At 38.5% G+C, this 72,089-nt stretch overlaps 1 long non-coding RNA gene across 1 annotated transcript; it reads right to left on the reverse strand.

Moving 5' to 3' along the window:
- Positions 1-44,821: 44,821 nt before the first annotated feature.
- LOC122012876 lies at positions 44,822-45,121 on the reverse strand. The gene is made up of 2 exons (XR_006120337.1): positions 45,005-45,121; positions 44,822-44,888 (listed from the first exon to the last, which is right to left on the reverse strand). It is a non-coding gene; the product is annotated as an uncharacterized LOC122012876 (long non-coding RNA).
- Between the last annotated feature and the right edge of the window lie 26,968 nt (positions 45,122-72,089).

Genomic DNA, 72,089 nt, shown 5'->3' on the forward strand with positions numbered 1-72,089 from the left:
TACAATTATAATTGTATTAGTTATGCATGTCCTGTCCTCCATGTCTTTAGAAATGACACGAGGACGCCCAGCTAGAAGGACACCAACTACTGAGCCCCAGCATGAGGCAGGCAGTTCAGTGCCTCCCCCAGACTTTACAGCGTTAGTGGCTCAGTTACAGCAGCAGCTAGCTGAACAGCAACAGGAGATAGCCACCCTCAGGGCTAATCAATAGAATACCCCCACAGTCACCCCGGAACCGAATCTGACGACTCCAGTGGTCTTAGAGGTTCCACCAATCCAGCCTACGGCACCAGTAGTCCCAGCAGCAGTAGAGGTAAAGAGAGAAGCCTATTTGATCCAGTGGCAGAGAGTCAAGCCCTAGAACTTCTCAGGCACCAGTGAACCATGGGATGCTCAGGCATGGTTCAAAATACTGGAGAGTACGAAGGAGCTTCTGGACTAGCCAGAACATGAGAAGGTGAAGTCCGCCTCCTTCTGTCTGACGGGAGATGCACGTATGTGGTGGGAGAGAATCAGAGCGAAGCGCCCAGTAAATCAGATGACATGGGCAGACTTTGAGAAAGAATTCTTTGAGGAGTTCTTTCACATGCGGGTTACAAACCGCCACTACGACGAGTTCACTGAGTTTCATCAGGGCAACCTTTCAGTTAAGGAAGTCGTGAAGAAATTCAACAGGTTGGCTCGTCTATGCCCAGAGCTAGTCAGCACAGAGAAGGAACGGATCCGGTTGATGCTCAAGATACTGAGGCCAGAGATAGCAGTGAACGTGGCTGGTGGCATACATAGGCCATAAACCACAGAGGAGTTAGTGAGCAGTGCCTTGACCACAGAGCATTACCATAACAGCATGAAGCAGCAGAAGCAAGTCTCCTCAGAGTCCAAAGGCCAAGGAAACTCTCACACTTAAAAACAGCAAGGCCACAGCTCTAAGTGGAAAGGGAACTCCAACAGCAAGCACAAATCAGGGAGTGACCCAAAAGGAGGACCATCTAGCAAGCGACCCAGTTATCCAAAGTGTGCTACTTGTGGGAAATTCCACACAGGGGTTTGTCGCAAGGGCACACGAGGATGCTTTGAATGTGGACAAGAAGGGCACATGGCCAAGCAGTGCCCGAACAAGACCGGTCTTCCTCAGCCACAGCAGATTCAGTATGCAGGCCAGCCAGCTCAGTTATATCAGATGCAGGCCGCTCTAGAAGGTCCACTTATCAGCCAGGGCAGATTAGAAGCCCCTCCAGCTATGGCGAATGCGAGGATCTACTCACTCACCAGAGAGGACATAGCTAATGCCTCGACAGTTGTCACAGGTCAGATTAGCATTTTACAGCATAGTGCTACTGTTCTATTTGATACTGGGGCAACCCATTCATATATAGCCAGGATGTTTTCCGAAAAATTAGAAATACCCTCAGAGGTACTCAGTGGTCAGTTTTTGACGGCACTACCTTCAGGAGAGATCATGGCATCCACGCACTGGCTCAGAGCAGTGCCGGTCATTATAGCAGACAGAGAGCTCTTTTGTGATCTGATAGTGCTAGAGATGACCGACTATGACGTTATCTTTGGAATGAACTTTCTGATCAGATACGGCGCTTCTATAGAGTGTCGTAAACAGAAAGTCATATTCCAACCTGAAGCAGAAGCACAGTTCGAGTTCGTCGGAGAACTAAAGAGAAAGGCCAAGAGGTTTCTCTCAGCTATGAAGGCACAGAGATTAATGGATTCAGGGTGTACGGTATTTTTAGCACACGTAGTCAGTACCAGTCAGGATAAGGACCCACAGCTAGCAGAGGTCCGAGTCGTATGTGACTACCCAGCAGTCTTCCCTGGAGAGTTACCAGGACTAGCACCAGACAGGGAGATTGAATTTGAAATAGAGCTCATTCCCGGTACCAACCCTATTTCCAAAGCACCCTACCGCATGGCTCTAGCAGAACTGAAGGAACTTCATGAGCAATGACAGGAGCTACTTGACAAAGGCTTCATACGCCCTAGTCACTCACCATGGGGAGAGCCAGTATTGTTCGTGAAGAAGAAGGACGGGAGCATGCGCCTGTGTATAGAATACAGAGCGTTGAACCAAGTTACCATCAAGAACAAGTATCCTCTTCCCAGAATTGACGACCTGTTCGATCAGCTAAAGGAAGCAGCAGTGTTCTCTAAAATAGACCTCAGATCAGGTTATCATCAGGTGAAAGTCAAGGAAGGGGATATACCCAAGACAGCATTCAGGACTAGATACGGACATTACGAGTTCGTAGTCATGCCCTTCGGCGTGACAAATGCTCCAGCTACTTTCATGGACCTCATGAACAGGATATTCAGGGAATATTTAGATAAGTTCGTTATCGTGTTCATCGATGATATTCTTATCTATTCCAGAACTCAGGAAGAACACGCAGAGCACCTGAAGACAGTATTGCAGACCCTTCAGCAGAACCAGCTATACGCCAAGTTCACGAAATGTGAATTTTGGCTAGATCAGGTGTCCTTCCTGGGTCACATCATCTCAAAGGATGGTATTATGGTAGATCCCAGCAAGATAGAAGCAGTAAGTAACTGGAAGAGACCTAAGAACGCCAGCGAAATCAAGAGCTTTCTAGGATTAGCAGGATATTACAGAAAGTTTGTAGAAGACTTCTCCATGATAGCCTCCCCACTGACAGCTCTTACCAGAAAGAACAAAAAATTTCAGTGGACAGAGGACTGCGAGAACAGTTTCAACGAGCTGAAAAGGAGATTAACCAGTGCACCTATTCTGACTCTACCAGAAAATACAGACAGCTTTGATATATATAGTGATGCCTCTAAATTGGGATTAGGAGCAGTACTGATGTAAAATGACAAGGTGATAGCCTATGCCTCCAGACAACTCAAGGACTATGAGAAGAATTACCCTACTCATGACCTTGAGCTTGCAGCAGTGGTGTTCGCTCTCAAGATTTGGAGACATTACTTGTATGGAGCTCAGTGCAGAATGTATACAGATCATCAAAGTCTGAAGTACTTCTTCACTCAGAAGGATCTGAACATGCGACAGCGCAGATGGCTTGAGCTGGTCAAAGACTACGAAATGGATATCCTCTACCATCCAGGGAAAGCCAATAAGGTGGCCGACGCACTTAGCAGAAAATCCAGTGCTACCTTATTATCTCTTACAGCCATGTCACCGCCCCTACAGAAGGAGATCGTAGATTTCAGTCTTGAACTCATCGTTGGACAGCTCTCTACTATGACCTTAGAGTCTACCTTGCTTGGTGATGTTCAGTCAACTCAGGAGCAGGACCCTGAAATTCAGAAAATCAAGCAAGGGCTAGCAGAATCAGAAAGTAGAGAATTCAGAGTGTCCGATAGTGGGGTGTTGTATTTTGGTGACAGACTCTGTGTTCCAGATCAGGAGGAGCTACGGAGACAGATTTTAGATGAGGCTCACAAGACTCCCTATGCGATGCATCCAGGTTCCACCAAAATGTACCAAGACCTGAAGAACCATTTTTGGTGGCTCGGGATGAAGCGAGACATCGCCAGATATGTTAGCATCTGCCTCACCTGTTAGAGGGTCAAGGCAGAACATCAGCGACCAGGTGGAGTCCTGCAGCCTATACAGATTCCAGTATGGAAGTGGGAGGATATCTCTATGGATTTCTTAGTGGGACTGCCCAGAACCACGCATGGTTTTGATGCCATCTGGGTAATAGTCGACAGGTTGACTAAATCAGCCCACTTCTTAGCTATCAAGATATCCTACTCCATGGAGAAGCTAGCTCAGTTGTATCTCCAGGAGATCGTCAGACTACATGGAGTCCCACGAACCATCATTTCAGACAGAGACAGCAGATTCACATCACACTTCTGGGAGTGTGTACATCAGCTTTGGGCACGAAGCTAAAGTTCTTCCATCCTCAGACAGATGGACAGACGGAGCGAGTAAATCAGGTACTCGAAGATATGCTCCGAGCATGTGCCCTAGATTTCAAAGGAAGTTGGTGCAAATATCTGAGTCTAGCAGAATTTGCATACAACAACAGCTATCAGGCCACTATCGGTATGGCACCTTATGAGGCTCTCTATGGGCGGAGGTGTAGATCTCCAATCTACTGGTATGAGAGTGGTGAACAGAAAAAGCTAGAACTTCAGACAGATCTAGTGGCAGATACCACAGCAGCTATACAGCAGATCCGCCAGAGGATAGAGACAGCTCAGAGCCGCCAGAAAAGCTATGCTGATACACGGTGCAGACTTTTAGTGTTTTCAGTTGGGGATTCAGTGTTCCTCAGAGTAGCTCCCATGAAGGGGGTGATGCGTTTTGGGAAGAAGGGCAAGCTTAGTCCCAGATATGTGGGACCATACCTTATCAGCAAAAGAGTGGGCAAGGTAGCATATGAGCTAGAGCTACCCCAGGAAATGTCAGCTGTCCACAACGTATTTCATGTCTCTATGCTGAAGAAGCATACCCCAGATGCCACCCAGGTGATTGAGCCCCAGTCGGTACAGATCCGCGAAGACCTCAGCTATGATAGTCGGCCTATTCAGATAATAGACCGAGCAGTTAAGAAATTGCGGAACAAGGAAGTACCATTAGTCAAAGTCATTTGGCACAGTCACACAGCAGAAGTGGCAACTTGGGAGACAGAGGCCAGCATAAGACAGAAGTACCCAGAGTTATTCTAAGTTCGAGGACAAACTTTTTATAAGGTATGGGGGATTGTAACGCCCAAAAATTCTCAAAACTATTTTAGAAATATTCTATGATTTTTCTGGACTTTTTAGATATTTTTCCGGAATTTTTTTTAGAATAGCGGAAGTAGCAAAAATAATTAGAACCGCAAAATAGCTTAGGCGGGAATTGAACCCGAGACCTATGGTTTACAGATAATTCTAGTAACCAGTTAAACCCAGCAGGGCCGTGCTGAAAGAGAAGGGGAGCATTTATATTTAAGTTTAAGTTGGGCCGAAATACCCACTTAATATAAATAGGAAATTTAAGTGGGGTTTGGTTTATTTTTTCTTTGGTTCGGGAATTCTCCACCGAGATCTCACCCTAGCCACGCCGCAACCCTCCTTCTCTTCTCCTTGTCTCGGCGCCAACCACCAGCCACCTAGGGTTCCACCCCTAGGGCCATAGGAGGACTTTCCGGCGACGATTTCAGCACAAGGACGTTCCCCTCCGCGAGTAGAGCATGTGGACGCGAGCGAATCGTCGAGAAGTCGTCTCCACCGGAATTTCTAGCGAGTAGATTTGTAAGAAATCTAGCACACAAGGTAAGAAACCCCTCACCTGCAGTATAAGTAGCTCTCGCGTGTTTTCTTTTATGCACTAGATTAGTTTTATTGAATTTTGTCAGCATGTAGGGTGTATTTTAACTCTTCTCACAGATTTAGGGATTAGTGAGCATCTCTGGATGGGCCGAGCATGTGTATCCTCTGTAGATAGGGGTTTAGACGCTGCTGGGTGCCTAGAGGTGGTCTCCTTGATCGAGAGGAGAGTTAGGGAGCGCCAAATGCTCGACGAAATGCCTAGCACAGCCTTATGATACAGTGGGCATTTAGTTAAATGCCATAGAACATGTTAATTAGCATGATCAGTTTTTATTTCAGCTTTTATGAGACTAGATGTCCAAATGGGTGGGCTCCCACAGTCGCCTCTAGGTTCAGACAACCTAGTTCTAGGTTCAGATAACCTAGATTCAGCAAAATAGTATTAGCTATTTCAGTATTTTACTTTTCAGTGGCACTGTACTGGATTAGATATCCATTTGGGTTGGGCTCCCATAGTCGTCCCTAGGTTTAGCTAACCTAGTAAACCCTACTAGATTCGGAACTTGCAATCCCGGGTTTAGTTAGGGATGTGCGCACAGTAAGTACAGTTGTCGGGCCCAACAGCACATGATTATTATTTTGATCTACTATGCTATTAGTTTTTCAAAACTCATAAAATCAGTTATGTTAGTTGAGTTTGATTTCAGCTTCAGGTTAGCTTCAGTTAGCTTAGTTCTCTATTATTGTTCTATATGATTAGCTTGCTATGCCATGTTTCAGCTTACATGTTCAGTTATTTCAGTTTATGCTTGCAACCATAGTATGCCATGCCAGTACATGTTTTCAAATAGCATTCTTTAAAAGTATGTTTGCATCATTGCATGTTTTAGTGAGGTAGTTGGTTTCTTACTAAGCTTTAAGCTTACAGATTCTACTTTCCTTATACTGCAGATAAAGGTAAAGGGAAAATGAACTAGCAGAGGAAGCTGGAGTTCAATGCAAAGATGATGTGTGTGGCAGGAACTGGAATAAAAGATCCTCAGGGATTTTAGCAAGCTTAAATAGTTGAATTCTTAGTATTTCTTCCTTCGTGCATTTTTTTGACCTTAGAATGTTTAAACCATGGGAGATTTATTTAGTTTGTTAGTAATTATGTTAGAATGTTGGTTAATAGTTGGTAGAATACATTCCAATTGATTTTAGAATTGTTGTGTGAGGTTTTGGCACGCCAGAGTGCTGAAGTCAGGGTTCTGATTCGAAATCAGCAACCCTGATCGGTCCACAGACCGATCATGGAGTAGTTGGTGCCACTGGATCGGTCAGCTGATCGATCCAGTCACGAACAGAAGGTTTATGGATCGGTCAGCCGACCGATCCAGGTGCGAACAGTGGATACCGAAGCTCACTAATCGGTCAGCTGACTGATCAGTGAGCTACTGATCGGTCGTGTCGACCGATCAGGGTACTCCTGGATCGGTCGGTAGACCGATCCAGAAGCATACAGAAGCGATACAGCTCCTGGATCGGTCAGCCGACCGATCCAGAGCCTCCTTCCATGCTAGTATCAAGCTGGATTGATCACGGGATCGATCTAACAGCCGAGAGGCATAGGTTCTCTTCCCTAGCATGTGTACAACTCCTAGGTACACATAGAACGTTAAGTTCAGATTGTACAGTAAATCAGTTAGTAAAATTTTAAATTAGTTCAGTTTCCGCACAGCTCAGCACAGCATAACTGTAGTGATCAGCCTTACATCCTAGTAGTAGAAGGCGGGTCGTTACACAACTAATGAATTAAATACACCTATATTGTTCTTAATTCTAAGAAGACAGTCTACCTTAATGTCCAAGTCCTATTTCCAATCATTATAATTGGGACTACTAAGTCTTTTCTATAGTATGACTACTAGGGGATTGACAAACATTTTAAATCCTAGGAATCACAAAAATATTTGGTCAAGATCAATTCCTTAAAATCCCCAAGAATTTTGTATGCTACGAAAGTGTGAACGTATACAAAATCGAAGAGGAGATTTTATTCATTAATTTTATTATCTCGTCAACTTTACTTTATGACGAATAAAATTAATATTTGATCTGTCTTTGATCAAATATTTGGTCAAAACTTTTTGAATTTAAAATAACATTGATTCCTCAAACAATATTTTTTTAAATTCACCAACACCTCAAACACCGTGAATTTTGAATATCACGATAGTGTGGACGTATACAAAATTAAACATTTGTAAGAGGAGGGGTTTACCCATTAATTACCTTGTCAATAAATCTTTATGACAAATAAAATTACCTCAAACACCGTGAATTTTGTATGCCACAATAATGTGGACGTATACAAAATCAAACATTTGTAAGAGGGGTTTTAAATTTTATTATCTTGTCAACCTATTTATTTGACAAATTAATAGTTGGTTTTCTTCGGTCACACAAATAATGTCAGTGACTCCGATGGGGAGGATACTATTAGACGTGCCTAAGTGTATACCATTACTTGACACTAAGTCCATTAATAAGAGTATACCCCTTCCGATGGGGAAGATCACACGCTCTTAATTAACTTCCTATAGTCATCCAAAATGGAAGTTTAATCTAGTTATCTGCAAACAAGCTCATCCGATATGGAGGAAGGCACTCAGAGCCAACGCGCAAACTTGTTACATCACTTATAAACCAGTAATGGAGACCGTGGAATTTATTTAAAATAAATCCCTCTCCCACTTAGTTATTTAAAGTGAGGAATTTTGACTATGCTAGTCTACCTAACATGCATACTAACAAGCACACACAACACAGCATAAAAAGCAATAAATAGAAAAACTAATTTCAACTATTATGGCTTTTATCTATTGCTGTCCTCCGTGTGTCGCCAACCCTAGCTGCTGCCATCTTTGGCTACCTCCACCGGGTCTAGTTGTCGCATCCATCTTGCTCCTTGTTCCGCTGCGCCTCTGGTCCTCAAAAAGGTTCCACGCCTTACAAGATTCGATCCGCGACATAAATAGAATTTTAAATTTTTCGATCCTATATTCCTCGAAGGAATGTACATGTAAACTAGATCAAAAAATAAAATCATAATAAAACTAAATACAGCTCCTGCTGTATTTTATAATACAATCATGCACACACAATAAATGCCCTTGACATGTCCAAGGGTCCAATCACACACATAATAACTATAAGCCATAATAGTTGGATCCTGCATCCACAAAGTTAGCACATCCTACTATTATCCTGCCTAAATTATGTATGACATGTGCATAATTAAACTAATACCAAATACACAAAGGCAAAACCCTAGCTCTGATACCATTTGTTGGTTGCTACTCAGAAAACCTAGAGGTTCCACTGTACAAAAATTTTGTACAAAGGTCTAAACCTTTTCCTAGCTACCATGTGTTCTTTTAAATTAAATTTTGGATCGCCTGCGGAACTTAACACGTTTGATCCAAAACTTAATCTATTTGTTCTTTTAAGTTTTGACTTGGATCTCCTGCGGAACTTAACACGTTCGACCCAAATCACCTTAAGTTATTAATTCCATTAAATATTAATTTCCATAATTGGTTCCCTGTACTGACGTGGCGAGGCACATGGCCTTCTTGGATATGGGAGCAACCACCACCGACTAGACAAAACCTTTTATGGAAAGCTAATATTTAATTTCCTAAAATAACTTTAGGTTAACCGAAAAGAACAATCAAATCACAAGGAAAAGAAAAACAAAAGAATACTATATCGAAAACAAATTCGAAACACTAGAATCGTATGCCTCTTGTATTTAGTTTTATTTCCAAAAATAACTAGTATGATGCGGAAAGAAAAATTACTAGTTATACCTTTTAGAAAAACCTCTTGATCTTCTATCGTATTCCTCTTCTAACCTTGGATGTTGTGTGGGCAACGATCTTCCGAGATGAGAACCACCTAGGCACCTTCTTCCTTCTTCCTTCAAGTTTCGGCCAAGCATAAGAACTTTCAAAGGATGAAGAATTTTCCACCAACCAAGCTCCAAGGGATGCATGCTTTCTCTCCTTCTTCTCCTTCCTTGATCCGGCCACATCCTCCAAGCTCCAAGAGATGATAGATTTCGGCCACAACAAGAGGAGAGAAGAGAAAGGGAAGGACCGGCCACCACACCAAGGAAAATAGGGAGAAAAATAGAATAGAGTCCTTAGCCTTGAAGCCTCCTCTACCCCCTCTTTTATAATCCTTGGTCTTGGCAAATAAGGAAAATTTAATAAAAACTTCCTTAATTCTTTTTCCATTGAAAAGGAAAATTTATTTAATTATAAACAATTTTTCTTTTCAATTTTGCAATAGCCGGCCACACCATAAAATCTCCAAGCAAATAAAATTTTAAACACCAATTAAAACTTCCTTATTTGCTTCCGGAAATTTATAAAAATTTCTCAATAATTTTTATCCCTTCATGATTGGTTTATAAAAAGGAAATTTAATAAATTAAATCTTTCTTTTAAATATGTGGATAAAAAGAAAGTTATCTCTATAAATTAAAATCTCTTTTAATCTACAGATAAGGAAAGATATCAAATCTTTTCTTAATCTTTTGTAGAAACTTATAAAAGAGAATATTTAATTTTAAACTTTCTTTTAAATCATGAACATGATTAAAAAGGAAAGTTTTCTTAAAATTTAAAATCCTCCTTTAATCAACAAATAAGGAAAGATTTCAAATTTTAAACATGTAGATGATTTACAAATAAGGAAAGTTTTTACCAAAAATTAAAATCATCCTTTTAAACTACAAATAAGGAAAGAGATTAATCTCTTCTCTTAATCTTTTGTAGAAAGCTATAAAAGGAAATTTTTTATTTTTAAACTCTCTTTTAAAATCATGATATCCACATAAGAAATAATTTTAATAAAAAACTTTTTTAATATTCTAGTGGTCGGCCACCTAAGCTTGAGACCCAAGCTTTGGCCGGCCACCAACATGGCTCATCCACTTGGTCTTGGCCGGCCCTAGCTTGGGTTCCAAGCTAGCTTGGCCGGCCCCATTGGATGGGTAAGAAGGTGGGTATGCGGTGGGTATAAATCTCTATATACTAGAGGCTACAATAGGGACCGAGAGGAGGAATTGGTTTTGGTCTCCCGATAAAATTAAGCATCCCGTGCTCTCCCCGAACACACAATTTAATTTTATCAATAATAATTATTTCCACTAAAGAACTATTATTGAACTACCGCACCAATCCCAAATTACATTTTGGGCTCATTCTTATCATGAGTGTGTTAGTCTCCTTGTGTTTAAGATAACAAATGTCCACTAATTAAGTAAGTTACTGACAACTCACTTAATTAATATCTAGCTCCAAGAGTAGTACCACTCAACTTCATCGTCATGTCGGACTAAGTCCACCTGCAGGGTTTAACATGACAATTCTTATGAGCTCCTCTTGGGGACATTCTCAACCTAGATTACTAGGACACAGTTTCCTTCTATAATCAACAACACATACTATAAGTGATATCATTTCCCAACTTATCGGGCTTATTGATTCATCGAACTAAATCTCACTCATTGATAAATTAAAGAAATAAATATCAAATATATGTGCTTGTTATTATATTAGGATTAAGAGTACACACTTCCATAATAACTGAGGTCTTTGTTCCTTTATAAAGTCAGTATAAAAAAAATGACCTCTAATGGTCCTACTCAATACACTCTTAGTGCACTAGTGTAATTATATAGTTAAGATAAACTAACACCTAATTACACTACGACCTTCCAATGGTTTGTTCCTTTCCATCATGGTTGTGAGCTATTGTTTATAATTTATAAGGTACTGATCACATGATCTTCTGTGTGTGACACCACACACCATGTTATCTACAATATAAATTAATTGAACAACTATATTTATCACAAATGTAGACATTTGACCAATGTGATTCTTATTTCTAGATAAATGTTTTATACCAAAAGCTAGGCTTTTAGTATACATTCTAACATTTCTAACTTAAACTTTGCCCTTTTTCTCTCTTTGACACCATCAAAAAGATTGCTACCAACAATCATATATACCGTGGTATTAAATTTTGACTCAATTTGAATCAAGTTCAATTTTTGACAATACAAGAAAAATACTGGAAAAAGCTACTAGTCATCTGCCATCTGATGCAATCGACTAGTACATAGTCAGTCTAAATTTCAGCTTCTGAATCCAACTTCAGAAATACATAGAAAATCTACAAAATTTGAAAATCATAAAATTTTGAAAACATATTTCTTTTAATGTCCTCTAACTATGAAAAATATATTTTCATGAAAATTCATTATATTTTTGAAGTTTTGATAAAAACTCAAAAACCTTGAAAATTATTCAAGTTTGTATTAACTTTAAAACTTATTTTGAATTCATATATTTTTCAAAAACTAAGTCACTATTTATAAAACATAGAATTATTTTCAAAACATTTAAAATATCCAACTATGATCTATGGATAAGATGCCCATTAATTAAATATTTGCTTTCCCCATAGTTGGTATTATAATCATTAAAAATTGATACATTTCATAACCCACCAAAATGTCATAAGCACAAGTGAATTATGAGTATCATCCTATCATCTCACATGCATGTCTAGAAATATGTAAAGCAAGTCATGCTTATAGTGTATTGTGAGATGTAATGAAGGTAATGGTCAAGTTTTCCCTCCTTAGGTCTTAAGTCAACCTTTTTTTTTTAACTTTAAATTATAACATTTATGATTGACTAAACCCTAAATTCTCTAACCCTTGAAGATTGATTTTGGCACCCAATAGAAATTCTTTCTAACTGAGTTAACCAAATATTTCTTGGGAATTCATTTTCTGTCTATGATCTTTGTCTTGAGTTGCCCCTAGCAATTAGACAATGGTAAGACTTTTCATTGTTTGATTCCTTATGCCCTAAACCCTTTTTGTTGAAACTTACCCTTTGACTCCCAATGATGATATTTAGGGTTTTAGAGTCAATTTCAAAATTTTCAAGGACTTTAGTGAGGTATTATACTTTTTCCCTTAAATCATTAATTTCTTCTTCTAAACATGATACATTTACCTTAATCATTTTCTTAAGAGTCATGGATTCTAACTTTTCTTCAAGCATGCTAATATCATGTTTCAAGGCTTTGTTTTTCCTCTTAGCTTTGATTAAATCCTTAATTGTACTTATAATGATCTTAACTAAAGTTTGAGTGGGTAGATTGTATACCTCACTTACCGAGAACTCTGAATCTGATGTTTAACGCCCCCTTTCAGTTGAGCTCCCCTCTTCTTCACTTGAACTCCTTTCCTCTTCTCTTTCAGATGAAGTAGATGCAATATCATCAATTCCCATTAGAGAAAAATGGGATACATAGTGTTCTTTTACCTCTGATGATGATGGATCATCCCATGTTGCTATTAGATTTTGAGTCTTCTTCCATTTTTCTTTTGTCTTCTTCTTTTCTTTCTTCTTCTTTCCTTCCTTTTTCTTAAAATGAGGACATTGATCACTCATGTGTCCTTCTTCTTGGCAATTAGAACAAATGACCCTCCTAATTCTACTCTTGCTTCTTGAACTTATCTTAGCATGAGATTTGTTAGTTGAAAAAATTTTAAATGCTTTTCTCATTTTTCTTACCATATACGCCTCTTGATCGCTATCTTGAGGCATTTGATTCTTCAGAGTTGGAAGATGGTGGGAATGAAGATTTCTTCTTACCATTTTCTTTGTTTGCTATGAAGGCTACTCCCCTTGATCTATGGGCTTCTCCTTTTAACCCTTCAACTCTAGTTTCGTGAAGCTCCATTGTTGAGAAGAATTCATCTAGAGAGCACTTCTCTAGATCCTTTGAAATATAGAATGAGTCTACAATTGAGCTCCAAGTTATGGTTCTTGGAAAAACATTGATGGCTTTCATCATTATATCACTATTTGAGAGTTTCTCACCTACACTTATTAGTCCATTCAAAATTTTCTTAATTTTAGAATGAAGTGTGGTTACCTTTTTTCCTTTTTCAAGTTTGGCATTATTGAGTTGAGTTTGGAGAAGATCTTTTCTTGCCAACTTTGCTTCTGATGTGCCTTCATGAAGCTCTGCTAGCCTTTCCCACAAATCCTTGGCACTGTATAGTTTCCAATCTGTGTTACTGTTGGGGGAACACATTTAGTAAATGATGCATTGCCCTTGAATTTGCCAAATGTTCTTCCCTTTGCTTCTTGATCCATCTTATTTTCTTGAGTATCTCATTGTTTTGATCCCTAGATATCTCAAAATCATTTTCCATAATTAGCATAATATATCGAAATCGGTTTTAAAAAATACCTCTATTCTCTTTTTCCACAAAGAGAATTCTCCTTCAAATTTTATTGGATGAATGCTTGAACTGGCCATTTTGTTTGAAAGTGCTCTTCTCAGCAATTAGTTTGCTGAAGGGCGTCCTCGCTCCAATATCACTTGTTGGAGATCTTAGGCCGGTTAGAAGGGGGGTTGAATAGATGTTGACCCAAATTCTTTGCTTCTCTACAAATAATTAGTTGCGCAAGCAAAATAATAATGAAAACAAAGTAAAAGAGAAAACAAACTCTAACAAGATTATGTAACGTCGTTCGGAGATTGCTTGCTTCTACTCCACGGATTTACCTTGAGGTGGATAAACCCTTAATCCTTTGGTGAATTAGTCTCCGATAATCTCTGGCTAATGCTTTCTCTTTCTCGGTGGAGCAAATCTCTCACAAGCCTCTCTTCCTCTTTACAAGATGCAACTTAGGTTGAGGAGGAAGAGAAAAGCTTGGAAGCTTGCTTAGGAGTTTTTAACAAGACCAGTAACCTCCTTCATCCCTCAAAGCTCCTTTAAATAGAGTGGAAAGAGTTGGTCTCAGTCAACTCATTTCCTGCACACCAATAGACTGACAAATTCATCAGTCGACTGGTGCTACCGTTGGATATAGCCAACGATTACTTTGCAGAATTAGAAATTCTACGAACGATCACCAATGGCCACTTACCAATCAAATGGTAAACATACAAGTCAACTGGTAGCTGCTAGTTGAGCCAACAGAATGCCTCTGTTCGCTCTCAGTCGATTGCCAATTTTATTAGTCGATGGGTCCCAATGACATATTCAACTCTCATCTTCTCTGAAGTTTCCCTTTGAAACTCTCTTTCTCGATCATCGTCCCTCAGATGCACTCTAACTCACGACTATTCTATGTACCATCCTTCACGTTATCTTAAAGTCCGCTTCCCTATTCTCCACTCCATTACTATTAATACATATATATTAGCAACAATTTATTCATATTAGTGCTATTAATAAAATTACTATTAAATTATTTTTATTAAAAAGCGTTAGCAATGAAATAAGGTAAGTGTCGTTAATTATAATTAGTATTAACTACGCCCTAATTCATCACTAATATATTTTCTTAATTACTGAAGTTATTAATATTACTTTATAATGCCCAGTGTATTTACGGTGTTAGTGCCCTAATAAATTATTAGTGATGAATTATTAAATTTTGTGGATAATAATTTAATAATTATTAAAATACTTGTTTATTAAAAATAGTTAGGGATAAATACCAAATATTTCGTCTAACAATTTAATAAAATTAAAATGCAAAACTATTAGCAATGACATTTTATTTGTTCTTCGCTAATAGTTTTATTTTTATGAAAATTTTTTTTATATGATTATTCATGAGTATTGTTGTTTCGTTGCTAATAATACTATTTAGCCATGAACTACTATTTTATCACTACTATTTTGTCACTATTTTAATAATATGATTATTAACTCCGCCCATGACGATCGGTCATTGTCAGTCCCAAGCCTGGATAAAGAAGAAGTGTTGCGTTAGATTGTCAGCCAGTGTCAAAACTTTGACAAATATTCAATGATGGGTCCATTAAACTATTATGCTAATGCTACGTTGTTCCCCGGAAAGAACGCATTGCAGAGTCCGACTGTAACGTCTCGGCAAGGACCGCTACATCTTCAGAACTTGGGTGTAGTGCTAAATATGCAAGAGTTCGTGTTACAAGGTCCGACTATAACTTCTCAGCAAGGACCGCTACATCTCCATGAGAACTTGAGTGCAGTGTTAAATAGGTAAGAGTTCTCACACCATGTGTTGGATAAGAACAAATATGATAGGAAAACTAATAATCTAAGATTTGGAACATGGAATATAGGAACTCTCATTGGTAAATCAATAGAGGTAGTAGATATGATGATTAGGAGAAGAATTAGTATTTTCTATGTACAAGAGACAAAATGGACAGACGAGAAGGCAAAGATGATAGAGAACTCGGGTTTTAAGTTATGGTACACTGAAAAGAGTATAACAAGAAATGGAGTGGGTATTATTGTAAATAGTTTGTTAAAGGATGAAGTTGTAGGAGTAGTTAGAAAAGGAGATAGAATTATAGCCCTTAAGATAATAGTGACAAAAGAAACTATGAACATAATTAGTGTATATGCACTATAGATAGGATTAGATGAAGCTACCAAATCAAGGTTTTGGGAGGACTTAGATTAAATATTACAAAATATTCCATCAAATGAAATGATTTTAATAGGAGGTAATCTAAATGGACCTTGACGTAGCCCTGCCAACCAGTGAGCTCCACGTGTGACGACTGGGTCGGGATAGACTTTGCCTTCCGGGAGCCCGGATCCCTTCTGGGCGCCCAGACTACCTTTCTCCAGAATGTCCTTCTCCTACAAGAAAGAGTTAGTCCGAGGCAAAAATAATAGTTTAAACTACCCTGCAAAATAAAAGTTAGCACAATAGAAAAAGAAAAGTAATTAGATTCCATCTCACCGAGACCGGAATCTAGTCAAGATCTCAACTTAGAGTTCCGAAATGGTTCTAAGTTGGATCGACGCCTAAGTTCCCTAACCGGGAGCGCGTCCTCACCAAGTCACTCTTCTCCAGTGACTTACCTTAACTTACCTGCCAGACGTCTGGTCAACCCGTCGACCCATCTGGACTTCGTGCCAGCTATTAGGTGTAAGATATGTGGAAAAAAAATAGTTATATGGTTGAAGAAATAATCATGTGGGAATTTTTAGAAATTTTTCTAGACTTTTACGGAGATCGTATGACTAGTTTCGCGCGGGTAGTAGTAGAGGCCTATTTAGGAATACGTTTTACTGGGGTTTAATTGAGGAATTACTTAGGGTTTGATTCCCTTAACCCTAAGTGGACTTTATTAATAGAATACCCATCTCCCTCACCCGAACCCATACACCCGACCCGCACTCTCCCTTCCTCTCTTTCTCTCTCGCGCGGACGAACCCGATACCGACAGAGGATTCTTCCCCGACGATCCCATTCTTGCCGAATCGTCAGAGGAAGAGCGCCGAATCACGACGGTGTCGGCCATCCCCGGAGGAGCGATCACCTCTTCGGCCATTTCTTAAGCGCGATCGATGGTGATCCAGCGTCTAGGGCATGCGGGGAGTTTGGCTCGCATCGTTCCTGATCGATCAAGTTCCTCCGTCCTTCCTCCTTAATCTGTTCGAAGGAAGGTGACTCGTGTCATCACTCGTTGGAGCAAATCAGACGACGCCGTCTGTAGGCGACGATTGCGGTAAGCATCGACGGGAAAGATCTTGTGGATTCAAGATGGTGGTTTTTGGGGTTTTCAACTTCGATTTCCTTTCTGTTTTGGATTAAGGGAAGGGTCGGATCAACCTGGTGATGGATCTCGCTTGAGCAGAACTTGACCTTCTTCCTCCTTGCAGTAGATTGGGGTCTCGGCTGGGAGATTTGGGAATCAATTCAGGTGAGTAAGGTTATGTGTGATAAGGATTGCAGCAAATTCATTATTCTATAATTAGCTTCTGTTTAGGTTTTGGAAAGAAGGGGTGTAAGGAGCTTGGTAGCTATCGGCAGGATTCTTGTGAAGGTTGTAGGTTTTTGATCCACTGCTACCTCTCAAGGTAAGTGATGTCCAGTAAGGGTATTTCTGTTGATTTCATTCGTACATAGCTAAATTAGGTTTGTTTAATGAGTGTAGAATTTTATTCTTGCTTAGATTAATAGTAGTGAATAGTTGTGATTCTAAATCCATGTTGACACTAGATTACTAGGATTTAAAATCAGATTAGATGTGGTGGATTAAAACCTTTTGTTAGGGAATAATTGAAAGGTGAATTATATTCGAACCTAGTCTAGTTGATTATGGTATGTTTAAGGTTGCATTACTCTAGATAACCACGGTTGGCTATTACTTTAGAGTTGGTAATTTATTTAAAAGTGATTCAATTATGTGTAGTATATATATATGTATATTACATGGATTGAATATGTGATACAGGACCTTGATTTGGATGAGCCGCGTGACGTGGGTGGTTCTGTTGATACGGGATATATTGAGGTGGGTATTTCTTCCTATCTCCTATTTAGTTCTTTGAACTTTAAAGCATGGTTATATTAGGATGTTTAGGTTGCATTACCTTAAATCTGTATATTTGTTTTGTTCCTTCTTGTCACTTTCTGTCTTGATCTTTGATATGATCTAGTATACCTCGATACAGTCTCACCCTTGATATCGGAACTCTGTGCATATGCATATGTAGAGTTTGTATCATAGAGATGTCCGGTTTGTACGGTTAGCATGTTTATCATGCATATTGATGTTGGGTGTACACGTGACAGGTATGTGTTATTGGAGTCGCATAGTGGATTGACCATGTTGTATGTTGGAGTATGTATATACGTTTGTGGTGGTTATTGGGGTTGTTTTTGGGGTGCATGATTGATGATAGTATCTATATTATGACTATTCACATCATGTCATCATTCATTGCATACTGACGACTATTGTCTCCCTTGTGGTGAGAGGGTCGTCAGTTGTTTATAGATGCTCATTCGACCACTGTTGGAGACTGGTAGCTAGGAGTGGAGCTAGTCCTGTCGCGCTTGCTCAGCCGTTCGGTGTTTATACTCGGTCAGCCTCAACCACTCTGGAGTATTGGGTCTTGAGGGCACAGTAGTCAGAGGGCTTGAGTTGTGAGTGGTCAGGGACCCTTAGCTATGTAGTTAGATAACTACTTAGTTGACCGTCCGCTTCGACCGCCTATAGTGGTGCATGTACTAGAGGCTAGTACGGTTTGCCATGGACCCAAGCCTCTCGGCCATACAGGGGTCGTGGTGTCTAGAGAGGTAGCGGGGGTGACCATAGAGCATGCATGCATATTTGCATATGATGCGCGGTGCATCTGGGGAGATATTTTTGCATACATGCCTAGTAGATATTATTAGTTGCATGTGTTTGTGTGTTATTGCATTTGTTTGAGCTATGTATGCTGCATTTAGATGTCATACCGCATACATGTCATTTATTTTACATGTATATGCAGTCGTATATATATTTGCACAGGTGTCACGAGTAGATCTGCTGCTATTCCGGTGAGTTTACTGATTGTGGTATCGTGGTATTGATTCTAGTCAAGCATGTGCATTTATTGTAGAGGTATGTTTATGTATGGTTGTTGTATCAGATGTGGCTAGATGTGTTATATTTTGATAGCATGATTTTATTCTTATGTATGGAGACTGTATTCTTTGGTTCTTATATTGTCGTATTTACCATGCTTTATTCTGTCCTTACCCGCTAAGTTCCTTGTCACCACCCCGTCTATACTGTTTTGATTTCAGGTAGTAGGTAGATGATATGGAGTTGTTTAGAGTATACTGCCAGCCGGTCCCACTTTATACGTCATATCAGAGGACTTCTTTCCGGTTTTAGTTTCTTATTATTTGCATTTCATACTCGTTGGATTTAGAGTCGTGAGAACTGACTATGTCTTGATACTTGTATTGTGGACTTGTATCTGTGATGTCTTTGTGGACTTTGCATTTGTGAATTTCCTCTTCGATTTTTCGTTGTGTTTTTTATACAGTCGTGTGGGCTGAATATTAACTGCGTGATTGTTTTCCATTTCTTTTATCCAGCCGGGTAGGCTGTGAATATTAACTGTGTGGTTGTTGTTACTTTTGTGTATATATTCCAGCCGCATGTGGCTGATGTATTTTGCATGTATGTGAGATTCAGATTGTCACCGGTACAGGGGAGATGCTGTCGAAATTTTTCGGTAGAGACTCACCCGGGGCGTGACATCAGGTCAGCCCGTCGACCTTGCTGGACTTCGTGTCAGACATCCGGTCAGCCCGTCGACCAGTCTGGGCTTCATGCCAGCTATCAGGTTGGCCCATTGACCTAGCTGGACTTCGTGTTAGACATCCGGTCAGCCCGTCGACCAGTCTGGGCTTCTCTTACATACTTAGTTAAAGTGTTTAGATCACAATGAAACTAACTTAACCTACTTTATCATTCATCAAAATATGGGTTAGACTGTTAGTGCTAACCGCACCAACAATCTCCCCCTTTTTGATGCAATGATAACCTGGGTTAAGTTAGTGAAAACATATGCAAAAGGTAAGCAATCACTTAAGATGGTTTTTAGGTTAGGATTTAGGGTTTGATATTTTGTATTTTGTTTGTTAACTAACTTAAACCCACCTAACTCTTCCCCTTTGACAGTCATCAAAAAAGAATATAGAATGTGTCACGCCCCGAGGGAGTCTCTGTCCGAAGAAATTTCGGCAGCACCTCCCCTGTACAGGTGACAATCTGAAGCATTTCTACAGGCATAATATACATCAGCCACAGGCGGCTAGAATATACACACAACCACGCAGTTATATATATATCATCAGCCCACACGGCTGGAACAAATCCAACACAACGAAAATGACAGAAACCCAATACAAACCAAAGCACAAAAACTGCTAGCCGGCTAGGCTTACACAACCAACAACAAATACAAAATACCACATAACAACATCAACACTCAAAAAATAAAACCGGAGTACAGAGCTAACAAACTGATACATAAAACAAACAAAACATACGTGAAACCGATAAGTCTTCTGATGTGACGTGGGGACCAGCAGACAGGATACTCCAAGCGACATCATAACAACCTGGTACCTGAAAAAGATAATATCAACGGGGGTGAGTTCAACAACTCAGCGAATACCAATGGACATGAGTAGTAAGATATATCTAACAGCAACAAACATGGAATACAGCTTCCTAATCATATATAGGGAATACGCAAAACTAAAAGGTAACTAAGGAAGCTGTACTCACCAGGAACTCCTATCCAGACAAAAGGGTCGTCAAACCGAAAGTGTCAATAATCCTGTATGCAGGTCAAAAGTATGTATCCAACAAAATCGCAACCAAATGCAAAACACAATCATAAAATATAAATGCATCAATGCATATGATGCTAATGATGCGTCTGGTCACCCCACCAGTCGATCATCTCACACACAAATGGTGAGACCGAGTGGGTAGGTTGTGACAACTGTGCACTCTGTCGTCACTACTCCTGATGAGTGACCGAGTGGACGGGGCTGTCGGAGTACTCCTGTCCCGTGACCCCAAATCATAAATGGGGAGCTCAATGCTCTCATCTCCCGGTACACGATGGCGGGAGGAAATCTCTGCCGGCTACCACTGAGTCACGACCAATGGAGCCAAAGCAGAGTCCACCGTCCGGCTACTATGCTACACTAAATGCTGGAGTCAAGCAGGCGGGCGTGCCGGCTACCACGCTGAGTCCTCGGACCAGCGGAGCCAAACAGAACCACACACTGTCTGATATACCACTAATCCATGAGTGGTGGTGTGTGCAAGATACAACTGGCGATGGGCTCAACCATAGTGGAGCCGACAATCGCACAAAGATGCAATCATGATGCATGTCACTATGCATAACAAAACCGATCAACATAACCATATCCATATATACAAAATGGGTACTGTAAAGTGATGGTCACATACCAAAATCTAGAATACACGATAGAATATCAAAAAAAAACCTATGTCCTGAACATAATAAGTATAGAATATCCTGATCAGCATAGAAAAATCCATATATACATAATATGGGTACCACAGTATCAGTAGGTCAATCCACGGATCTAGGGCATACAGGTCCTCTATGGTATAGCAACCTAGATCCTAAACATATCTCCTTCCATAACATACGTACCAACAATATGCACATATCAAGAATCAAGGTCTAGGTACACGAATCATATATGATATACAAATAGAGGTACACAAGCCAGGTATGGTATAAAAACCTAAGTATCAGATAATCTAGATACACCTGACTAAAACCAAAAATCCAGAACCTAGTCCTAACCTCAGTAGAGCATGGTATGTCACTTACTCTATGAACTAAGGTACTCATGGTAATACAGTACTCATGGCAATAAGATACTCATGGTAACAAATCACGAGATATAAGCACGGCTACATAACAAGCGACAAACCTAACATGCTATGGATATCAAACAGTGACATACCAAAGACAAACATGTTCATTGTTTGCAGCTATAAAGTACTATGCATATCCAAATGACGATATCATAAAAGATAAGTCAAGAGGTACCCGCCTCAAAAGAAGATCGTATCCAGAAATCTTACGTCGAGGCGCCCATCTCGAATCACAGTCCTGTAACAACATGATATATGGATTTAACTAATTACATATAAATTAATTAGCTAAATCATATCCCCGAGAAACTCACCTAAATCCAAATCCAATTACATATGTATCAATTCATACCTAAAACAACATGTATCAAGAGCGTGCCAACTCAATCCATACACCAAACCCTTACCTTACTTCTACACATAAATCTAATCAATCTACACATGATTCATTATCTAACTACAACATGTAGCCAAATTCCTACAACATACCTCAAACTCACAGCTTTGTTTCTAGAACAAGAAACTACTGGAACTTGCTGGAATCAGTGACTGCCGGATCCAAGAGTAACCCACAGCAAACTATACCCGCTGGAAACTTCACTGCTCGAAAATAAGAAGAGAAATTCACTTATCAGCACCCAACAATACTACCCAGAAATCAACTACCCAATTTACCAATTAGGGTAGAACACTTACCTCCCAGATCACTGCTAGGGTGACCTCTTCTCACCGTCATCCAGAAGATCAGAAAATCACACAAAAAAAAAAAAAAAGCTAAGGCACGGGAGGCGTGACCACCTTGGGGAAGAAGATGTAGAGGCAGTATCGAGAGGGAAGAAAGACTCGCCACTAGATGTTAGTGAACCGGCGTTAGCTCACAGGGACGATAGTGCTGCTCGGGTCAAGAGACGGCCGCAGCGCAGGGAAACTAGGGTATGCTGAGGTCGGCTGGTGGGAGGGACTCAGGCTGCCGGCGCGAAGGAGACGTCAACTGGAGAACTAGTGTAGAGGAACGGAGACCCTCGTTTGGCTCTCGTCGGCCGGCGAAGCTAGCGTCAACAGAAAAGAGGAGAAGGGAGTCTTCGGCGTCGGCAGTGGTGGAGACGGCTAGGGCACCGGAGATTTGCGCAAAGAGGGGTGGAGACCGGAAGAAGGGGAGAGGAGAAGATGGAATGCGTCGGGAGAAAGCAGCGGTTTTGGTAGCACGCCGATTGGGAGAGGGCGGTTAGGGCAAGGGAAAGGATCGGGCGGCTTGACACGAGGAGGGAACGGAGAAAAATAGAAAAGAAGAAAAAATAAATAGGAAAAAGGAAAAATAAAACTTTTCCTCACTAAAACAAGGTAGCCTAAACAGGCTTTTCCCGGGGCCCTATTTTATCCCCGTAAACTTGTCCATATGAGCTCCGAAAAATTTCTAAAAATTCCGGAGAAATCCCTTATCATTATTCGCTAATTTTCAGTATTTTACATTCTCCCCCACTAATAAAAATTTGGTCCCCAAATTTCGTTATCTACCATCAGCAAATACTAACAACAGGTAAAGAGTATAAATGTTGAACGGTAAATAATATCACACACCTCAAGTGAAAAGATGGGGTATCGTGCTCGCATAATATCCTCGAGCTCCCAAGTTGCCTCCTCGTCTATATGATGCTGTCATCCGACATCAACCAGCCGGATAGTCTTGTTCCGCAACTGACGCTCTTTCCGGTCTAGTAGCACGGACCAACTCTGCCTCACGCTAAGCTCGATGAAGTCCCAATAACTGGGCCTCCCCAACCTCATCCTAAAGTATGGGTGTCCGACAAGGCCTACCATACAACGCTTCAAACGGTGGCATTTGGATAGCCGAATGCAAACCGTTGTTGTAGACGAACTCTACCCATGGCAAATGGTCCTCCCAACTGCCTCCAAAATCCAATACACAAGACCTCAACAAGTCCTCTAGAGTCTGAATGGTCCACTCTAACTGTCCATCTGTCTACGGATGGAAAGTTGTACTAAAACAGAGCTGCGTGCCCAAGGCCTGCTGCAGACTCTGTCACAATCACAACGTGAAACGGGGTCTCTATCTGAAATAATACTCAAAGGAACACCATGAAATCTGATGACCTCTCGGCAATACAGATTTGTCAATCGATCCAAGGAATCAGTTTTCCGGATCATTAAGAAGTGCGCGAATTTGGTTAATCAATCAACGATTACCCAAATCGCATCATGGCCTCGTCATGTCCTCGGCAAACTCACCACAAAGTCCATAATAATCTATTCTCATTTCCACTCAGGAATAGAAATCTGCTAAAGTAATCCGGCAGATCTCTGATGCTCGGCCTTCACTTGCTGACAGACAAGACATCTAGCTACAAAATCCGCGATGTCTTCCTTCACGTCGTTCCACCTATAGAAACACCTCAATCTTGGTACACACGGGTACCGCCTGGGTGGACAGCAACTCATGAGCGATGATCCTCCGGAAGTAACTCCTATAAGACCGGATGAGACTGAAGTACGCATAACCTGCCTCGGAAGTGTATAACACCCTCCTCGTCTCGTGTAAACTCGGTCTGCTACCCGGAAGCTATCTGGCTGCAAATAAACTGTCAATACTGATCAGCAGCATAGGGCTCTCGGATCCTCGTCCTGATCGACGACTGAGCAACCATGGTAAGAAGAATACCCTGCTCTGTCCATCCCTGCTCTTCAAGGCCCAATTCGGAGAATCCCTGAATCAAGTTCATAACCACAACTCGGTGGCAAGCCAAAGTCCCTCCAGACTTCCGGCTAAGTGCATAGGCAACCACATTAGCTTCTCCCCATGTGATAGCTAATGGTACAATCGTAATCTTTCATAAATTACATCCATCTCCTCAGTCGGAGATTAAGTTTCTTTTTAAGTGAACAGATATTTGAGACTCTTATGGTTAGTGAGAATCTCAAATGTAACACCGTTCAGACAACACTGCCAAATCTTCAAGGCAAAATAATGACAGCCAGCCACAAGTCATGTACTAGGTCGTTCTCCTCATGCTCCTTCAACTACCAAGAAACATAGAAGACTACCGTATCATGCTGCATCAGAACAGCGCCAAATCCTGTAAAGATGCGTCGGTATAAAGCACGAATCCGTCCTCTCCAAAAAGGTAAAACCAAAAATCGGAGCCGACACTGGTCTCCGCTTCAGCTCCTAGAAGGTGGTCTTGCAATCCTCAGTCCAAGTGAACTTCACGCCTTTCCTGGTCAGGCGTGTAAGTAGCATAGCAATCCGTGAGAAACCCTCAACGTATCTCCGAAAATATCGGCCAAACAAAGTAAGTTGCGAGCCTCTTCCATAGACTCCGTCTACTCCCAACGGAAACAAACTCGATCTCCTGTGGAACCACAGTATACTCCTACTGGTCATCATGTGTCCAAAAAAAAAAAAAAATCTCACAGAAGACAATCTCAAAACGCACTACTGAACTTCACATATAGATGTTCTCGTCGAAACATCTCCAGAACTATGCAAAATGGCGTGCGTGACTCACCGCGGATCTGAAATAGATCACAACATCGTCGACAAAGACAATGGAAACCGATCCAAACCTTCCAGGGATACCCAAATCATCGAGTCCATGACAACATCTAGGGCACCGCAAGCACTAATGGTAAAACCAAGACACATAATGTCCGTATCACAGACATTCCTAACAATAAGATCCTCAACAATAAACAGATCTAATCACCAACGATATATAATCACCAAAGAATAGAACATCCAGTGTGAGAGCAATGCTCTATCACACGAAATACCACATAGGTGGGAGCAACGCTCTACCACAAACAATCTGTAATATGTGGGAGCAATGCTCCACCACAAACAAACAATAATATGTGGAAGTTACACTCCACCACAAACGATCCATATCCTGTGGGAGCAATGCTCCATCATAAACGATTGCTCCATCATAAACAATACATAAGTGTCCAAGGCACCTAACTATCTAGCTAGAGACTGCACGAGATCTCTCTACCACAAATCACTGTGGGTAGCCTAGGGTATAACAACCCAGTAAGCAAATCAAATCTATAGTCAACTCTATCAACATCGTAGTGGGTCACCCGCTGATAAGAAAATGGGTTGACAAGGTAGTCAAACAAATGACATAATGCAGACACTCCACATCCTGCATTCAATATAAATAGAATCCTCATGATACTACCAACAATACACCTGGCACACGTGCACACACAACATAGGTATAATCGACATAATCCTCCAATTATTGTACACCAAACATATACACAACTCAGGTATATTCAGTATAATACCTCCAACATGTCAATCAGGCACGTACAGCTAACTAAATAGCTAAAATCCACAAGGAACCTACAATAACCACATCAAGATGAGAATACCCACACTATCTGCAAATGAACTATCCATCATAGAACTCCTTCAACTCATAACAATCATATCTACACACCACATAAATATGCATAATCAACATATTTTAAATCCAATCTACCACACAAACCCTATGCCACCTTCTAAGTTATCCTACAAGGTACTTATAGTCTAAATTTAAAGTACCCACGGAATAGGATAAATCAATCCTCTAAAGACTGACCAAACCAACAACGACATACGGCTAATTCAGTCTTTTCCCACGTCAGTAACAGTCATGTACTCCAATGTGCTCATAATATCCAACTAAGCACGAAAAATCAAAAGATTTGAACCTCTAAAAATAGAGTATGATTGTCCTCTACTGATCAAACCAACAAAACTAAATCAATCATCTTCTAACTAATCAAGAATACCTTAATCCTCCACAAGCAACTAAGGTATATCAATATACGACTACCCAAATCAATAAGTGTAAATCAGACTCCTACTGACTGATCTAACAAGAGTAAATCAATATTTACTGATGAAATTAACTAAGATAACATGATATACTACTGGCTAGGTCAATATAAAGATATAAATACTATCCACTACCCAGCTAATAAAAACAGAGGCTGGTATGTGCCTCAATCTGCTAACCAACTAATAATAACATAAGCTAAAAACTACTGGTGTATGATATGATAAAATCACCAAAGCCTATAATCCTTAATCTCTATTAAGGTCAATCAAGATCAGTGGCTAACCCATCACATATAATATATGCTACAACAACAAGACAGGTAGCAGTAAAGAGTGCTAATACATGTCACAAACTATAATAGTCAACGGTGCATATACTAACAAAAATGTAGGATAACAGTATACCAACATACCTTCTATAGCTTGGAGATGTCCTGCTGCTGCCAGGTCCCAAAACCCGAAAAGTCACATCGAGAAGACCAAAACAGAAAATCCGAAACACCAGGAAAATAAGACTCGTAAGCCTATCTCTAATACCAAATAAATTGGTATCAGATAAATCTCAAAAATCCAAAACACATAGCAAGTATCGTATACCTGCTCTGATACCACTAAATTGTCATGCCCCGAGGGAGTCTCTGTCCGAAGAAATTTCGGCAGCACCTCCCCTGTACAGGTGACAATCTGAAGCATTTCTACAGGCATAATATACATCAGCCACAGGCGGCTGGAATATACACACAACCACGCAGTTATATATATATCATCAGCCCACACGGCTGGAACAAATCCAACACAACGAAAATGACAGAAACCCAATACAAACCAAAGCACAAAAACTGCTAGCCGGCTAGGCTTACACAACCAACAACAAATACAAAATACCACATAACAACATCAACACTCCAAAAATAAAACCGGAGTACAGAGCTAACAAACTGATACATAAAACAAACAAAACATACGTGAAACCGATAAGTCTTCTGATGTGACGTGGGGACCAGCAGACAGGATACTCCAAGCGACATCATAACAACCTGGTACTTGAAAAAGATAGTATCAACGGGGGTGAGTTCAACAACTCAGCGAATACCAATGGACATGAGTAGTAAGATATATCTAATAGCAACAAACATGGAATACAGCTTCCTAATCATATATAGGGAATACGCAAAACTGAAAGGTAACTGAGGAAGCTGTACTCACCAGGAACTCCTATCCAGACAAAAGGGTCGTCAAACCGAAAGTGTCAATAATCCTGTATGCAGGTCAAAAGTATGTATCCAACCAAAATGCAGCAACCAAATGCAGCAAACATAATCATAAAAATATAAATGCATCAATGCATATGATGCTAATGATGCGTCCTGGTCACCCCTGACGCCAGTCAGTCATCTCACACACAAATGGTGAGACCGAGTGGGTGTGACAAACGTGCACTCTGTCGTCACTACTCCCGATGAGTGATCGAGTGGGCGGGATGTTGTCTCCTCTCCTGTGACCCCAAATCATAAATGGGGAGCTCAATGCTCTCATCTCCCGCAGACACGATGGCGGGAGGAAATCTCGGCTACCACTGAGTCACGACCAACGGAGCCAAGCGAGTCCACCGTCTGCCGGCTACTACTCTGCTACACTAAATGCCAGCGGAGCCAAACAGAGGCTGCCGGCTACCACGCTGAGTCCTCGGACCAGCGGAGCCTAACAGCAGAACACACTGTCTGATATACCACTAATCCATGAGTGGTGGTGTGTGCAAGATGTAACTGGCGATGGGCTCAACCATAGTGTAGCCGACAATCGCACAGCATGCAATCATGATGCATGTCACTATGCATAACAAAAACTGATCAACATAACCATATCCATATATACAAAATGGGTACTGTAAAGTGATGGTCACATACCAAAATCTAGAATACACAGGTCAGATAGAATATCAAAAACCTATGTCCTGAACATAATAAGTATGGAATATCCTGATCAGCATAGAAAAATCCATATATACATAATATGGGTACCACAGTATCAGTAGGTCAATCCACGGATCTAGGGCATACAGGTCCTCTATGGTATAGCAACCTAGATCCTAAACATATCTCCTTCCATAACATACGTACCAACAATATGCACATATCAAGAATCAAGGTCTAGGTACACGAATCATATATGATATACAAATAGAGGTACACAAGCCAGGTATGGTATAAAAACCTAAGTATCAGATAATCTAGATACACCTGACTAAAACCAAAAATCCAGAACCTAGTCCTAACCTCAGTAGAGCATGGTATGTCACTTACTCTAGGAACTAAGGTACTCATGGTAATACAGTACTCATGGCAATAAGATACTCATGGTAACAAATCACGAGATATAAGCACGGCTACATAACAAGCAACAAATCTAACATGCTATGGATATCAAACAGTGACATACCAAAGACAAACATGTTCATTGTTTGCAGCTATAAAGTACTATGCATATCCAAATGACGATATCATAAAAGATAAGTCAAGAGGTACCTGTCTCAAAAGAAGATCGTATCCAGAAATCCTACGTCGAGGCGCCCATCTCGAATCACAGTCCTGTAACAACATGATATATGGATTTAACTAATTACATATAAATTAATTAGCTAAATCATATCCCCGAGAAACTCACCTAAATCCAAATCCAATTACATATGTATCAATTCATACCTAAAACAACATGTATCAAGAGTGTGCCAACTCAATCCATACACAAAACCCTTACCTTACTTCTACACATAAATCTAATCAATCTACACATGATTCATTATCTAACTACAACATGTAGCCAAATTCCTACAACATACCTCAAACTCACAGCTTTGTTTCTATAACAAGAAACTACTGGAACTTGCTGGAATCAGTGACTGCCGGATCCAAGAGTAACCCACAGCAAACTATACCCGCTGGAAACTTCACTGCTCGGAAATAAGAAGAGAAATTCACTTATCAGCACCCAACAATACTACCCAGAAATCAACTACCCAATTTACCAATTAGGGTAGAACACTTACCTCCCAGATCACTGCTAGGGTGACCTCTTCTCACCGTCATCCAGAAGATCAGAAAATCACACAAAAAAAAAAATGCTAAGGCACGGGAGGCGTGACCACCTTGGGGAAGAAGATGTAGAGGCAGTATCGAGAGGGAAGAAAGACTCGCCACTAGATGCTAGTGAACCAGCGTTAGCTCACAGGGACGATAGTGCTGCTCGGGTCGAGAGACGGCCGCAGCGCAGGGAAACTAGGGTATGCTGAGGTCGGCTGGTGGGAGGGACTCAGGCTGCCGGCGCGAAGGAGACGTCGACTGGAGAACTAGTGTAGAGGAACGGAGACCCTCGTTTGGCTCTCGTCGGCCGGCGAAGCTAGCGTCAACAGAAAAGAGGAGAAGGGAGTCTTTGGCGTCGGCAGTGGTGGAGACGGCTAGGGCACCGGAGATTTGCGCAAAGAGGGGTGGAGACCGGAAGAAGGGGAGAGGAGAAGATGGAATGCGTCGGGAGAAAGCAGCGGTTTTGGTAGCACGCCGATTGGGAGAGGGCGGTTAGGGCAAGGGAAAGGATCGAGCGGCTTGACACGAGGAGGGAACGGAGAAAAATGGAAAAGAAGAAAAAAGAAATAGGAAAAAGGAAAAATAAAACTTTTCCTCACTAAAACAACGTAGCCTAAACAGGCTTTTCCCGGGGCCCTATTTTATCCCCGTAAACTTGTCCATATGTGCTCCGAAAAATTCTCGAAAAATTTCTAAAAATTCCGGAGAAATCCCTTATCATTATTCGCTAATTTTCAGTATTTTACAGAATGGTTAAGTGAGAGAGAGAAAAAAAAAATCGAAATTGCGAATTCAAACTAAAGTCAGATTGACTTGGGGGAGTTTAAAATAGAAAATATAGAAAATTTCCTTTAAACTTTATCTTTTATCTTTTTAAAAATAGCTAAGTTTGAAAAAATAGCTAACTTAGAAAACCAACTTTACAAAATTTAAAATTTTATCTACTAGCTTTTTGAAAAAGGAATTAAAAATAATTTCCAAACATAAGTTTATAACAGTCAATTTTAAAAATGAATTTGTAAATTTTACTTTTAAAAAAATGAAAAATACTTTTCAAAAGTAATTTTGCAAAAATATTTTCAAAAAAATTAATAAGTATGAAAATAATTAATCCTCCCCCTAAACCTAACATTATTTTTGAAATAAGGTTTTTTTTAAAAATAATTGTCAAACAAAATTTAAAGTAAGATTTTCAAAGTATATATATATATATATATATATATATTAAAAGTAAGGTAGGATTTTCAAAAAAAAATAAAAAACAAATTTGATAAGGAATAATTAAAAAAATCCCCAAAAAACTTTAGTAAATAATTTTCTAATAAAAGAATTTGACTCTGAGTTTGATACTCCTCCTGAATTTATTACTCTTCCTTAATTTATCTCTCCCCTTTAAGATAACACTAAGGTTTGGGTATCTTAAATTTCAGATCCTTAACATATTTTTTATGGGATGAGTTAGATTCAGTTTCAGAGTTTGTTTTAACTTTGTGTTAGATTCAGGTTTAGCTTTGGGCTCAACAAATAGACATTTTCTAAATAAACTTCTAGGCTATGGTGAGTCACTCGGACATCATTAGAGTAACCATGTATTCAAGGTTTTCTAAATAGTCATATCCATTGAACTTAGTACAAAACCTTGGCCTAACTAGTGTGCTTGTGAGATGCTCTGACTGAAACCTAAGGGTACATGCTTTCTAGGGGGTAGAGACCTAGGCTAAGTCTAAATTTTGAAATACTAATAAAATTGAAATTTTAAAAGTATTTTTCCTAGAAAGAAAAATTTATAAAAGTTTGAAATAGTAAGAAAGAGGAAAATGTCTTTAAAATAGACTTTATTCTACTAATCACATCCCTATTTGTCTTCTAAGTCCACTGAACTCAAGTTCAGGTAAAGATTTTGTGAAAATGTCAGTCAGGTTTGACTTGGACTCAACATAGTTAAATACAATATCAGCCTTAGCTACATGATCCCTTACAAAGTGATGTTTCACTTCTATGTGTTTAGTCCTTGAGTGGTGAATCAGATTCTTGGTTAAGTTAATTGAACTTATATTATCAATTGAATTTTTTATATTTTTATATTCTAATTGATAGTCCTTTAAGGTATGCATCATCCATAATAGTCGAGATACACATTCTCCTAGGGCTATGTACTCAGTTTTAGTAGTAGATAAGGTAATACAGTATTGCTTTCTACTTTACTAACTTACTAGACATTGACTTAGAAATTGACAGCTACCACTTGTGCTTTTTCTATCTAGTTTGCACACTACATAGTCTGAGTCAGAATAGCCAATTAGATCAAAGGTGCAAGTCCTAGGGTACCAAAGTCCTACATTTAGGGTTCCCTTAATTTATCTAAGTATTCTTTTAACATTTGTTAGGTGTGACTCTTTAGCACAAGATTGGTATCTTGTATACATACCTACTGCAAACAGAATGTCAGGTCGACTTGCAATTAGGTAGAGTAGACTCCCTATCACTTTTCAATAGTATTTTAAGTCTACTGGTTTTCCTTCTAACTTAGAGTCAATTTTAACATTAGTTACCATTAGGGTATTTATATTTTTAGAATTTTTCATGTCAAATTTTATAATTAATTTCTTAGCATATTTTGTTTGAAAGATATAAATTTCTTCTTTGATTTGTTTAATTTGTAAACCTAAAAAGAAGTTAAGTTCCCCAACTTAGCTCATTTCAAATTCACTTTCCATTCATTTGGTAAATTCTTTCAAAAACTTAGTATTGGTTGAGCCAAAAATTATATCATCTACGTAAATTTGGGCTATAAAAATATCTTTTTCTAGGGTTTTTACAAATAATGTTTGATCTATTTGACCTTGTTTAAACACTTTAGTTATTAGATAAGTTGATAAAGCCCTAGGTGCTTGTTAATTTAGTCCATATAGGACTTTAATTTAAAACATGGTTTGGGTGGTCCAAGTCTTCAATCCTAGGGGTTGGCTTACATACACTTCTTCCTTGATAAATCCATTTAAAAATATGGATTTTACATCCATTTGGTATAACTTAAATCCTTTATATTCTGCATAGACCAACAACATCCTAATGTATTCAAGTTTGGTTATAAGAGCATAGGTTTTATCATAGTCTAACCCTTCTACTTGGTTGAACCCTTTTGCTACTAATCTAGCTTTGTTTCTTACTATTTCACCCTTATCATCCAATTTATTTCTAAATACCCATTTCGTGTCAACTATTGCTTTATTTATGGGTTTAGGTACTAGTTCCCAGATATGGTTTCTTTCAAATTGGCCTAACTCCTCTTGCATAGCTAATATCGAGTCTGAGTCTGGTAGGACTTCTTCTATAGTTTTGGGTCCAATTTTAGAAATAAGGGCTATCTGACTCAGGTTTCTATAAGATGATATAGTTCGAACTCCTAAAGTTGGGTCACCCAAAATTTAGTCAGATGGGTAATTGGTACATATTCTTGATGGTCTTATATTAGGGTCAATAATTGGTTCTTGTGATTCACTTGGTTTAATTTGAACATCTTCATCATCTTGTATGTTTCTTGAATTAATATTTTCTATAGTTTGATTAATATTTTCATTTATTGAGTTATTTTCTTTATCAAAAATTACATTAATGGTTTCTTCAACTTTTAGGGTTTCTTTGTTATATAGTCTATAACCCCTACTAGTTGTGGAGTATCCTAACAAGATTCCTACTGTTGATTTTGATGTGAATTTTTCTAGGTAGTCCTTGGTGTTTAAAATGTGGACTTTACATCCAAACACCTTCAGATAATTTAGGTTGGATAATTTATTATAATAAATTTCATAAGGGGTTTTATTATGAATTTTGTTAATTAGTATTCTATTTTGAATATAGCATGCAGTATTTATTGCCTCAGCCCAAAATTGGTTGTTTAAGTTGTATTCATTTAACATGGTTCTAGCAGCTTCTTATAGTATTCTATTTTTCCGTTCTACTAGTTCATTTTGTTGGGGAGTTCTAGGATATGAAAATTCATGCTTATATCCATTAATTTTACAAAATTCAGTAAATTCATGGTTATCAAATTCCCCTCCATAATCACTTTTGATTCTTTTAATTTTAGTATCTTTTTCATTTTCTATTAACTTGCAAAAATTATTAAAGATTTCAAAGATTTCATCTTTAGTCTTTAAAAATTTTACCCAAGTAAATCTTGATTAGTCATCAATTATAACTAAGCAATATTGGTTTTCTGCTTAGTGACTTGGCTCCATGTGAATCAAACAGGTCTAAGTGTAGGAGTTCAAGTATCGAGTTGGTTCTATTTAAGTTGGTTAACTTGTGGATTGATTTGGTTTGTTTATCCTGTTGGCAAGCATTACAGATTGTATTTTTTATAAATTTTAATTTGGGCAAACCTCTAACTAAGCTATTTTGACTCATTTTTGAAATGAGACTGGTATGAGTGTGACCTAGTCTTCTGTGCCACAACGTAGTTTCCTCTTTTTGTGTCAATAGACACTTTAGTGAGGAGGTTGGTAGGTCAATTGTGTTGGATCGAAACACACTAGAGGGGGGGGGGGGTGAATAGAGCTCATGGCTTTCACTTATCGTATTCGAAAATGTATCGAGAGTTAAGAGCAGAATAAGAAAACAAACACATAAAGATGCTAAGTATTTACTTGGTTTGGAGCCTAGGGCGACTCCTACTCCAAGGCCCATGCTTGTTGAGCGTTTACTTTAGGCAACAACTATAATATAACAAAGTTACAAGTATGAAATAAGTACAGCAATAACTAAATTATATCGACAACAGAAATACTGAAATTGAAGCTCCAGATCGTCGGGGTGTTGCTACAGCACTTCTGGAATGTCTCTTGAGCAACACACGGAAGAAGGTTTACTTAGGAAAGTGTTGATCTAAGTGTTGGTCGAGACCTCCTTATAAAGCCTGTTGAGGGTGCCTCTAATCGCCGAGTCAGCCACGTGTGGATAAGCGCAGACTCCTTTATTGCTCATCCATTTGAAGGCACCTCCATGCTCCTTGAGGGCGCCTTCAAGGCTGCCCGAGGTCCTCAAGCCTCCATGAGGGCGCCACCAGCTCCGCTATGCGCACCTCTGATCCTTTGCACCTGAGGCGCCTCCAAGCTCCATGAGGGGCGCCTCGGGTACTGTTCACCTGAGGCAAACTTTGCTCTTTTGACCCTGTAAAATATGTTAGACCACAAAACAATAATATATCCTGCAAAACAAAGTTAGCACATAATAATAGCATAAAAATAAATGTATGACAGTCACTAGACTATCCGGTTCTGACTTCGAATTTCTGACCGAAAACCCTAGGTCGAACCGACGCCTACTGTTCCCTCCACGGGGAACGCATCCTCACCTACTCCACTCAGGAGAGCATACCTATTGCAGTCCGATCCTACAGACTGACTGAACTTTCTGCCTAGGGTTACCACCCCTAGGATTTTTCGCCACCTAGGGTTACCTCCCCCTAGGACCTAAGGTTACCGCCTCTCAGGGTTTTCCACCACCTAGGGGTACCACCACCTAGGACCTAAAGTTACTGCCCCTTAAGATTTTTCCACCTGCCTAACCGCAGTTAGGACTTTCCTGCAAACTCATTCACACACATTAGATAACAAGATAACTTAACTTTGAACCCTTTGACATAATCAAAACACAGGTTCGATTGTTGGATGCTTCCCGCACCAACAAATTGTATAGATGTTCTTTTTCCTAATTCCCTTAAGTGTAATTTTAGGATTTTCAACACTTTTAATTAAGCAATCAGAATTTGAAAATGTGACTAAGTACCATGAGTTACATAATTGACTAATGCTAAGTAAGTTAAAATTCAATTGATCAACTAATAAAACTTTTCGAATGTAGAAATCGGAACACAGTTGGATATTACCTATTCCGATTACCTTAAGTATTCCATCGTTGCTGAATGCAACTGATCCTAGATTCTTGAATTTTAGCTTAGTAAATTTCAATCTGTCTCCAGTCATGTGCTTAGAGCATCCACTATCTAACATCCATTGATCCAAATCTTTATGTTCCTACACATAAAGTATATGATTTGGTTCAATTTGATGGATCAAAAGATAGTTTGATTGAAATCAACTCCTTAATATTCCTTCTCACCCAGTCTAGATGGTCAAACATGTTATTCCTATGGGTGATTATGAGATGATTTTTATGTTTTAATTGAATTTAGATTACAATCTAAGGATTGGTTTATATTTGAGTTAGACTTAGGTTTTAAAATAAATTAATTAAATATTTATTTTGATGATCGGCTTGCAGGTTGTGACGAGGCAATAGGCCTCTTGAGTATGGGATCATCCATCACTTCTAGACAAAGTCTTTTAAAGAAATTGAACATTTAATTTTCTTATAGTAACTCCTAGGTCTAACTGGTCAAGTGTAAATCAAGCCTAGGTCCTTATCTAGCCTAGTCTAAGCATATATAATAAAAGCAGTAACGCAAGCATCAAACAAGTTTATTTATAAAAATAGTTTTCCTATTAGCTCCCCCTATATCATAGCCTTGATAAGGTCTATCAAGGTAATGAATTTGATCCTTGGGGATCCAATATTGTCCAACTCCAACTTGATTAACCAATTTCGACTTGGGAACCCATGCTTGGACTATTTTTCTATTAGATCTATTTACAAGTGATAAATAAGATATATAATTTTGTTTAGCCTTAAACCCAAGTCCGGATCGGTTGTAAACGACTTTTTGTTTTCCAAGAATTAGGTCCAGGCACTTGGAACCCAAAGTGAATTGTTCCAACATTTTTTAAAGTTCTTTGACTTGAATTTTCAAATTGGAATTTTCTTCCTCAAGTTGTTGGACTTGAGTTGAACTTCCAATTTGAATTGGCTCAGTCAAAGGACTCAATTTAGTCTCCTCCTTAAGGATTGTTACTTCCTTTTGGAGTGACTTGACTCAGAGGTTGGATTTGGCTAACTTACGCATAAGATAATTGACTAAATTTTATAGTTTAGTTAAATGAGAATTTCTTACAGTCGGGTTAGGCCTTTCAGAAATGGATACGAATCTGTGGCTTCGCTCGGACTTGGTTTTTGATCCGCTCTTGGTTTATGATTCTTTAAGTTGTTCCCGGGCCATAAGCGCAAGGAAGCTCGTCTGTTCGAGCTCTTCGTCGGAGTCTTCTGAAGAAGACCCATCCCATGTTGCTTGTAGTGTTTTCTTCTTCCTTTGCTTCTTTGCTTCCATTTGGTTTGGACAGTTGGCTTTGATGTGCCCCTTTTGGTTGCAGCCGTAGCAGGTTACATCGAACTTCACCTTTGGACTTGATTGTACCTTCTTGGATGGAATCACCTTTTTGATGTCCTTCTTGGTAAATCCTTTCTTCTTTTTGTAGAGTTTGCGTACTAGGTTGATGATCTCGGATGTGATCTCGTCGTCGTCATCTTCTGAGTCTGATTCGTCTTCGGACTCGGGTTCGATTCTGCGCTTTTCTTTTGGTTCTCGGGTTTTGCTCGTACCTGTAATCAAGACAATACCTTTCTCGGCAGAGTGTGCATTAATCTGTTCGTACAATTCAAATTTGAAAAATAATTCATCTAACTTAATTGACGAAAGATCCTTGGATACTTTGTAAGCATCTACCATGGATGCCCATAAAGTATTCCTCGGAAAGGCATTAAGTGTATACCTTATTATGTCGCGGTTTTCTACCTTTTGACCAATTCCATGGAGACCGTTCAGTAGATCCTGAATTCGCACGTGAAGTTGGCTAATCGTCTCACCTTCCTACATTTTTATGTTATACAGTTTATTTAAGATCAAATCACGCTTGCTTACCTTAGTATCGGAAGTACCCTCGTGCAACTAGATAAGTTTTTCTCACAACTCTTTCGCACTTGAGAACTAACCGACTCAGTTAAGCTCTTCTTTGGTTAGGCCGCATTGAAGGGTGTAGGTTGCTTTAGCGTCAGCTTTAATTTTCTTCATTAAGCTAGTATCCTAGTTCACGCATGATACTGGTTTTCCAGCGCCATCTCGTGGAAGCTCGAGATCGGTTTGGATAATTATCCACATCTTGACTTACGTCTTGAGGTGGTATTCCATTCGGTTCTTCTAGTAGTCAAAGTCCTCGCCGGAGAAAAGAGGCGGGTGGGCTGTGTTGTAGCCTTTTTGATGGGCCATTAAGGATCTAGCACACACAAAAATAAGAAAACTCGTCCCAAGACTCTGTCTTGGATTAGTAGTGTGAGATTAAGAATATTATACAAACTCGAGTGGTGTTACATCAGCTTCAAGAGAAAATTTTGATTACGATAAAACAGATCAGAAGACAGTAATTTTACTGATTCTGATCGCCTCCGAAAATTTAAAATTATGAAGAAAAAAGAAATGCTTGAATGATGGTTTCATCGATTCGAAGCGACCTTGCTCTGATACCAATTGTAGGATCGAAAACGCTTGAGGGGGGTGAATAGCGCTTGTAGCTAATTCGTTCGTTTAGAGTAAAACACGTAGTGGAAAAATAAAATAATACATAAACACCAAGAGTTTTACTTAGTTCGGAGCCTGTGGCGCCTCCTACTCTAAGATTCACACTCGTTGAGTGTTTACTTTGGACAATCACTATCAATTTGAAATATTACAACTTTAAGTACAGTTAATTAAAGTGTAATAAAATATACCAACGACTAAAATCAGTAAACTTGAAGCTTCTGGTCGTCGGAGTCGAGTTACAGCTTTATCGGAACATTCTTTGAGCAGCATATGGAAGAAGGATCATGATTTCAAATGTTGTATAAGTTGCCGCTCGAACCAGGCTTAAATAGCATATTGAGGGCGCCTCCAACCGCATGGAGGGCGCCTCCAACCCTGCCGAAATCGCAGCGTCTATAAGCTCCTCCATCTTCGCTGCTTATTCGCATGAGGGCGCCTCCAAGCTCCATGGAGGGCGCCCTCCATCCAGCATCTAGGGTACCTCTAAGCTCCATGGAGGGCGCCCTCGCGTCTTGCTGCGGGGCTGTCAATCAAGTCATCCGAGGCGCCTCCAAACTCCATAGAGGGTGCCTCGGTTCATCCGAGCTTTTTCTTGTGCAATTTTCGTCCTGCAAGGTATGTTAGTCTATAAAAATGTATACCCTGCAAAACAAAGTTAGTACAACAAAATAGGATAAATAGAAACTTATTTTGACAGTCTCCGGACTGTTCGATTTTGACTTCGGATTTCACCTCCGAAAATCCTAGGTCGAACTGACGTCTACTGTTCCCTCATCGGGGAATGCGCCCTCACCTACTCCACTCAAGAGAGTTTACCTGTTTGCGAGATTGATCCTCCAGACCAACTGGACTTTTGCTCAGCGTCCGAATCTCCAAGACTTTTTGCTGGACGTTCGCTCCACGACTCGTCCAGTCTTTCACCCAGTTCACAACACCAAGATTTCAACCTAGAGTCCTCGACTCTAGGATTTTTTTCCCGAAGCCTTCGACCCGCCAAGACTTTCCGCCTAGAGTTACCACCCTCTAGGACCTAGGGTTACTGCCCCTAGGGGTTTCCACCTGCCTAATCTCAACTAGGACTTCTCCTCACCTAGGGTTACCACCCCCTAAGGTTTTCCACTTGCCTAACCGCAGCTAGGACTTTCCTGTAATCTCATTCAAACTTGTTAGATCATAAATAACCTTAACTTTGAACCCTTTGCGATTATCAAAACTCAGATTCGATCGTCAGATGCTTCCTACACCAATAACCTATTCATTATATATGCTCTTCACAAACAATTAGATCTTGATATAGGTTTATGGGTATTCAAAGATATTATTTACTATTCATGATATAGTTCATCTGGAACAGTCCATATGGTGTATTGTCACCTCCTTATTTCCTACATTGGAACCTTTGGTATTAACACAGTCATAGGAGATATCACTGTTCAAAGATATTTTGATAAAGTTGGAATGAGACACTTATCCCTTGCTAGCATTAGAGAGATTGATGGTTGGCCTTCAAGCCTCGACACAGGGCTCGAGCTCAGCAGGCTGTTGAGGAGGAGATGCCCTATGTTATAAGTATACCTCAGACCCCGCTACTCAATTGTTTGGCTCCTTCTACACGGCCAGAATCCAATGATCCTTACACACATCTCCATGACGATAAGTTTGGTTGATTAAATGCACTTTAGAGTTCGCTTGAGTATCATATAGATGATCACTTCGACACACTCCGACATCACATCGATAGTCGCTATGACACGCTCTAGAGTCACTTCAATAGTCGCTACATATTGAGTATCACTATGATGAACTTAATTGCCGATCACTATGAGATGCTACATAGAGTAGTGGGGACTGTTAGAGACTTTTCACACTTGGATCGGTAGTAAGCCACCTCCAACTCCTCCCTCCGCGCCGGACTTGTCCTCTAGTTTATCTTTTTATGGACTTTTGTTTGAAATTTACTATGTTTGCTACTTCATGTTTTTATGCACTCTTTGTTAAACTTATGTATGGACTTTGAGTTTGACTATCTTTATTAGTTCATTTTTATGCACCTATTGTTAAATTTAACTAAGTATTCCTTTTGAGTTATCCTTTACGGCTTCTTATTATAATCATGCTTGGACTTTAGGATATCTTGAATTAAGAGAGAGAATTAATATTATTTTTGGAAGAAACTTATTTTTGAATTTTAAAACCTATTTCATAATTAAATCTACTTCACATTTTTTTCAAACCTATGAATTTTGGAAAACTATTACAAAATTTTCCATAGAAATTTCAAAACTTATTTTTAAAATCTATTTCAAATTTTTTCTTAGAAAATTCCAAAACTTATGAACTTATGAATTTTTCAAAAATTATTTCAAATTTTCAAACCTTATTTTTGAAACAATTTTAAAATTTCCCTTAGAAAATTTTCAAAACCTGTTTTCAAAATTATTTCAAAACTTATTTGGTTCAAAAGTTTCAAAATTTTGTAGATAGTTTTTCCAAGCTAATTTTAAAATTCATTTTCAAAATTTCCTTTCAAAATGAATTTTTAGAATATTGATTTCCAAAATAATTTTACCTTAGAATTTTTTTTTTGTAAAACTTAAACTCCAAAATTTTCAATATTCTGGTCTTAATTTTTATCTTGGAAATTTCTTCAAGAATTTGGTGCTTTTGTGAAACCCTATATTTTGATGTATATCAAAAGGGGAGAGATATTTAATTCAGAGGGAGTTAAATCTAAGGGGAAGTTATTTCAAGTTATTTTAATTTAATTCATTATCATATTTTTTTAACTAAATTTTTAACTAGTTTATCAAACATCAAAAAGGAAAAGATTATTGGTATAGGAAATACCTTAATCAAATCTATGTTTTGATATTGTCAAAGATTTAAAATTAAACCTTATTATCATATGATGATCTAATAATTTAGCATTATTATAAGGATGTAAGTTAAGAATAATTTAAGAATCACATGATCTAATAATTCAAGATATCACCCTAACATCTTTAATCTTTCATTGGACTAATTGAATAATATATGTAGAATTGGATCAGTGCCAATGTCCCCCCAACTCTTTTCCATTGACATATAAACAAAATTGAATTTTCCATGTTGAATAATTTTTTCTCATAAATTTAACACAAAATTCGGAGTTGTTTCCTGTCATTTTAGCATAAAAGAAAAACAACACAAGTAGAGAGACAAGCAATCTTATACGCCTCAAGAATTTTTTTTTACCAAAATAGTGTACTTTCTCACCTAAAATATTAAGCAACCTTAACTAAAATACTGATAAAACTAAACTAAGCTTGTAATTTGTAGTGACCTAAAACTCCAAATGAAAAATCAAAATTCTAAAACTATTAAGATGAGGGCACTTATACCATGATAATTAATTTTTCTTGATTAAATCGTTTAATGTTTTTTGTCTCTTATTTCATTGAATAAATATCTCCCTTATGCAAAGAGTTACTGTACTAAGATAAAATATTTCTTGTAATTTACCTACTTATATATTGTCATAGGGTTAGCGATACTATATCACTTGGGGTGAACGATATTATATTTGTGTTCCAATTGAATAAATAAATGAATTTACAATAATTAAAGACTAGTTTAGAGGAATTTGAATATTGATTTCTCTCTATTTACAACCATATGAATTGACTATGATTGATTTCTCTCTATTTATGATCATATAAATTAATTATGGATAATTTATCTCTATTTATAATATTATATATTAATTAAAAAATACATAATAAATAGCTTATACAAAATAAATATTCGTTACATATAACAATAATTGCTAATTAATGAAGAGACTTTTAGGCTACGTTTGGTTGGGTGTAATGTAATCTAGCTTGTAATGTAATCAAATTTGTAATATAATGTAATGTAATCTTGATTACATTACTACGTTTGGAAATGTAATGTATGTAATATTTGATTACAAGGATGATTATATTCTTTTGTTTAGTATATATTAATTTTTATCAGGAATGTAATTTGTATTATTATAAAATGACAAAAATGTCCTACGACCTCTACTGACGGTCGCCGCACTTCTACCGGAGCTTGTGGCAGCTACCGGCCACCGCCGCCGGCGGTCGGCGGCGGTCGGCGGCCGGCGGTCGACGGCGGGGGTCGGCGGTGGACTAAGGGTGTATTCGGTATTTAAATTTTGGTGGGACGGTGACCTCGTAATGTAATCGGATTACATAGCATTTGCTTTGTAATCCAGATTACAAAACTTCACTACATTTTGTAATCCAGATTACATTACATTACAAGTTTAAAAGTGAAACAAATAAAATAATCTACCTTGTAATGTAATCAGGATTACATTACAAGGCAGATTACGCCCTACCAAACACAGCCTTATAGTAAAAGATGAATACGCTCATTCTAGACACCTCTCATAATTCATTCGTAATTTATATAATGAGAGGTAAATCCTAAGATCGATTTATAACTAACCGTCAAGTAACTAAGGAAGCTAAGAAAGAGACTTGCTACAAAGCAGGAGGTGAGAAGAGCCCAGGTAGAGGATGATGATTGAAGAGAGGTAATGGCAAAGTCAAATGAAGGGCAGTATTAAGATGGTAAAGAGTTTGTCAGTAAAGTCATAGAGCAATGCTAGGCTAGAGAGAGAGTAACAATTGGGCCTAAGTGAGGGAAATGGTAGAGAAGAAAAATTAAGCACGATGTAATAATCTTTGGGTTACTATATCTTATGGTAGGATCTATGATGCCATGAATATGATTTAACCACAAACGTTATATTTACTAGGCCAAGCCATTATCTTTTCTAATAATAATTTAAATCATTAAAAAATCATTATTACTTGTGATTGTCATAGACATCGTCGAAATGTATTATTTTTCTTTAGTGATTTCCTACTTGAACTTTTACCTTATCATCTATTTTAAAAATTAAAAAGAAAAAAAAAATTAGCGTCAAAGTAAAATTATATTGTTTGAATTAGGAAAATAGATGAATGAAGTTTTTTTTTAAAAAAAAATAAATAGATGTAAATAAAGAAGTTTTTATATTTTTATCTATTATTTATTTTTTTATATTCTTATCTAGTATAATTAAATTACATTATAATTATAATTTTAATAAAACCAAGACACTTGCTATACCTATCATTTATTAAAAATTAAAAAAATAATAATTTCTATAACTAAATGAATGTAAATATATTTTAATTAATTATTTTATTGAAATGAAAATCATCTACTATAACAGACACTCACTCACTCACTCACTCACTCGCGCTCTCTCTCTCTCTCAATAGATCTCTCTTTATATATATAATTATAAAAAAAGAATGCAACCTTTATATACACTAAAAAAAAATATAACATTGACAACACTTACAACTTCTCCCACGTGGTTTTGTCAAATCCAATAAGAAAGAAACAGAGCAAGAAACATAAATTTCTTTTCGGTAATTTATCAAATCACGCACTTAAATATCTTAATTGACCAAAAAACATATGATACTTTGATTTTTACCAAAGGACATATTTTTTCAAGTGCACTTCCCTTTTTATCCTTCTGACAAATTAAATATTTTTTTTTATCGTTTTACTTTTCTCTCTCTTCTCTTTCCTATTACCTCTTTCATCAAGGAAATGTAAGATTTAGTTATTTTTTTTATAACATTTTAATACATCTAGAGAAGCTAAAATAAACAATGGATAGCATAGTTAAACTCCTTGCAACATCAGGAATCCACAGGAACTGAAATTGGTGTAATCTGAGGTCTCTAGGTCCATCAGTGGGTTTCAGTCAAAACCCACTGATGGACCTAGAGAGCTCCGATTGCACCCATTTCAGTTTCTATGGATTCCTGGTATTGCAAGGAGTTCAAATATGCTATCCATTGTTTATTTTGACTTTTAAAAGATGTTAAAATAGCAGAAGAAAAAATCAGCAAAAAAGCTCCAAATCAGGCCCACGTTGGGCCTGATATGGTTCCATATCAGGCCTAACGTGGAGCTTTTTTGCTGATTTTTTCTTCTCCTATTTGAACACGTTATAAAAGTTAAAATAAACAATGAATAGCATAGTTAAACTCCTTGCAACATCAGGAATCCACAGGAACTGAAATGGGTATAATCTGAGGTCTCTAGGTCCATTAGTGAGTTTCGGTCAAAACCCACTGATGGACCTAGAGAGCTCCGATTGCACCCATTTCAGTTTCTATGGATTCCTGGTATTGCAAGGAGTTCAAATATGCTATCCATTGTTTATTTTGACTTTTAAAAGATGTTAAAATAGCAGAAGAAAAAATCAACAAAAAGGCTCCACGTTAGGCCTGATATAGAACCATATCAAGCCCAATGTGGACCTGATATGATTTTTCCTTGAGCTTCATACAATGTTGAGAAATTAATTTGATGATAGAAAACCAAGAGTTCTGTTAGTCCTATGATTTAATTATCTTTTTCTCAAGCATGTTGTGCAAATTGATTCTCTGTTCCTCTTAACATTGTTTTATCAGTATATTGCTGATAGATCCATCTTTGGATCTTGTTTGGTCAGCAACTTTTGATGAATTTCTTGATGGATCTAGTAGGGTTGTGGCTTGAATTTGTGCCTAATTCTTTGTGTTTGTTTTCCCTTGTCACCCCATAATTGTGTAATGCCAATGGAAATGGTGTGATTGCCATAACCCACAGTCAATTTTTTTTAAAAAAAAAGATTGCATCTTCAGCAATAACTTACTGCTTCCAATAATGCTTTGACATCTGAATCAGCAACCTGGTGTCCGAGCTTGCGCAAACCATACTTTAACTCATCAAAATTTATCTGCCCTTTTTTGTTGATATTCATATTCTCAAACATTTCCTTTATGTCAGCAATCTCCTCCACAGACAAGTGTTCAGCTATCACCTGCATTAACACAGTTTTAGAATGAACATAATAATACTAGGTGTGTCTTGGAATAATCAGCTGGATAAATGTCAAGCATTCACACAGAAAGAAATCATGAAAGAAAATATTCTCACCCTAAGAGCTTTCTTTTTAAATTTATTCATCACTGAAAATTGCTGGAGTCTTGCTCGAACAGTTTCACCAAGATTTACATTGGGTGCCTTATTGGCATTCTGCAGCCAAGGATAATCTGTAATGTGAATCATGAGGGTAATGTTGAGAATACAGAAGATATGATGCAGTATTAAGGTAAAGGTATTAGCAGATATTGCAATATACTGATAAAACAATGTTCAGAGGAACAGAGAATCAATTAGCACAACATGCTTGAGAAAAAGACAATTAAATCATAGGACTAACAGAACTCTTGGTTTTCTATCATCAAATTAATTTCTCTACATTGTATGAAGCTCAAGGAAAAATCATATCAGGTCCACATTGGGCCTGATATGATTCCATATCAGGCCTAACGTGGAGCCTTTTTGTTGATTTTTTCTTCTGCTATTTTAACATCTTTTAAAAGTCAAAATAAACAATGGATAGCATATTTGAACTCCTTGCAACACCATGAATCCATAGAAACTGAAATGGGTGCAATCGGAGCTCTCTAGGTCTATCAGTGGATTTTGACCGAAACCCACTGATGGAGCTAGAGACCTCAGATTACACCCATTTCAGTTCCTGTGAATTCCTGATGTTGCAAGGAGTTTAACTATGCTATCCATTGTTTATTTTGACTTTTATAAGATGTTAAAATAGGAGAAGAAAAAATCAGCAAAAAGGCTCCACGTTAGGCCTGATATGGAATCATATCAGGCCCAACGTGGGCCTGATTTGGAATCATATCAGGCCCAACGTGGGCCTGATTTGGAATCTTTTTGCTGATTTTTTCTTCTGCTATTTTAACATCTTTTAAAAGTCAAAATAAACAATGGATAGTATATTTGAACTCCTTGCAATACCAGGAATCCATAGAAACTGAAATGGGTGCAATCGGAGCTCTCTAGGTCCATCAGTGGGTTTTGACCAAAACCCACTTATGGACCTAGAGACCTCAGATTACACTCATTTCAGTTCCTGTGGATTTCTGATGTTGCAAGGAGTTTAACTATGCTATCCATTGTTTATTTTAGCTTCTCTAAATGTTTTAAAATATTATCAAAAAAATAACTAAATCTTACATTTCGTTGATAAAGAGGTAATAGGAAAGAGAAGAGAGAGAAAAGGAAAACGACAAAAAAAAGGTTTAATTTGTCAGAAGGATAAAAAGGGAAGTGCACTTAAAAAAATGTGCCCTTTGGTAAAAATCAAAGTAACATACGTCTTTTGATAAATTTAGATATTTAAGTGCGTGATTTGATAAATTACCGATTTCTTTTCCTTCTAGCACTGCCATCAACAGTAGGGCCGACAAGCCACTCGTGGTCATCAAGTGCCTCGACGAGGAAACATACTCAGATACCTTCGTGAGTATCGATTTCTCTAAGACACAACATCAAAGTAATTAATAACTATGATTTACAAGTATCAAGCTCCAGCAACTTGCAAATCACGTCCAAGTTCTGTTTCCATCTTCACCTTGCCATCAGAAATCATTGAATGTGTAGAAAAAACACCCTGGAAGTGTTATCAGATGAATGGGTTCATGCACAGAAGGCCCCTCCTTTTACCGAACTGGTGGAAGCTCATATAATTGCACCACCTTTTCGTTGTCTTATTCTTTTTATTTCTGATTAGAGAAAAGTTAGGTCCAAGGAAAGCAGATGCAGGGCTGTCTGTCTCAGGGTCTATAATTGTCGCCTAAGCGTACGTCGACCTGCAAATATCACGAACTCCCTGGTGCAATTTCTATTTTCTCTTTTCTAAAGAAGAGTTGAGTCATTTTGTGGGTAATGTTCATCTTGCACATGTGACTCTACCTTTTTGTCTCCTTATCTCAATCCGTCCTTTTGATAGAGACGGACAGCCTCGTGAACTGAACTAAGGCAGCGAATTGTTTCGATATCGAAAGTACTCCAATATTATTCTAAGAAACATGCAGGTAGTCGTCTTACTTTTCTCAGTTACGTGTCTGTTTTCTCAGAGAAGGTGATAAGCGTACGTCCTCCTGACAAGCAGAGTTTCACATGGTAATCGAGTGACCTGCTGTAGTTATAATCTTATATAAGTAGGTCAGCTCTGCAATGAATAGTGCATGCAGTGAAATAAGATGATTTTCATCCAAATTAATGAATTATCTGTATCAGGCTTCTGGTTCGCACGCCCAAGTACTTTCTAGCGGCTGAACTAATGGGCTAGTGTCAACGGTGAAGGCCCAATGTCACAATCGCTTAGGGTTAGCATTCCCCTATGCCTAAATTTTCAATTTGATACAGAAATTGGTTTATGGTTTGACTTCAGTAAATTAGTTAGGGTGTGCTGGCTTAGTTCTTTTGTCCTCTGATGTGGCGGATACATGTGGCGCAACCCAGATTAAAAGTCAAGGCACTTGGTCAAAAGTCAAGCCAAGGTGTAAGTCAAAGAGCTCAGCTTGATTCAAAATAGACTCCAACTCAGCCTCATCCGACACTGTTTTCCGACCTCATCCGACTCAATCTCCCAGACCTCTCCAACTCGGTCTCCCATATCTCCAACTCAGTTTCCCAGACCTCTCCATCTCTGCCCCCATACCTCTCCAATTCAGTCACTAAACTCTCCAACTCAATCACTACCGACTCCTCTAGCTTGGTCTCACCCGATTTGCCCCATCGGTCACATCCGACCCCCTCATCTCCAACACTCCCGACTCCTCTAGATTGATACCTCCATATGCGAGAGGAAAACATGAATGCTGAGATAAACGGAGAACGTAGAGCGACCGGGGATATGAATGAAGGAGTGGGGTCTTACGTGGTAGTGTCATGATCAAATGTGGAGTTCATGCTCCCTCCCAAGAGAAGGTATAAAAGGAGGCCTGCTTCGGCGGGTGTAGTTACGTATACATACGCATCCAAACTCTACTTTCAAATGTTTCCTTCCAACCACCCTTCTCCTAATTTGAACATCGAAGTGGTTGTGCCAATCTCAACCTCGACCCTCATTCTAACCTCTTATTGAGTGCTACAGGAGTCTCAGGAAACTTCTTCTTCCTTGAATCACCAAGGAAACTAGGAAACTCGTCCCCCACAGTTGTTCTCTAGTGACTCATCCAGTAACGATCTCAGACGGGAACAAATTGGTGTCATTTGTGAAAAACACTTGAGCTGCGACATTGAGATGGTGAAACCCTAGAGAATTGCTGAGAATTCTAACACTGTTAGCTATAGAGCCTATGGTGAGACTATCACCATGACGAGAGAATGTTGGTGTTGAGAGCATAATATTTAATCTAGAGTTTTGATGTATGACTAAAATTAAAGTTATATTAGTTTTGATCAAATAATTTATATTAAGTGTGCAAGTGCAGGTTACTTGACAAGTGACAAATTCCTGGTTGGGAGCTAGGTAATAACCAATTCCTAGTAGAATTAGGCAACTGAAGACCTGATTGGTAGTTAGACATGAGCTAAGTCTTAGTTAAAGTGAAGAAAGAAAGTCCTAACTAGGTGCTTAGTAAATTAAGTCCAAGTAGAACCAGTTGGGAGTTGAAGGCTTGGCAGACAAAGACCAAGTGGAGTAAGATGGGAGCAGGAGCATGGTGGATAAGTCCAAGTGGAGTAAGCTGGGAGCTGAAACTTGGTAAATAAGTCCAAGTGGAATCAGTTGGAGTTGGAGTTTGGCAACTCAGTTTAGATGAGGCAGTTGGGGGCTGAACAGCTAGACCTAAAGTAATTATGAGTAACTTTACATTTTTATCCTACTTATTACATGTAACAATTATAGGGAATAGACGTTCGACAGTTTTAGATAATCGGAGGGAGTCTAGGGCAACTAAATGATAATAACTCTTGATGACGAAATTTAGAGGGTCTAGGCGACCATATCGGGTTGGGGCGATTAGAGTATATGGGCAATCATAACAGCTTCCAAGCAATCCAGAGATGGTGTTAATCAGGGTTGACTTCTCTCCAACCAGAGGGTTTAGTTAACGTTGTCTAATGAATAAAAATTTTAACCATGTTAGTACCCTTCTAGGCAATCAGAGAGGTTCCAAGAGATTGAAAAAGGGCTATAACAAGAGCTTCGAGGGAGAGCTTGAAAGTCACTTAAACACTCATTCTCTCAATTTCTTGCGCTTATGCACAAGTGCTCTCTTGCTTCTTGTACTGTGACACGATACAAATCACACTTCATTTATTGTAAATGAGCATGTTAATAATGTTAGAGTGTATACTAAAAGCCTAGCTTTTGTATAAACATTTGTTTAGAAATAAAGAATCACAATGGTTAAATATCTACATTTATTTGTTAAATGTAATTTTGTTCAATTAATTTATATAGTAGACAATATGGTGTGTGGTGTCACACACAGAAGATCATGTTGTCGGTTCTTTATAAATTATAAACAGTTGCTCGCGACTAAAATGGAAAGGAACAAACCGTTGAAGTAGTCGTAGTGTAATTAAGTATTAGTTTATCTTAACTAATAAATTATACTAATACACTCCAAGTGTATTGAGTAGGATCATTTTAGGTAAGTTTTTTTTTGTACCGACTTTATAAAAGAACTAGACCTTAGTTATTATGGAAGTGTGTGCTCTTAATCCTAATATAATAACAAACACATATATTTAGTATTTATTTCTTTGACTTATCAATGGGTGAGATTTAGCTCGATAAATCAATAACCCCGATAAGTTAGGAAATGATATTACTCATAGTGTGTGTTGTTGATTATAGAAGGAAACTGTGTCCTAGTAATTTAGGTTGAGAATGGCCCCAAGAGAAGCTCATAAGGATTGTCATGTTAAACCCTGTAGGTGGACTTAGTTCAACATGATGATAAGGTTGAGTGGTACTACTCTTGGACTAAGATATTAATTAAGTGAGTTGTTAGTAACTCATTTAATTAGTGGACATTCATTATCTTAAACACAGGGAGACTAACACACTCATAATAAGAAGGAGCCCAAAACGTAATTTGGGATTGGTGCGGTAGTTTAATAATAACTCTTTAGTGAAATGAATTATTATTGATGAAATTAAGTTGTGTGTTCGGGGCGAACACGGGAAGCTTAATTTCATCGGGAGACCAAAATCAATTTCTCCTCTCGGTCCCTATCGTAGCCTCTTGTATATAGAGATTTATACCCACCACATACCCACTCCTTACCCAACCCAAGGGGGGCGGCCAAGCTAGCTTGGAACCCAAGCTAGGGTCGGCCAAGACCAAGTGGTTGAGCCAAGTTGGTGGCCGACCAATGCTTGGAGTCCAAGCATGATGTGGCTGGCCACATCACATTAAAAGGGGTTTTATTTATAAATTTTTCTTATGTAGATTCCATGGTTTTAAAAGAGAGTTTAAAATTTAAATCTTTCCTTTTATAACTTTCTACAAAAGATTAAGTTAAGATTTGAAATCTTTCCTTATTTGTAGATTGAAAGGTAGATTTTAATTTTGAGAAAACTTTCCTTTTTTAACCATGTTCATGATTTAAAAGAGAGTTTAAAAATTAAATATTCTCTTTTATAAGTTTCTACAAAAGATTAAGAAAAGATTTGATATCTTTCCTTATTTGTAGATTGAAAGGAGGTTTTAATTTTTAGTGTAAATTGGCATCATATGCATGATATGCATGATGCATTCATTGCTTGTGTTTGCTGCATTTACTTGCTACATTTATATGGATGCATATGATTGACATGCATACAGGATTATGACACTTTCGGTCTGACGACCTGGTATCATTATACCTTGGTCCTGGTTAGTACAGTTTTCTCCTGTATTCTTCAGTTACATTTTATCTTTCTTGTATCAGGAGATTGTACGCATGATTAGTGCTAGTTGTTATATTCCTTATTTTGCATATCAGTTGTACCTGCTGAGTGTTGGACTCACACCCTCCTCCGTTGCTATTTCAGGTTGATGCTGTCAGGAGAGAGTTCCAGTCGCTAGTCCCCTGCAGACCACGAGGATATTGTTGGTCTTTTGGTTTTCTTATTTAGATTATGCTAAACTTGTTATGTTTGATGGTATGGACATTGTATGGATTTTGTGATGTCGATGGATTTTGTTTTGGATTTGCTTTTACTACATGCCTGCCTAGATGGCAGAAAAGGTAAGTTGGTTTTATCGTCGGATTTGAGCTTTACCAGTGTAGTGGAGTAGGAATATGTTTTGAGCTTTATGGGTGTAGTTGAGTAGGGTTGTTTTCGAGTCATCGTACTACTGTTCAGTTTGATTATTATTAAACTGCGTGGTTGTGTCAGCCAGAGGCTGAAATTTATATAAACTGCGTGGTTGTCTGTGTTGTTGTCTATTTATTATTGTTGTTATTCCAGCCGCATGTGGCTGAGGTATATGGTGATGTAGTAAAGTTTCAGATTGTCTGTTGTACAGGAGAGATGCTGCCGAAATTTCTTCGGACAGGGACTCCTCTGGGGCGTGACATTTAGAGATGACTTTCATTTTTGGAAATCATCCACATATTTAAAAGAAAGATTTTAATTTATAAAATTTCCTTTTACAAACCACCATGAAGGGAAAAATTATTGGAGAAATTTTTTATAAATTTCTGTAAACAAATTAGGAAGTTTTAATTCTTGTGAATTAAAACTTTCCTTGATGGAGAATTTTAAGTGGTCGGCCATATGATTTAAGAAAAGGTTTTTAATTTTAATTAATTAAATTTTCCTTTTTAAGGCAAAGGAATTAAGAAAGTTTTTATTTAAATTTCCTTATTTACCAAGGCCAAGGATTATAAAAGAGGGGGTAGAGGTCTCTTCATGTAAGCGAACTCTATTCTATTTTCTCCTCTCTTTTTCTCCTTGGGTGTGGCCGGCCCCTCCTCTTTCTCTCTTCCCCTTCTTGTGGCCGAAACCTCTTCATTGGTGGAGTTGCTTTGGTGGCCGGATCAAGCAAGGAGGAGAGAAAGGAAGCCTTGTTTCTAACATCCCTTGGAGCATTGGTGGTGGCCGAACCTCTTCATCTTTGGAGGAGCTCTTGGTGGCCGAAACCTAGAAGGAAGAAGAAGGAGTTTTGGTGGTCCTCATCTTGGTAGATCGTTGCCCATATAATGTCCGGGATAAGAAGAGGAATACGGTAGAAGATCAAGAGGTCGTTGCAATAAGGAAGGTATAATTAGTAATTAATTTCCACATCATACTAGTTATTTTTCTTTGTATGAATTCCAAACACAAGAGGTATTAGATCTAGTTTTTTGAATTTATTTTTCGAGTTTGTGTTTTCTTTGTTTTTCGAATTTGTGATTCGATTGTTCTTTTTTGTTAACCTAGAGTTATTTAAGAAAATTAGATATTAGCTTTCCTTAAAAGGCTTTGTCTAGGAGATGGTGGTTACTCCCATATCCAAGAAGGCCATGTGCCTCGCCATGTAGTCCTGGAAGCCAATTTTAAAAATTAATATTTAATGGAATTAATAACATAGGTGGATTTGGATCAATAGTGTTAAGTTCCGCTTGCGATCCAAATCTAAACCATTAAGAACATATAAGTTAAATTTGGAATCAACGATGCTAAGTTTCGTCTGCGATTCCTAATTTAACTTCTAAAGAACACAATAGGTTGTTTAGGAAAGGTTCGACACTTGTACAAAATTTTTATACAGGGGAACCGATATGATCTTCCTAGGACCAACCAACAATTGGTATCAGAGCTAGGGTTTGCCTCTGTGTGTTTGGTTTTCAAATTAGGTTATGCACATGTCATACATAATTTAGGCAGGATAATAGTAGGATGTGCTAACTTTGTGGTTGCAGGCTCCAACTATTATGACTTATAGATGTTATGTGTGATTGGACCCTTGGACATGTCAAGGGCATTATTTTTGTGTGTGCATGATTGTATGTAACTAATACATCAGGAGCTGTATTAGCCTTAGGATTTTAGAATTTTATTTTCGATCTAGATTACATGTACATTCCTTCGTGGAATATAGGATCGATATATGTAAAATTCTATTTTTGTCGCGGATCGAATGCTTGCGAGACGTGGTACTTTTAGAGCACCAGAGGCACACACTACAAGAAAAAAGCTAATAGACAACGCTTTTAAAACGTTATCTTTGTGCCTGAAAAAGTGTTGTTAAAGGCAGTGTTGTTAAAAGTCTGCTCAACAACAATGCTTTTAAAGCGTTGTCGTTTGTAGCAAAGACAACGCTTTAAAAGCATTGTGTATTTTTTGCAAAAACATTATCTTTGCAACGCTTTAAAAGCGTTGTTATTTTTGGCAAAGACAACACTTGTGCAACGCTTTAAAAGCGTTATCTTTTTAAAATAAAAATAATAAAAAAAATCTATTTACAAAATCTTTTTTTTATATTTACAAAACTATTAATTTTCTTTTACCATATCTAGATTTGAATTTGACATATAAAATAACATTAATTAGCTCAGCTAATGATTTCAAACTCGTACCAAAATAATAGAATTCAATTACAAAGTATTAGTATTTACAGGAGAATTCAACTATACACAAAGACTAAATAGTTCTGTTTCAAAGTAGATAGTGACATTCGAATTTAAAATAAAAAAAAAATACAAAATAGCTAGTCGGCCTCGAAGACAACGATCTGCATGCTTACTTCTACTAGATATATTGATCAAAAAGGATTGTCAGCTTGAGACTGGGACAAAGCACCTACCACTGTGTATCTGCCACAGAAAACAATACCATCAGTATTATACAAAAGAAATTTTCACTATTAAAGTTGAAAACAAGGGAAACATGTAAAAACCCTAAAAGTAGGGTAGTCTTTTGATGTCATCTTTGGTCAAGTAAAGCAACCTAAAATTTTACAAGTAACAGAACATTATTTCCATTTGTAGATGTTAGCAACATATGTGGGAAAATGCAAGAAAAAAATAACATACTTTTGATTACTTTCTTCTTCAGTGGACACACTCATGCTTTCTTGAATTTTGCTATAAAAACTAAAACATTTCAGCACATTATGCATATTGTAGCATGTTAGGCATTAGTAGATAGAAGCTACATTTAGTATTGGAATGTGTGCAAGGGTGACACTGAAGCACGCCAAAAGTGTGCCTTTCAATCTGTAAAAGAAGTTCCAAGTTGTTAAAAACCAATTTAACAACCAAATACATATACTTCAGTTTAGTTGTTTACCTTTAGAGTCAATTTACAAAGACGTGATTCCACCCAACCTTTCTAGTTCCAAAGGTCCAAATCATTTTCAGCAGTCATATCAATCTCCAGATAATTTTTGTAGGTTTCAAAAAAGGGATAAGGCTCAAACAGACAATCCCGTCAGTTTTGCTAGCCTCCATTGCCTAACACATTGTCCACCATAAGACACTTTGAAGATAGATAAAACTTGTCAACAAGATTGGAGCAAACAAAATAAAATGTATAGAATTTATGAGATCACACAAAAGTACAAATTGGGTAACTAAAAAGAAGGTATACATGTTTGCTATTATACATATTTGTTTTAGGGTTCATGATTTCTAAAATTCAGGGGACTGTGGCAAAGTGGCACTTGAATATTTGGCACCAAGTGTAAAATTTGTTCAGTGTTTCTACAGTGATTCAAACTGTGAACAGTCTGCTCATCAACATTTTGTAATATTGAGTCATGTGAGATATCTAGGTCTTGAAAGGCAATAGATATGAGAAATTATAAACAACTGAGAATATCGCAATGCTACAAAAGCACATTGAATCAGATTTAGTAATTCCAGAAAAAAGAGGATATGAAGACAAGCTTTCTCAACCACCAAAGGAAAAGTTTGACACCATAAAACAGAATCTTCTTCACACATTAAAAAAAGAGTAGTTTGAAGAAAAAAAAGATAACTTACTTCAGGAATGACCCAAAGTGATAGTTTAGCATATAGAAGATATATGGAAACTCCATTGAGCTTAAACTTCATTACAGGGACATAAGCATATGGAATAGGGTGCAATTCTGTTACTTCTGCCACTAATTTTTGCATGATTAGTGAGATTGTTTTCATGATTAGTGGTAAATGGCAAATTGGAGACAGAGAACTGATTCAAGATTCTCTATCATTTTCATTGACCATTTTATAAGACATAGAGATTGCTACTCAAGCATTGCAGCAAAATATTAAGCTAACTCATGCGAAATAGTACCCTTGGAGTTAATTTGTTTCTGTTTAGCACATGGAAATAAACTAAAGAATTCCAAAAGGCCACTTTGAAAAATTCATCTATAAATAAGTATTTTTTTAATTGAATTAAAAAAAATATGATATCGATAGGACTTATGGACTAGTTCAGCAGGGGATTAGGATTTAGGTCCAATTGAAAAACTTGATGGGGTATGGCTGAGTCACTTGACAATGACTAGATTTATTACGCTTTGCCACCTAACTAACAAAACTCTTTATATTGAATTTAAGCTACTCATAAATAAACTAATTAATGGTCAATCAATGATCCAATAAATATTGATTTATTGAGTTAGTAGTCATCAGATTGGTGGCTGTACCTGGCATTGAGAAAATCATTGTTGAACAACACATTGCATCTTGAGAAACAAATTGTAAATTTGCAAGCAAGCAAGCAGTCGACCAAAAGAAGCTGTCACAAACAAACAAACAAAACAAAATTTCTGTCATCTTGAGAATGTGTCATATTAGATCACTACAAAGTCCATCTTAATTCGATAAAAGATGAGTTGTATAAAATTGCAAGTCCAATGAATGTATCAAAAACTATAGCATTATTGAACTACATAAGTTTGCCTAACAGCCTAATAAAATAATGCAACTTCCATAAACATCTCTTGGCTCTTGTTAATCCCATGGTCTAAGCAGATTTTCACATATAATCATACCCTTACAGGAATGATTCCTTTGCATCCACATCACAATTGAACACTCTTATATGGAGGATAAAAGAGAAGAGACGTGAATTTATGGATAGTGAATGCTTTAGTAGGTGTAATTGCTAAAGCAATTGCGGTTCATGAACTCATTTCATAATATCAAATAATTCATGCTGCATGGCACCATCATAATTCATGCTGCATGATCCATGTTTGATGATTAATATTTTGATGCTCTCAATTCAACTACATTAAGAAAGCCCATGAGTCAATTTGGAGTGCAAGTCTGCATACACATATAAGACAAATATTTAGCAAAACGTAATAGATACTTCTACATTTCATCATGACCCAATAAGCACTCAATAAGAGCAGGTTGAGGAATTAGAGAAATTTCCTATCGGCCTTATTTCAACCCTAGACAATTTATCATAATTTTATAAAAGATCTAGAGACACATTTACTTCACCATTCATTAGTGAATTGAGGGAAACATTGATATTTCCTGTTGTTTTCCTTGGCAGCGTCAACCTTTACAAACTCAACCAAATTATGACTTTAGTTATATTAAAAGTAAGACAAGGAAAAAATTGTGAATCAAAGATACTACGTAGCACATTCAAAATTGGCAATACCATGGATCCTAAAGATAGAATGAAAGCTGCCATAGAAATTTGTCCATCGCGAGCAGCAGGCGGCAACACTTGCGAGCGGCAGGCAGCAACGCACACGCGACTGCAAGTGGCATGCAACAACACTCGTGAACCCGAGAACTGTAGAGCTCGTGAGGATGCCAGCTTCTGAGGCTGCGATGGCATCGTTGGCGAGAAAATTTCAGGCAATTGGAAAATGAGATTAGGGTTCTCTCGATGGTGGCACCAATGAGAATGATGGAACCATCTTCGATGCCGGGGAGGAAGGAGTCTTGCTGGAACTTGGAGAACCGGTGGATCTCATCGACAAAGAGTATAGTGCGACAACCATAGGATCAGGTACGGTCGGCACTGTCGATAGCCTCACGAAGCTCTCATATGCCAGAGGAAACGACGAGAGGGTGACGAAGAAGGCGTATAGAGAGGCGGGGAGAGTGAGGAGAGGGCGCGAGCAATAGTGATCTTCCCAAATCCATGCGAACCCTAGAGAAGATCTCGTCACAAAGTTGGACGGAGAAGGCGTGAGATGAGTTTCGGGTGATAAGGGTTCGGGAGATAGGTGGGTGCTAAAGTTTTTCTACTCCTTACTTGATCCAACGGTTTATATTAATCTAGATTTAGACGAAAACTTAACAATAGACAACACTTTTTAAAAATTATTGTCGTAGACATTACAAAAAAGGCTAATAGACAACGCTTTTTACAAAGCGTTGTCTTTGACCCATAAAAGTCACTAATAGACAACGGTTTTTAGAAAAGCGTTGTTTATTAATAAGAAAATAATGAAATAGACAATGCTTTTCACTAAAAGCGTTGTTAAAAAAAAAGACAACGCTTTTTAAAAAAAGCGTTGTCATTTAAGTGTTGTAGAATCTTAATTTTCTTGCAGTGGCAGCGGAATAACAAGCAAGATAGATGCGACGACTCGACCCGGTGGTGGTGGCTAAAGAAGGCAGTAGCTAGGGTTGGAGCACACAGAGAATAGTGACAAAAAAAGGTTATAATAGTTGGAAAAATAATTTTCATATTTATTACTTTTATTTACTGTGATGTGTGTGTATGCATCTGATGTATGCTAGGATAGTTTAAAATTCCTCACTTTAAATAACTAAGTGGGAGAGGGATTTATTTTAATAAATTCCACGGTCTCAATTACTGGTTTGTAAGTGATGCAAATAAATTTGCGCGTTGGCTTTGTGTGCCTTCCTTCATATCGGATGAGTTTGTTTGCGGATCACTAGATCAAACTTTCATTTTAGATGACTATAGAAAATTAATTAAGAGCGTGTGATCTTCCCCATCGGAAGGGGCACAATCTTATTAATGGACTTAGTGTCAAGTAATGGTATATACTTAGGCACATCTAATAGTATCCTCCCTATCGGAGTCACTACTATTATTTGTGTGACCGAAAAAAACCAACTATTAATTTGTCAAAAAGACAAGTTGACAAGATAATAAAATTAAAACCCCCTCTTACAAATGTCGAGTTTTTGTATACGTCCACACTATCGTGGCATACAAAATTCATGGTGTATGAGGTAATTTTATTTGTCAGGTTGACAAGAAAATAAAATTAATGGGAAAAACTCCTCTTACAAATGTTTGGTTTTGTATACATCCACACTATCATGACATACAAAATTCACGGTGTTTGAGGTAATTTTTTTGTCATAAAGACTTATTGACAAGATAATTAATGGGTAAAACCCTCCTCTTACAAATGTTTGAATTTGTATACGTCCACACTATCGTGGCATGCAAAATTCACGGTGTTTGAGGTGTTGGTGAATTTAAATGATATTGTTTTGAGGAATCAATATTATTTCAAATTCAAAGTTTTTGACCAAATATTTGATAGACCAACTATTAATTTTATTTGTCAAAAAGTAAGGATGACGAGATAATAAAATTAATGGATAAAATCTCCTCTTTGATTTTGTATACGTCCACACTATCGTAGCATACAAAATTCATGGGTATTTTAAGGTGTTGGTTTTGACCAAATATTTTTGTGATTCTTAGGATTTAAAATGTTTGTCAATCCCCTAGTTGTTATACTATAGAATAGACTTAGTAGTCCCAATTGTAATGGTTGGAAATAGGACTTGGACATTTAGGTAGACTGTCATCTTAGAACTAAGAACAAAATAGGTGTATTTCATTCATTAGTTAATACATGATTAGTGGTGTTATCTACCGGTACCTGGTGTGTAGATACGGGAGCCACTGATCATGTCTGCAATTCATTGCAGAGGTTCTAGGAAACCCGATAACTGTATGAAGGGGAAGTCACCGTCTACACGGACACTGCTGTAAAAGTGGTAACTGTTGCAGTGGGAGATGCTTATCATATGATAGAAATAAAATATGAATTTTTAGAAATTGTCTTTACGTACTAAGTTTAGAAAGGACCTGATTGTAGTTTCTAAACTATTAAAGAATAGATATTGTGTCTATTTTAATAACAAAGTTGTTATCAAGAAAATAGGAAAGATATCTGTTCTAGTACGTTGGTTGACAATTTATAAATCCAATAACTCCTACAATGCAATAAATGGAAATTAGTAACACATCTTCTAACTTTAATAAGAGAAAGCAACCTTCGAAAATGAACGAATCACATCCTTGGCAATCTAAGGCTAGGTTATATTAACTTGAGTAGGATTCAAAGGATAAAAACCAATGAACTGTTGGGTTCATTGGTAGTGGAAATCTTTCCAATCCTGCGGGTCTTACTTGGAAGAAAAAATAACCAAGAAGCTTTTAAGTCTAAGGGGTATAGAGCCAAGAATGTATTGGAATTGGTTCATTCTGATTTATGTGGTCCTATGATTATCCAGACAAGAGGTAGGTTTGAATATTTCGTCTATTTTATAGACAACTATTCGAGATATATATACATTTACTTGATGCGCCGCAAGACTAAGTGCTTTGATTAGTTCAAAGAGTACAAGGCTGATGCGGAGAAACGTCAAAGTATCAAGTCACTATGGTAAGATCGTAGTGGCGAGTACCTCTTGGGAGAATTTAGGAGTCACTTATCAGAAGTAGGGATTCAATTCCAACTAACTGCACCTGGTACACCCCAACAGAATGGTGTAGTAGAAAGAAGGTATAGGACTCTTATGGAAAATATTAGATCAATGATGAGTTATTCAAAATTACCAAATTCGTTTTAAGGATATACTCTGGAAACGGAAGTGAATGTAGTACCTTCTAAGTTAGAACTCTCTACTCCCATAGAATTACAGAATAGGCGTAAGCCTAATCTGAAGCATATTCGGATTTGGGGTAGGCCAGCACATGTGATGAAGAGAGACACTGAGAAGTTGGAAAGGAGGTTTATAGTCCTTAAAATCAGAAGGTCATTGTTAGCACCAATGCCCAATTTTTAAGAGGACTATGTAATGAACCAAAGCCCATAAGTAAAATTGTTCTTAAAAGAAAAAGGACACGTCTAATCTAATACCAACTATACAAGATGTAATACTACAAGAAACTGCAACACGTGTCACAAATGATGCACAATTGCAGACAGTGCCTCGTCGTAGTGGGAGGGTTGTTAGGCAACCTGAAAGATTCATGTTTTGGGAGAGTCTTTGGACCAGAACCCTGGTGAACATGAACCTGATCCATGGACATATGACGAAGCGCTCCAAGATAAAGATGTAGCATCTTGGCAAAGAGCAATGAATAAAGAATTAGAATATATGTATTCTAATAAAGTCTAGGAGCTTGATAAATCACCAAATTGTGTAAAAGCCATTAGGTCTACAATAGAAAAGGAATGACAGATGGGAAGGTGTATACTTTCAAAGCAAGGCTTGTTGAAAAAGGGAAACCTTTTACCGGTAGTCATGCTAAAGTCTATCCGGATTCTTTTATCTATTTGGCAAGTGGATGTCAAGACAACTTTCCTTAATGGAAGTCTTGGAGAAAGCATCCATAAAAGCAACCAGTGGGGTTTATTACAAAAGGCAAAGAACATCTTGTGTGCAAGCTCAAATCAGTCTATGGACTGAAGCAAAGCTTCAAGGTCTTGGACAACTATGTGAAAATCGACAATAGACTTCGGATATTATCCGAAGTAATAGGCAGATAATTACCGAAGTAGACGCACGTGAAGTAAAAAGGTCAATTTTTTACTTCACCACACTTTCACCGAAGTCTATCACCAATCCAAAACCGGTTCAAAATTGGACCGTTTTCGAAGTAAAAAAACTCTATTACTTCATCGAGACCAGTAAAATGACCGAAGTAGTTGATGTTATATTACTTCATAGGTTTCGTTGTTTGATGAAGTAAAATAGGTATATAACTTCACAAATTTTGAATTCTAGTGTAGTAAAAGTTTAGTTTTACTTCTGCATAATTTGTCTTGGTTGAAGTATTTATTATTGTATTACTTTATCGTAATATAGCAGTAATAGAGTATATTTTACTACAACAACAAAATCAATGTAGCGAAGTAATTTATACGAACTACTTCATAAATTTGATCAGTAGTGAAGTAAATAGTTTTTTTAACTACACCACTATTTAAATTTAGTGAAGTCTTGTTTGTCGTATTACTTCATCATTTATTTATAGTATCAAAGTAATTGATCATATTTTACTGCAATACAATTTTAATTGATAAAAATTTAGATTATAATATTTTACTACAACATAATATTTTTGCCACCAAAATTAAATAAATATATCACAAATATGTATCAAATACAATCCAAAAGTGTATTCATAAAAGACATGTTTAACTATAACCCAAAAACTTTTGTATCCAAAAATCTCTAAATACATGTCTAAAGTTTATATCATAGCCTACACTTAGGCACCTACATAGAAATAGACGAATTCGCTCCATTCACTTCTGACTTCATCATACTGAGATTGATTGTAATATTGTTTATTTTTTGATGCTGCAAACTGAAACATTAATAGAAGTTTGAGGATCAATAAAAAATGACTTAATATTTTATAAAGAAAATATTTCATAAAGAAGAAATTCACCTTTCTCTCCAATTGTAGATCTTCATCCAAGACTATCTCTTTCATGTACTGCATCACACAATATTCACATTGAACACCACTATTTTGTTTAAGATTACCCTAATGAAATTGAAAATGTCATGCAAGAAGTCACAATCCAAATAATAAAAATTATTAATTGTTGTCTAAATACATGGTCACAATACATACTATCAATTGTTTAAAACCTGGTCCTTTTGAAATACCCCTTGATGCATTGTATATCTTGACCCCACTACATTGTAAACAATAGAAAATTATTTTTACAACCTATAATGAATTGAATGCATTCCAAATCAGTATAATCTACTACTTAGTTTGTCACAATAGTTTGCCAAGCATAGTCTCGGTTCCTGTTACTTAAAGAGTCCAATAAATATATCATATTCTTATCTTCATTAATTATAGTCAAGATCCAATGGTACATGTACAAATGAAAATATAACATTGACTAGCATGTAGTAGGAATATATATGGAAAACAAGTCCAAACACTTGAGAAATTGGAGGATGACAAGAAGATTCTATACCACTTGAGAAATTAGAGGAAGATATTTATAATTCTGTTATAAGGAATATTCTCAAGGAAAAAAAACATTTAAGTAGGGATGATATGGTTAACTCAAGGGGAGATAGAGTAGCTGAGTTTTTTATGCTTGGGGACCTCTTGAGAGAGTCAAAGCAGAATGATTCTTCCATTAGCTTCGGATGCCTTGCAAATTCATGTGCATTGGCTTTGTTGAATTAACAAAACACTCATATGCATAGCTTAACATATTAAAACATAACAACTTAACAATCTATTGACTGCATTGGTATGTCCGTTGAAAACGAACATTGATAAAAATATACAATAATACAATCCTTAACTATAAAGACTTGTAAGCAAACAAACTATATTCCAAAGAATTACAAATGTAAACGAGCAAATAAAGTCTGTTCAATTTGTAAATACTTGGAACCATGACCTTAATAAAGAATTACTTGTAAGAAAACAAATTAATATTGCAGGTGTCAGCATACTTGGAGGTGTAAGCATATGTTGTTGTAAGATATACTTGTTGAAAACGTGTAAGCAAACAAACCTTAATATTGCAGGTGTAAGCAAACAAACTGTAACACCCGAAAATTCTCAAAATAATTATTAGAAATATCCTAGTATTTTTCTGGAATTTTAGGATATTTTTACAGAATTTTTAGAGTAGCGGAGGTAGAAAAAATAAATGGAATCGTAAAATAGCCTACGCAGGAATTGAACCCGAGACCTATTGGATCCTACGACTTATAGCGGACTCCAGTAACCAAGTGAACCCAGCAGGGCCGTGCTGAAAGAAAAGGGAGGCAATTAAATTTATATTAGAGTTGGGCAAAATTAACCACTTAATATAAATAGGGAATTAATAAGTGAAGAGTTATTTTTAACGTAACTTTCCTCACCCTCACCCTAGCCACGCCGCCCCCTTCTCCCCTTCTTCTCTCGACGCCAACCACAAGCACACTTAGGGTTTTATCCCTAGGGCCATAGGGGTACTTTTCGGCGACGACTCCGACACGAGGACGCTCCCCTCCGCGAGAGGAACGCATAGACGCGAGAAGATCGTCGAAGAGATCTCTCCTCCGGAAAACCTAGCGATTAGATTTGTAAGAAAATCTGAACAGGAGGTAAGAAACCCCTCACCTGCAGTATAAGTAGCTATTTGTATGATTTTTATGCATTAGTTTAGTCGTATGCAAATTTTGGCACATAGGGTGTGCACTAGCGCACACCAAGTGCTCGATAGCATGTTTAGCACAGTCAAATGCAATGTAGGCATTTTAATAGCTTAGCTAAAATGCAATAGAAGCATTTTACAGCATAATTGAGTCTTTCTACCGCTTCTATAGGACTAGATGTCCAATGGGTGGGCTCCCACAGTCGCCTCTAGGTCCAGACAACCTAGCTCTAGGTTCAGATAACCTAGAAAGAGCAAGACAAGCAATAATTAGCTATGTTCAGTATTTTACTTTCTCAGTGGCACTGTACTGGATTAGATATCCATTGGGTTGGGCTCCCACAGTCGTCTCTAGGTTCAGCTAACCTAGTAACCCTACTAAATTCGGGACATGCAAACCCGGGTCTAGTTAGGGATGCGCGCATAGCACGTACAGTTGCCGGGCCCAAACAGTAGCATGATTATTATTTTAATCTATTTATAAAAATAGTTTTCAAAACTTCACAAATAGTTATGTGGATTCAGTACAACTTTAGCATTAGTTTAGAATGAGCCCAGTTCAGTTTTTTGTATCAGTTTAGTTTTCTGTTGATACAACATGTAGTTTATGATTAGTCTTATTGCCATGATCAGTTTCTTGGTCCTATGTGTTATATGTCATGCCATGCTTAGCATTTTCAGTATGTATTTCAAATAGCATGTTTTAAAGCATAAATTGCATCGTGTGCATGTTTTGTGAGGTAGATGGTTTCTTACTAAGCGTAAAGCTTACAGATACTTCTTTCCTTATACTGTAGATAAAGGTAAAGGGAAGATGGATTAGCGGAGGCTGGAGGTCAATGCGATGAAGATGTGTGTGGAAGGAACCTAGAATAAAAGATCTTGGAGAAATTAGCAAACTAAGACTTTAGTTTTTATATAATGTTAGTTCCTGCATTTCTAGTCATTTCAATGCCTTGAATCATGAAAGACTTGCTTAGATTGTTAGTACTTATGCTCATAATCCTAGTTATGTGATGTTAGAATGTTTCCCAGTTGTTTTAGAACTTGTATATGTGATTGAGGCACGAAATAGTGCTGAAATCAGACTTCTGGTATGAAATCAGAAACCCCAATCGATCGGCTGATCAATTGGAGGCTTCTCAATCGATCGGCCGATCGATTGAGAAGTTCGTACCAGGAACAGTAAGCTCCTAGATCGATCAGCCGATCGATCCGGATGCCTTCTGTCGCGAACAGAAAGCCCTGGGATCGATCACTGGATCGATTAGCCAGTCTGGATCGATCAGCCGACCGATCTAGAATATTGCCCGAGCACAGTAGCGTGCTAGATCGATCACTGGATCGATCCAACCTAAGTTCCGCATACAGTAGCATGCTGGGTCGATCACTGGATCGATTAGACCATTCCAATCGATCCATGGATCGATTTGGAGGCCTGACAACAGCCGAAAGACCCTTAGTTCAGTTCCTTGACCATGGGGGATGTAAAATATGTCATGAATAGTTTAGATTACACCCCTTAGCACATATAGAATAAAGAAATGATAAGAGCTTAGCAAAGTTTTAATTAGTACAGCTTCCGCATCTAGATTTAGTGATGGTCATGGATGTAGTTTAGCACAGCATAATGTGACGGTCCGACCTTACAGCGTAGTTAGTAGAAGGCGGGTCGTTACAGAGTGGTATCAGGACAGAAAGTTCCATACTTTCTTCACAAACATCAACATTGAACCTGCAGCTTCCAAGTAAGAATACCTCTCACTTTGTATGTTATTGCTTTCATGTTTGTAGATAACCAAAGTATGCTTATCTGTGATAGTAAATGACATGATAGTATTAGCTATGTGAATGTGATAATTTAGTTATGTATGTCCTTTGTTCCTTTAGAAATGGCACGAGGACGCCCAGCTAGAAAGGCACCAGCTACTGAGCCCCAGCATGAGGCAGGCAGTTCAGTGCCTCCTCTAGACCTTACAGCATTAGTGGCTTAGTTACAGCAGTAGCTAGCTGAACAGCAACAGGAGATAGCCACCTTAAAGGCTAATCAGCAGAATACTCCCACAGTCACCCCGGAACCAAACTTAGCAACGCCAGTAGTCTTAGAGGTTCCACCAGTCCAGCCTACAACACCAGTAGCCCCAGCAACAGAGACAAGAAGAGAAGCCTATCTGATCCAGTGGCAGAGAGTCAAGCTAGAGAATTTCTCAGGCATCAGTGAACCATGGGATGCACAGGCCTGGTTCAAAACACTGGAGAGTACGATGGAACTTCTAGACTGGCCAGAACACGAGAAGGTGAAATGTGCCTCCTTCTGCTTGACAGGAGATGCACGCATGTGGTGGGAGAGAATTAGAGCGAAGCGCCCAGTAAACCAGATGACATGGGTTGACTTCGAGAAAGAATTCTTCGAGGAGTTCTTTCACATGCGGGTCACAAACCGCCACTACGACGAGTTCACTGAGTTTCGCTAGGGCAACCTTTCAGTGGAGGAAGCCGTGAAGAAATTCAACAGATTGGCTCGTCTATGCCATGAACTAGTCAGCACAGAAAAAGAACGAGTCCGGTTGATGATCAAGATGCTGAGGCCGGAGATAGCGATGAACGTGGCTGGCGGCGTTCATAGGCCGCAAACCACCGAAGAACTAGTCAGCAGTGCTCTGACCACCGAGCACTACCAGAACAATATCAAGCAGCAGAAGCAAGTCCTCTCAGAGTCCAAAGGGCAAGGAGGCTCAGGTACTCAGAAACACCAGGGCCACAGCTCCCACGGCTCTAACTGGAAAGGGAACTCTAGCAACAAGCGCAAACCAGGGAGTTACCCAAAAGGAGGACCAGCTAGTAAACAACCCAGTTATCCCAAGTGTGCTACTTGTGGGAAATTCCACCCTGGAGTTTGTCGTAAGGGCACACGAGGATGCTTTGAGTGTGGACAGGAAGGGCATATGGCTAAGCAGTGCCCAAACAAGACCAGCTTTCCTCCACCACAGTCGATTCAATATGAAATCAAGCCAGCATAGTTGCACCAGATGCAGGCTGCTTTAGATGGTCCACAGATCAGCCATGGCAGGCTAGAAGCCCCTCCAGCTACGACCAATGCGAGGATTTACTCACTCACCAGAGAGGACGTAGCGAATGCCTCGACAGTTGTTTCAGGTCAGATTAGTATATTACAGCAAAGTACAACTATCTTGTTCGATACTGGGGCAACCCATTCTTATATATCCAGGACATTTGCCGAGAAGTTAGCAATACCTCCAGAGGTACTCAATAGTCAGTTTTTGACGACGTTGCCTTCAGGAGAAATTATGGCATCCACGCACTGGCTCAGAGCAGTGCCAGTCATTATAGCAGACAGAGAACTCTTTTGTGATCTGATAGTGCTAGATATGACTGATTATGAAGTCATCTTTGGAATGGACTTCCTGATCAGATACGGTGCCTCTATAGAGTGCCGTAAACAGAAAGTCGTATTCCAACCTGAAGTAGAAGCGCAGTTCAAGTTCATCGGAGAACCCAAGAGAAAGGCCAAGAAGTTTCTCTCAGCTATGAAGGCACAGAGATTAATGGATTCAGGATGTACGATATTTTTAGCACACGTAGTCAGTACCAGTCAGGACAAGGACCAACAGTTAGCAGAGGTCCGAGTCGTATGTGACTACCCAGCAGTCTTCCCTGAAGAGTTACCAGGCTTAGCACCAGACAGGGAGATTGAATTCGAGATAGAGCTCATTCCCGGTACCAATCCTATTTCCAAAGCACCCTACCGCATGGCTCCAGCAGAACTGAAGTAACTTCATGAGCAATTACAGGAGCTGCTTGACAAGGGCTTCATACGCCCTAGTCACTCACCATGGGGAGTGCCTGTATTGTTCGTGAAGAAGAAGGATGGGAGCATGCGCCTGTGTATAGATTATCGGGCACTGAACCAAGTCACCATCAAGAACAGGTATCCTCTTCCCAGAATAGATGACCTGTTCGATCAGCTAAAGGAAACAGCAGTGTTCTCTAAGATAGACCTCAGATCAGGTTATCATCAGGTGAAAGTTAAAGAAGGGGATATACCCAAGACAACATTCAGGACTAGATACAGACACTACGAGTTCGTAGTCATGCCCTTTGGCGTGACAAATGCTCCAGTTACTTTCATGGACCTTATGAACAGGGTGTTCAGGGAATACTTAGATAAGTTCATCATCGTATTCATCGATGACATCCTTATCTATTCAGGAACTCAGGAAGAACACGTAGAGCACCTGAAAATAGTATTGCAGATGCTTCAGCAGAACCAGCTGTATGCCAAGTTCACGAAATGTGAATTTTGGTTAGATCAGGTGTCCTTCCTGGGTAACATCATCTCAAAGGATGGTATCATGGTAGATCCCAGTAAGATAGAAGCTGTGAGTAACTGGAAAAGACCCAAGAACGCTAGTGAGATCAGAAGCTTTCTGGGATTAGCAGGTTATTACAAAAAATTCGTAGAGGACTTCTCCAGGATAGCCTCCCCACTGATAGCTCTCACTAGGAAGAACAGAAAATTTCAGTGGACAGAGGACTGCGAGAACAGCTTCAGCGAGCTAAAAAGAAGATTGACCAGTGCACCTATTCTAGCTCTACCAGAGAACACAGACAGCTTTGACATTTATAGTGATGCCTCTAAGTTGGGACTAGGAGCAGTGCTGATGCAAGATGGAAAGGTAATCGCCTACGCCTCCAGACAACTCAAGGATTATGAGAGGAATTACCCCACTCACGACCTTGAGCTTGCAGCAGTGGTGTTCGCTCTCAAAATTTGGAGACACTAATTGTATGGAGCTCAGTGCAGAGTGTATACAGATCATCAGAGTCTGAAGTATTTCTTCACTCAGAAGGATCTGAATATGCGACAACACAGATGGCTAGAGCTGGTCAAGGACTACAATATAGACATCCTCTACCACCCAGGGAAAGCCAATAAGGTAGCAGACGCACTTAGCAGAAAGTCCAGTGCTACCTTATTATCACTAGCAGCCATGTCACCGCCCCTACAGAAGGAGATCACAGATTTCGGTCTCGAACTCATAGTTGGGTAGCTCTCTACTATGACATTAGAGTCTACCTTGCTTGGGGACATTCAGACAGCTCAGGAACAGGATCCTGAAATTTAGAAAATCAAGCAAGGGATAGCATAATCAGAGAGTAGAGAATTCAGAGTGTCCGATAGTGGGGTATTGTACTTCAGTGATAAATTATGTGTTCCAGATCAAGAGGAACTACGGAGAAAGATTTTAGATGAGGCTCACAAGACTCCCTATGCGATGCATCCTGGCTCCACCAAGATGTACCAGGACTTGAAGAAACGTTTTTGGTGGTCTGGGATGAAGAGAGACATCGCTAGATATGTCAGCACCTGTCTAACCTGTCAGAGGGTCAAGGCAGAACACCAGAGACCAGGAGGAGTTTTGCAGCCTATTCAGATTCCAGAATGGAAGTGGGAAGACATTTCTATAGATTTTATAGTAGGATTACCCAGAACCATGAATGGTTTTGATACCATCTGGGTAATAGTCGACAAGTTGACTAAATCAGCCCACTTCTTAGCTATCAGGATATCCTACTCCATGGAGCAGCTAGCACAGTTGTATCTCAAGGAGATCGTTAGATTACATGGAGTCTCATGAACCATTATTTCAGACAGGGACAGTAGGTTCACATCACACTTCTAGGAGTGTGTACAGTCAGCTTTGGGCACTAAGTTAAAGTTTAGCACAGCCTTCCATCCTCAGACAGATGATCAGATGGAGCGAGTAAATCAGGTACTCGAAGATATGCTCCGAGCATGTGCCCTAGATTTCAAAGGAAGTTGGTGCAAATATCTGAGTTTAGCAGAATTTGCATACAACAACAGCTATCAGGCCACTATCGGCATGGCACCTTACGAGGCTCTCTACGGGCGGAGGTGTAGATCTCCAATCTGCTTGTATGAGAGTGGTGAACAGAAAGAACTAGAACTTCAGACAGATCTAGTAGCAGACACCACAGCAGCTATACAGCAGATCCGCCAAAGGATAGAGACAGCTCAGAGCCGCCAGAAAAGCTATGCCGATACACGGCGCAGACCGTTAGAGTTCTCAGTTGGGGATACAGTATTCCTCAGAGTGGCTCCCATGAAGGGAGTAATGCGTTTTGGGAAGAAGGGCAAACTAAGTCCCAGATATGTGGGACCATACCTTATCAGCAGAAGAGTTGGCAAGGTAGCATATGAGCTAGAGCTACCCCAGGAAATGTCAGCTGTTCATAATGTATTTCATGTCTCTATGCTGAAGAAGCATATCCCAGATGCCACCCAGGTGATTGAGCCCCAGTCGGTACAAGTCCGTGAAGACCTCAGCTATGATAGTCGGCCTACTCAAATAGTAGATCGAGCAGTTAAGAAATTGCGGAACAAGGAGGTACCATTAGTAAAAGTCATTTAGCAAAATCACACAGCAGAAGAGGCAACATGGGAGATAGAAGCGAGCATGAGACAAAAGTACCCAGAGTTATTCTAAGTTCGAGGACGAACTATTTATAAGGTATGGGGATTGTAACGCCCGAAAATTCTCAAAATAATTATTAGAAATATCCTAGTATTTTTCTGGAATTTTAGGATATTTTTACAGAATTTTTAGAGTAGCGGAGGGAGCAAAAATAAATGAAATCGTAAAATAGCCTACGCGGGAATTGAACCCGAGACCTATTGGATCCTACGACTTATAGCGGACTCCAGTAACCAAGTGAACCCAGCAGGGCCGTGCTGAAAGAAAAGGGAGGCAATTAAATTTATATTAGAGTTGGGCGAAATTAACCACTTAATATAAATAGGGAATTAATAAGTGAAGAGTTATTTTTAACGTAACTTTCCTCACCCTCACCCTAGCCACGCCGCCCCCTTCTCCCCTTCTTCTCTCGGCGCCAACCACAAGCACACCTAGGGTTCTATCCCTAGGGCCATAGGGGTACTTTCTGGCGACGACTCCGACACGAGGACGCTCCCCTCCGCGAGAGGAACGCATAGACGCGAGAAGATCGTCGAAGAGATCTCTCCTCCGGAAAACCTAGCGATCAGATTTGTAAGAAAATCCGAACAAGAGGTAAGAAACCCCTCACCTGCAGTATAAGTAGCTATTCGTATGATTTTTATGCATTAGTTTAGTCGTATGCAAATTTTGGCACATAGGGTGTGCACTAGCGCACACCAAGTGCTCGATAGAATGTTTAGCACAGTCAAATGCAATGTAGGCATTTTAATTGCTTAGATAAAATGCAATAGAAGCATTTTACAGCATAATTGAGTCTTGCTACCACTTTTACAGGACTAGATGTCCAATGGGTGGGCTCCCACAGTCGCCTCTAGGTCCAGATAACCTAGCTCTAGGTTTAGATAACCTAGAAAGAGCAAGACAAGCAATAATTAGCTATGTTCAGTATTTTACTTTCTCAGTGGCACTGTACTGGATTAGATATCCATTGGGTTGGGCTCCCACAATCGTCTCTAGGTTCAGCTAACCTAGTAACCCTACTAAATTCGGGACTTGCAAACCCGGGTCTAGTTAGGGATGCGCGCATAGCACGTACAGTTGCCGGGCCCAAACAGCAGCATGATTATTATTTTAATCTATTTATGAAAATAGTTTTCAAAACTTCACAAATAGTTATGTGGATTCAGTACAGCTTTAGCATTAGTTTCGAATTAGCCCAGCTCAGTTTTTTTGTATCAGTTTAGTTTTCTATTGATACAACATGATAGTTTATGATTAGTCTTATTGCCATGATCAGTTTCTTGGTCCTATGTGTTATATGCCATGCCATGCTTAGCATTTTCAGTATGTATTTCAAATAGCATGTTTTAAAGCATAAATTGCATCGTGTGCATGTTTTGTGAGGTAGATGGTTTCTTACTAAGCGTAAAGCTTACAGATACTTCTTTCCTTATATTGCAGATAAAGGTAAAGGGAAGATGGATTAGCGGAGGCTGGAGGTCAATGCGATGAAGATGTGTGTGGAAGGAACCTGGAATAAAAGATCTTGGAGAAATTATCAAACTAAGACTTTAGTTTTTATATAATGTTAATTCCCGCATTTCTAGTCATTTCAATGCCTTGAATCATGAAAGACTTGCTTAGATTGTTAGTACTTATGCTCATAATCCTAGTTATGTGATGTTAGAATGTTTTCCAGTTGTTTTAGAACTTGTATGTGTGATTGAGGCACGAAATAGTGCTGAAATTAGACTTCTGGTACGAAATCAGAAACCCCAATCGATCGGCTGATCGATTGGAGGCTTCTAAATCGATCGGCCGATCGATTGAGAAGTTCATACCGCGAACAGTAAGCTCCTAGATCGATCAGCCGATCGATCCGGATGCCTTCTGTCGCGAACAGAAAGCCCTGGGATCAATCACTGGATCGATTAGCCAGTCTGGATCGATCAGCCGACCGATCTAGAATATTGCCCGAGCACAGTAGCGTGCTGGATCGATCACTAGATCGATCCAACCTAAGTTCCGCATACAGTAGCATGCTGGGTCGATCACTGGATTGATTAGACCATTTCAATCGATCCATGGATCGATTGGGAGGCCTGACAACAGCCGGAAGACCCTTAGTTCAATTCCTTGACCATGGGGGATGTAAAATATGTCATGAATAGTTTAGATTACACTCCTTAGCACATATAGAATAAAGAAATGATAAGAGCTTAGCAAAGTTTTAATTAGTATAGCTTCCGCATCTAGATTTAGTGATGGTCATGGATGTAGTTTAGCACAGCATAATGTGACGGTCCGGCCTTACAGCGTAGTTAGTAGAAGGTGGGTCGTTACACAAACATT

Source organism: Zingiber officinale, chromosome 1A (genome assembly GCF_018446385.1).
Source record: "Zingiber officinale cultivar Zhangliang chromosome 1A, Zo_v1.1, whole genome shotgun sequence".
NCBI lineage: Eukaryota > Viridiplantae > Streptophyta > Magnoliopsida > Zingiberales > Zingiberaceae > Zingiber > Zingiber officinale.